The sequence below is a fragment of the Paralichthys olivaceus genome, chromosome 10, assembly GCF_024713975.1.
Source record: "Paralichthys olivaceus isolate ysfri-2021 chromosome 10, ASM2471397v2, whole genome shotgun sequence".
Classification (NCBI taxonomy): Eukaryota; Metazoa; Chordata; class Actinopteri; order Pleuronectiformes; family Paralichthyidae; genus Paralichthys; species Paralichthys olivaceus.
Window position 1 is genome coordinate 7,436,043 of NC_091102.1, and position 72,089 is coordinate 7,508,131.

Here is a 72,089-nt window from a genome sequence, read left to right on the forward strand (position 1 = left end):
TCCAGGCCTCCGACTCAGCTGCTAAAGCCAGCGGATAAAGGTGCAGCTGTCTGGGCACTGCACGGCTATCGTGATGCTAAAGCCTGGCGCTTACTTCTGTTGCAAATACAGCCGTGTGTAAAGGTCAAGCCAGGCAGACCCCATCATCACCAGTAAACCGTTAATCATTAAAACCACAGCAACCAATTGAACTGGAATTTCTCTGTGTCATCCAGGATCCATGTGATCCCCTGGAAGAACTTCACTGCACTGCCAGTCAAATGGTCTGAAATAGATCTCAGCCACTGATTTTAAAGAATGTGCAGTGTCATAATGAAGATCTCAAATGGGCAATTAACCGACGAAGAGGGACAGAATTGTTCTGGGCTCCCACGGTGGGTATTGGGTGAATTACAGCTTAACATGTGAGCAAAGAAGAGACTTTGAGACTTCCATCGCTCTTTCATCAGATTTTTGATACCCACTTGACTAGATTACCTTCTGATTATTTGTTGTCCTGCTGGGATTAAGTGGAGCTGATCATTATTCCATCCCTTCACTCATACGCTCGGGTTAGGGTCCTCGGACAGAGTGAGACTCGCTGTATTGATCACTTCAGACATATCAACTCTATACAGCTTGGCTTGCTTGCTTGTTTCCTCCAGTATTTATGCTAAGCTAACTGGTTGTTATCTGTAGCCTTACATTTAATTAACACAATGAATAATATTTCATATAATACTAATAGAATGACACTTTTCTGTTATTGTTAGTACCATTATTAGATTATTTACAGCTCTGATAATGTCATTACTTGTCTTGAGTAGTCCAATTCTGTTGACACCAACTAACCATATGGATTAAGTTCAAGTTAATGGTGCATTTCATGCCTTGTGAGTGTCCTGAGACACGACTGAAGGGAGGAGCTGCAAAAGTATTATTGCAAGAAGAGAGCACGTAAGTTCCCATTATTCATATTGAAGCCAGACACAGATGAGTGTGATTACTTTGCATGATATCTCACCTCTGTGTGTGAAACATTCTGCAGGATATTATATCCAAACCTAATTATCTTTATATATAAATACATGTAAACAGATCCAGAAGTAGAAATAGCACTCTCTTCTTTTACTTGAGTTAAAGAACCAATGTCAAAGTCTTAAACTTGCACTTAAAATTTTAAGTAAAAGTACTTAAAATACTACTACTACTGTGAACCGGTGTGTTTGCACGTTTTCTTGAATTTTCTATAAATTGACGGCAATGTAGGGATGTTATACCTGGAATTTACGGTAGGGGTCAGAATTTTGGACCCCACTGAAGGCATTGTCAATAAAATGCACTTTAAGTTCTTAAGTAAAAATAAGCATCCTAGATATACTGCAGTAAGTATCCTTAGATGGTTACCGATGCATCACTTCATAAGTAGGGTTTTACTATTAAAGCTGCTGGAGCTACTTTTAACTGTTCTGTATATGGTTAGAATAGCTGAGTCCTGCAGTCAGGGTCAGGCCCCTCTGAAGGGTCAACAGATAAAGAGGAGAGGTTGTGACATGATTGAAGGAAGAGGAAAACTGAAAAAATACAAAGATGTGCAGCAGAAATTTGTATATTTGACTTTTCGTAAAATATTTTGGGAAATAATGAAACATACCACGATGTTGGCTCTTCAGATTTTTATGAAGCTATCTGACAAGTTTAGAGGAGAAGTGTGTCCTTGTCAGTGCTGCTAATAAAGACGAAAAGGGTAACAAGTCTAAAAACTGATGGTTTGATTTTTAACAATGGGCTGTATATAAGCACAGGAAATTATTATTTTAAATACAAACTAAAAGTATTCATGCGTTGCTTCGTCACCTAACATTGAATTTATGATGATGATTAAAAGCCTCCTGAGCTCATTCTCACTCTTTCCTCCCTTGGTGCCGTGGCACTGATGTGGGTCTATATATGACCCGGCAAAGCCTCGGTCATTTAGACTGGTGTTGTGTTCGCAGGCTGCTAAAGCCCTGCGGAGATTGGTGAGATGTTTCGATCCCTTGCAGTCACTGGGAACTTTATTTAGACGCTGGGGTTTCTCTCACTCCTCTTTGTTCTTTCTCAGGTGACGGACACAGTCAACTTGACACCGGCTGCAGTGACTCGCTTTCCTCTAGAATCATCTTGACGTTAGGGTGACATGCATCAGTTTGAGGCACGTGTCAAAAGATCCTGCAAAAAAGTAGTGACGCAGAGGATCCTTATAACAATTTTAATATTTTAAAGTGGAAAAACCTTTTAACAGACTGATCTGACATTATTTTGTTGCCCTCTTCCCACATGAAAGCTTTCTCCTGTACACATATGTCAACGTCATTTAGTTTTCATTGCCATCTAATCTATGGACTGGATTGGCCTGGATTTGTTCTGCAAAGTCAATTTTGTCAACTTTTGCTGCCCCCGATGCTTCCGCAGTATAACATCATGTTTTTCTAACTAAGTTTCAGTGAAAAGTCCCGGCCTTAATAAGTTGGTTATTTCTCTATGGAGGGTAAAAGAAGAAGACTGTCTCACTTATCTGGACAACAACTAGGCCCCTCTGTCTCTGGCTCTGTTTATCTTGCTAATTCTGTCTGCTGCAAAGCAAGGGCAGCTGTCATGGTAGCACTCTGGCAGCGAGGACCCCATATCTCAGAATACAGATCCGAAAGATCTAGGTGGGGGGAGCGAGAGGAAAGATTGAGGCTGCGTGGAGGTGTGGTGGCAGCTGTGCACACTGAACCCCACTCTGTAATGCTGTAAGGTTTCCAGTTATTTGACTATAGTTTGGTGAAAAGTTGAAACTGAAAGGCCTGTTGAACCTTTTGTAAAGAAGAAAATGTAGAAATATACAGCTGTGTATACTAAGTGGTTCAAGGTGGGTAGGATTTAGCGGCACCTAGTGGTGAAGTTGCACCTGAACAGCCCTCGCCTCTTTAGATCTAGACTATGCTTTGAAAATTCAGGGCTACTGTGCAAACATGGTGGTCCAACATGGCAGACTCCATGGAAGAGGACCTTCTCTCGATGTAAATATTTAAACTGTAACAATTCTTGGTTTCAGGTGATTCGACTCGAATAAAAAAACACAACTATGAACATTATATTACATTTATGTTAATTGATGCTTCAATCCTTCACAGTGGACCTTTTAAATCATCTTTTAATCCTCTTCCAATGAGTTGATGTATCTGAGTTAGCGATGTTGACATTGAAAATATTCCTACGTCTGCCTTAAGAAAATGTCTTTCTGCCAGTCAGATGTTAGCACTGCCATATTGCACCAATGACGTCACTTGGAAGCAATCAGTCTCAGCTGCAATCCTGATGTTTCTCCCCGTTTGTGTAGCGTCGTTAAGACCAAACTTACCAGACACATAAGCTTGAATAAACACTGGTGTGGTTTCTCTAACAAATAGTTTGAAACTGAAAGAGTCTCTCAAAGAACGAGAGTTACAATACAAAACGTTTGTTTAAATCTGCTTTACTCATGCGCTTCCAATTGTTTCAACTGGTTAGGTATAATATGATGCAACCCTGTGGTTCCTTGAAGCACAACCTGATTTGCGTTGGTATTTGTATTAAACAAGTTTGCAGATTTGTTTGTGATTAGGTTTATATGCTTATGTTTATATTCACAAATTGATCCACATCCATATAACCTTGAAATTACATTTTATATATACATGTCATACAAAGTAAACACTGGGTTTTTACACAGAGCATGTTTGAATGCTTTAAAAGAAGCTTGTTGTGCTTCGAGGTCATGTGAAGCTGCTCTGTGTGGTTTTCATTAAGAGTCTGAAAGGATTTCTTTGAACAGTCCATATACTGTGCATGCCTTTCAAGTTACACACTGAATGAAGAACACAAGTTCCCCATATTATGTAATTCAGCTCCACGTGTGTAACTGGTTATTCAAATTGACTGATTGTATAACAAAAGCTATGAAAAAACATTAATTATGTTAAGACAATAAAATAAAACCTTGTGGAAGTTCAACTTGATTAACTCTACTTTTCCATTAGAAATTAAATAATCGAACTGAATGCATGAAGACGATGTGAATGACTTGCTATCATGGTTCTATTATTTGCAGAGTCTTAACTCAAACTCTATTTTTAGGCCTCCTGATCATTTTCTGTCCACATTTGAATTTACAATACATATTTAATAACCTCCACCAAAGAGGTTATTTTCATTTGTTTGTCAACAAGGTTACACAACTCGATGGAAATGGATGTCCCAGGAAATACTTTTCATATTCAGAGTCATGTGCTCTACTCAGATGTAGTTTGCTTATTAGACTGTCAGTTGTGATAGTTGTGTTGATTTTCTCAATTGAAAAATCAAAATATAACACAAATCAGTTCAAAACTTGAAACGTAACATTTAAATTGAATCATCACCTCTTTAAAACAGTTAAAACAATCAGAATAGGGGTTTGTTGCCAAGTAGGTTAACATGAACGAGAAATTTGCTGTGGTATGTTTTTGCATAAGCATTATTATAAAAACACAAAAATATGTAACAGTATATAAATATTCTAAACGTTAAAAAAAAGAAACGTGCAATAAAAACAGATCAAAACATTCATGAATATTGGATTTTCTTTGGGTGTGCATAGATTTTGCAGGATCTACTTAATAAAAGGGCAACAGGGTAAATGTTAAATCAAAAGTTAAAGATAATATTTCTGTGATTAATGTAGACGTGTGTCCTGATAATAATCACTTCTAATTTTTTGTCTTCTCTGAAATGTAGTTTTCACACCAGTAAACTTGGTGATTTATGAGGACACTGCCACATATTTCATCATATACTTAATCTACATTTATGCTGGTTCATGTTTCACTGGGCCCGCAGGCCGCAGAATGGCAAACATAGCAGAGGAGCCACTGCCTCATCACGTACATCATCACTTCCAGTCAGGTGGACTTAAAGACGAGCGCCTTTCTGCCAAAATTAACAGGCAGTCTCATCAGGGCTGTAACTGTAGCTTGGCTCTCAGTGGTCACTCAGTCAGATGATGTGGAGCGACTGGTGAGAATATGAAGGCACGTAGATCTGAGATGGAAGACATCCTGGTTGCAGCAGTAGGAGATAAAGTGTTGACAAGTGCTACTCAGTCTTGTTTAATAAATCAAGATCCACTGTAATTCCTGTCATTCTGCAATTTAACAGGAACTTTAAATCTGCCCGGTTGAAATATTATCTCGACCACAGACCACCAGCGTTCTACTATGTCAGGTCAAATCAAATCCAACCATGAAATCTAGTAAAACCAGTTCTTCGTCTTGTTGTGTCAACATGCACCTCAGCTCTTTCCAATTATGCTGGAGTTGTCTGCTCCATTGTCAAAAGTGCATCTCAAAACAAAAAAGCATGTGCTTGTACTTATTCGTCTACTTGCGTTCTAATCAAACTGATTTGTTGATACGAACTGAATGAGAGGCACCAGTGGGTTGGTTACTGTGACATCCTGACTTTGTGGTAATGAGCTGGGAAATGTTGGTATGTGTGACGCACACGTTTGTCTAGCTTTCTGTCAGGGACGCTCTGCCCCCTTGTGACAGAAAACCCAATACTTCAAGAGCCAAACGTCCGCAAGGTGCAATGTTTACTTCAGAAAAGTGTTGTCTCACCATCAAACCATTTTCATTTGCTTTAGTGAGACTCTGTGATTAGTAAAAAGAGACTTATACTTTTCCCCCTCTTTCCAGTGTTAGAATAAATCAATACATAAATGAATAAAAAACACTCGTGGAATAAGGAGCCAGTGAATTTAAAGCATTTGTTCTAAGAAATCTGTTAAATCAGGGGCGTTGCAACAGGAGGGCAATTCCCTGGGGCCCTGAGCTGAGAAGCAGCCCCTGAGAATGGGTGATCTCATGAACGTTCTACCAACAGCTTAATTATAGAGGTTTGGTTGAGAGTAAATGTGTGAATGTAATTGTCTGATGTGTCAGCGATCTTGATGTAAACTTCCCTACTTTACGATCATTTATGTGTATGCCCCTAAGTTCCTTATAAACTCTGTAATCACCATAATGCAGAATGCGCTGATTCTGGGTTCTCCTATTCCAGCTGGAATTGGCTCCAGTGTCCCTGCAACCCTTGAAGGATAAGCAGCATAGACAATGGAAGCACGAACGAATGGAAGGATGAGTGGACAGATTGATGGATGGATGGATTAACTGATTATGCCATGATAGAAGGAGTTTTGGAATAAACTTTCATGTCATTTGAAAACATTTAAACTTGTATCTATTTGATTTGATGGACAAATTGTATTAAAATTAAACTAGCCAAAGCCATAAATACACATATATCTATCAAATCCTCACACATATACAACCAACAATGAACTTTCCAAATGCCAACTTTACTCAAATTATCTCATTTCTCATGGACCTCAATAAATCTTTGGAGTTGTGCACTGGTGTATTTGTCTTCTTTTCATTTGCTGTAAATGATAGGGACAAACTCGTCCATTCATTCCGCCATGATTAATGAAATAGAAGCTGTCTGTAGATGAATGAGGTTTTTGAATCACTGTATTTATCATGTCTGCTTTCACTGAACTCACGAATGGGACTAATTGACTCAGGTTGATCTAATAATCACCTTAATACAACAAAGTGAAAGTGAATCATTTGGGGTGTAATTCCTATTATCGTCAACAAGAGGCGCAACACTCCCCCTGAAAGGGTCTTTCTCCTCTGGCGTTGTCCTGGTCCCTTCTTTAGTGACGTCACCAACCAGACCGGCGATCAAGCCGACTGAAGAGAACAGGATCACACCGAAAGTGATGTTTTACTACAAAGTTAAAGTATTTCATTTTCACTGTCGTATTTTTCAGTGAAATGATCCTGATCCTGAGTACAGTCAGGAGGTACAAAGAAAAAGAAAACGTGTTACCACAATAACAACCAAAATAATAAATGAAATGAAAATAATCATAATAAAAGGCTATGAATAGCCTTGCCTATCTATTTATTGATAGTGAAATACAGTTAATTCTAAATAACATTTCTTCAGATATAGATGTCACAACCAACATATTAACATATGGCCTAAGAGCTTTCTTATCAGTTTAAAATAATGAACGACTTACAAAATCAATTATTGCCAGTGGATGAGAAAAGATATGAAACAATAACTGCCTTGAATATTGTATGTTGTGTACAAACACAAACGTTTGTAAGCTTTATGAATGTATAAGAACCAGTAAATATCATACATAATAGTGTAGTGAACATATGTTAGTGTGTGGGTACGTATGTTTGTGCAAACAGGAGCATGTACATATGTACACATCAAAATACCCAATGTGAGATATGCAATATCAAACCTGTATGTCATATGTCTATATACCCACACCCCTTTTTCCTCTTCTGATATGCTTTTGTGATGTTTAAAGTAAAATAATGTTTTTAATTCTTCTTCAAATGATTGATATTACTCAATTATAAATGCTCTATGTTATGAATTGTAATTAGTAGGCTAATTATGGAGCAGATAATCTGCTTGTTTGGATCTCGTTCGGCAAGTATTCCAAAAAATGAATTTAGCCAGTGTGACTTTATTACCTACACAAAGTAGCTTATGTTCATGGATTTTTAGGGTGTTTTTAAACAGTTAAATTGATTTCTCAGAGAGTAATTCATGGATTTTGATGAAAAACGAATCAGCTTGTGCAATGCGGTGCTCATGTTTAAACTCTCCTTCGCTGATCGGGACGTGCTGTTTTATTTTGACAGTCACGGCAGGAAGTGCTGCGCTCCTCGTGTCCACCTTGTTGGCAGTGATTGAGGTGGAGGCTGCGACAGAAAAACAATCGAGCACAGGTCGAGTCCACGTTCAGCTCCTGATTCCACAGAAAACAAACACGCACCAAACCGGAGCACGTGTGGATTTAAACGTCATTTGCGTGGCCTCACTTGCGCACAGTTCGCACGCGGCTTTCCCTTTCCGCGTGTTGTGCGTGTCGCGGGTTTCTCTCTGGAGTGAACACTAAGGTAAGACCGCAGCGTCAACTGTGTTAAGTTGGAGCGCTGGTTTTCGGCGTCTGTTTTTGTTCAAAGTGTGATTTACGCATCGTAACGTCTCCGCTAACATCGGGGAAAGTTGCGACAGGGATCGCGTGTCACTCGTGTCACTTTGTGGACGTGACGCTGCCTCTTTGTCCGCTCAGATGTGGTTTGATAACTAAAGACACTGCGCCCGGTTTACGTTGTGTTCCAGATCCGCGGGATTAAAATACCAAATCTGCGTGGTTTCATTTCTAATTCTCCAAAGTGAAACACGCAGTTTTAATGTGTGCACTCCTCCGTTTTCCAACATTTCCCCAGCAGCTCTTGTTAAAGGCCTGTGAGCTCAGGTCTGAGTCTGATTTCTATCGCATCTCCTCTGTTATCTGGAGTTTTCTCGCCTCTGCGCATTTGTTTTATGAATCATTTTTGCTCGTGTTGTCAGTGATAGAGTGAATGTCCTACGCCAAAGCTCCTGTTTTGAACGCGACAGCTCTCACAATGAACCACATTTGGCCAAAACACCACAGATTGGCGACTGGTGCCACATGCAGCAGAGGTTGTCAGTGTTCCTAGTGGCTGCTCGTGGTAACAGCACCGTGTATTCCTCTTATCACTGATGCATTGGTTTGTCTTGCTTGTCTGATGTTGTGTTACACGGGTTGTCCTTAAAATCAGGATGTTTATTTGCTCAAGAACAGAGTGGAAATTGTGTTTTTTTGGCTTTAAAGCAACACTATGTAACATTATAGCGCCTTTTGCAGACACACGTTTGTTCAACTGCTTGTGCAACTCTGGCTGCAAATGCACATGATGGCAGCGCTTGATCCGGGACGTATTGGCTTCATTTCTGGATAGTGGGAGGAAGGGGAGACATGTTGTCTATCTTTGTGTAAAGTTTATGGGCTGAGCGATGTGGTTTTCATGTAGGGGATAAACAATCTCTTCCCTGGAGCTCTGACTGCCTCATCCCACTCCAAACTCATTTTTTTAAAGTTTGCACACTAATATAACTGTTTTTTGAATGACTTTGACTGTGTTTCCCACATGAGGTCCCACTCACCAAACACACATAGAGCAACAACAGACGATCAGGTTAAGAAGTGTGAATGAAAGTGGAAACATTCTCCCTATACCAACTCGGTGTACCATCAAACAAAAAGAAGTAAAAAGGTTGTGTTACTTGGATCTCCCTTTACTGATCGAGGTTACTTGAAGGCACACTTCCGTGGCACACCTATGCTGCAGTCACACCCTCTGTTAAGAGAACCATGGTAACACAGTGTAGGACAAGGTTCGCTCAGCATGACAGGTATGTGGGAGGCATGTGCACTAAGAGACTGCCGGGCCTGTATTTCAGAAACTTTTTTATCTTACATCAACAGAATCTCTGGAGGTCAGTGCATGTCTGAAAGCAGCTATAGAAAAATAGTCATGAGGAGACTGTTGGTAGTGAAGTCCAAATAAAAGCAGGATCCCAGACTCTTTCACACATTGAGACACACAGCGTAATGATTAACTGATGTGGGATTGGTTCTCGCTATTGTCTGATAACCTCAAGATGATCTTGGATTTTGCAATAGAAAGAATGACCGCTTTTATGAAGACACGATACCTCACTGATGGTCTAGTGGGGATGACAACTTACAATATTTATTATCGTTAAAGTACGAACTTGAGGCATTTTTGATAACTTAAAGACTCGCAGCTTCGGCCGACGATTACGTTTTGTTCTGGGACCCGTCAGATTCTGTCACCTGTTATGAAACAAGTTTGGATTGTGCATGAAAAAACACCCACAGTCACTTAAAATTGATATTCACTAACAAATAACAAAAATCCCACCAGCCTCAGCTGTACTTTGCGTGTATGTTACCATGTCAACATGCTAAGATGGGGGCTGTGGCAAACATCGTATTTAACATCATTGCTATTGTGAGCATGTTTGCTTGTAAGTAAGTAAAGCCCGACAGAGCTGGTTGTATGACTGCAGACTCTTAGTTTCTAAGTTTCTATTTTAAAACATCTTTCTCTTTTGTCTGTAATTTTACACCTTCATCCTTTGTTTTCTTCCTCTTATCAGTACTTCAGGGATCAGTTGTCAGTCTCAAGCTTTTCCTTCTTTCAGTTTGCCTGCTCTCTCCTCTGTTTTTACCTCTATCATCACATCACTTCTCTGCCACCCGGCTTGAGTGTTCCCATGTCATGGCCAACAACTGAACTAACTGTCTGTTGGCCTCAGTGTCCCTGTGTCACCACTGGGCACTGGGCCTAATCCCTCTCTGGGACGCTGAGGGGAAGACCAGGAAGGGAAGGGGTGAGAGTGAGGGAGGGAGTGAGGGAGGGAACTGCGAGCAAGTAGAGCTGGTTACAGCACATTGTTACAGTATCTGAGCATTACACTCAGTATGTCAACAAAGCCACAGCCAGGGCTGTGATGGTTTGGATTTTTTCTCACTTCAGTGATAAAGCAACATATTATTCCCCTCTTATGTTTTATTTTGAAAACCGAATGCAGCTGCTTGTTTATTTTCATTCTAAATCCAAGTCATTAAAGTCATGTATTGTTTGTGATCTGGGACGCTTCATGTCTGAATACAGGCACGCTTCACAAATTTACCATCAAAGCCCTATAGCCACAGATGGTGCGTGATGTTGTCAAGGCCTGAGATGGCATGAGAGGCGATTACTGACAGAGCAGAGTCCCAGAGTTCGAAATATGTTGGAGTAAAAGCTATATTCATTTAAAAAGATACAGCCAATTGTGAATTTTCCTCTCTATTACCGGCCATTGTTTCCTAATTCATGGAATTAGATTTCTGTCAGCCTTCCTGAGGTTTCCAGGTACTTGGCTGTAGAGATTGTAAATTTGATTCCTCCTCCTTCCACAGGCAAACAGGACCATAAATTTATAAACAGGCTGAAAACTGCTCATTAAATTGTAATCAAGGATGTGCAGCTCCCCCACACTGTCTTCTAGTGTGTATGTGGTTCATGTTACGTAGCGGAAAATTGGTACTTTGGACCATTAACAGAGACGGAGGGAGCTTGAAACCAAACACTTCTCAGCAGAAGAGTGTAAAAGAAGTGCATAATTCCAGGATCTTAGGTGCCTCTGCACACACACACACACACACACACACACAGAAATTAAGTATTTGACCTGAAACCATTCTGCATAATCAAAGAAAATCAGTAAACCAGAAATTAGATTTTAAATGCAATGCCCCAGCTTCTCAATCACGACCATTGCCAATATGTATGAATTTTGTATGAAATATGACAAACAAATCATTTATCATTTAATCAATAAAGTACACTGGATACAATTGCTTTTTCTTATACTGCAGCGATTAACTTGTAACCACAACAATGTAAATGATAATGTGGATTGGTGATGATTGGCCACAGGCTTTATTTGATAAGGTCAGTGTGCATTAGCATTGGTGCATCCCCACAAAATAATAATTACTTTGAATTGTCAAAAATAATAGTGATAAAAGAAGAATAGGTTAATGTAAAACATGCAGTCTCTAAATGTAGAAACCTGAAACTTGTGGAATAGAGAGGGCTGCAGCTTGTACATCATCAGATGCTGTGACTCATGAAAAGAGTTGAGCTGTTGGTGAGTTTGTTCCATCATGTTGTTTTCTGCGGAGGGTTTGACAGGCCCTTCATGCTCTAATTGATTTAATTAAGTGGACGTTTTCCCCCTTTGGCTTTACTGATGCACAAAATGTCAGTATGTACACAAACATTGAATTATCTCGCCTGGAGCAGAAGAGCTGTGCTTATCTGTATTCCACAGAATGATCCACGTTCCAAATTCCCTGCAAGCTTTACGCATCTGCGAGTACGCAAGGGTCCACTAAGGTCTGCGTGACGTAAATTTAGTCATCGAGGGGTGTGTGTGTGCGAGAGTCTTTTTTGCGGAACCATCAATTTGTTGTACCTGCGTGGACACTTGTATTAACTATGTAGGAGCTGAAAACCAAAAACTGAATTTGAAGAGAGGTTGTGTGAGGGTGTTTGACGCTATCCTCACCTCGACAATTCAAAGAATAAGAGATAACAGGGGACCAAGGAGCTCTTCTTCTTTCATGCATGTTGCTTTTGATTTGTAGTGCGCATGCTCAGAATATATTGACGGCCATCTCCTGTACATGAAAGGAACGTGTCCTCCAACTGGAGTATAATGCAAACAACCACACGTCCCTGGCGTCTGCAGCTGTCAGTGAATGTGTCCGCTATGAAGTACAACTGAGGCTTAAGACCATCACAGCCCACATTACATCAATGCCTGAGGTCCAGCCTCATAACAATCACTACCAATTCCTGCGGATGCTCCACAAGGCACCACAGCTCTGATGATTTGCATTTGTTAAGTGTTTTCTCTTTAGAGCGAATGACTGAATCGTTCAACATACTGCTCACTTTCTGTGATGAACACATATGCTGGTTTCACTTGATTCCTATGAAAACCTTAAACTCTAAATTACTCTTTTGTCTTAGATCTTAAGAAAACCCAGCAAAGTAATTCATTATTTTTCTTTTCCCTCCACAATGGCCAGTTACCTTTGCACTGAGGAGTAATGTTGGCCAGCTTGCACACAAACACATTCTTTCAGTGTGCATGCCTTATCCAGTAGAATTTGGAAGTCCAGGGACTGAATTGAAATTGTTGCATTTTCGGGATTTTGACAATCCCTGAAGACGATTTTTTTTTCCTGTTGTTTCTTTACGTTTGAATAAGTGATTGCGATTTACTTCAGTTGTATTGGATTTGTCTGCAACACTGTTTACTCCTGAAACTCCCAAAGTGTTTTGTGGACTCAAACACTTAACCCACTCCTCCATTGGAATAGTGGCGAGTGGATAATGACTGAATTTTTGGGTGAACTATCCCTTTAACCTTGAGGAGAAAATTAAAAATGCATTTTCTATAAAAATGTTGACAATAAAAATTGAGAAATATCTGTGGTTAAGAGAAATTCTTCACAACACCCACAGAAAACAAACTAACAGCTTCTCAAGGCTTATTAATTGACTGTGTTTGCTAGGACATGCATTATGGGAGGGATATCACGCATGGAATTTAACTCTAGTGAAAACCTGCCACCAGCTCCGCTGCTTCCATGATGCAGGAGATGAACAATGTTGACAGAATTACACAACGTGCAAGACAAGACGCAACAGAGAACAGCTACTGGCTACATATCTGAAACAGAGAGATGACATGTGAACTGCCAGGCTTTCTGACATCTATCACCCGTTTCTCAGCTTCTCTGATGTGATTCTGCTCCACGAGCATGGCTAACTGTGTAAGGCTGCAGTCAGACTGACATAAGCCCTTCATCAAAAACAAAACTGTTTATCTTGTGATCGTTGTGATGATCATTATCATCATTTATTACTGTACTGTAAATGGAATTGTGCAGCATTTTATACCCCCTTCAAAATGACAGAAAATCCTGTTTACACTGGGAATGCTGTATCTTTATTCTGCCTCGCTGCACTGTATATAAGTTACAAACACAGAAAAAAGGGGCATTGTTGTTCCAGTGTTATTCTGGCAGCGTAGGTAGTGACAGAGCCAGATCAATATCGGTGTAAAGGGGACCGTTGGTACACCGGGGATAGACGATAGTGTTGTGTTACACACCAAGTCTCTGATTGTGGAACTCCAGCGTGCTAATCTCAAATCACACACCGGGGCAACATTGTGTTGGCTTGTTTAGTTCAGTGTAAACAAGCAAAATGATAGCACAGTGAGGGGGTACTCAGATTTGTGTTAACGTAGGGATGTTTTCCGTCTGAACACTCCGCTGCATTGTATTGTCCTCAATCTGCAGCTGTGATTCATCCACAAAGTCCTCAGCTGATTGTCTTGTTGTAAAATATTGATGAGACTGTCAAGTGACATGATCCATGAAAATTAACAGCCTTTTTTTTTTCTCTTTACAATTTGCATGAATTGTATCTTTTGCTGATTTTGCTGCTATTAAATATCTGTTTGTAGTCCCTGTAAATAGTCTTGATATTATTTTAAATCTTAAATGTCCTTTCCTGAGTTTTTATCTCACAACTAAATCTGGCAGCAGAAATCATATGAAAGAACTACTGTAACTGTTCATATAGACATTTGACAAGCCTCTGTGAAGTTCAGTCAAAATCAGTGGCACCAACCATCTGGACAAGTGAGTGGCTAATCATCGATGATAATTCACAGCTCATGAATTTTGCATGAGGACAGATTAATGGTTGGAAAACCGCAGATCAAGTTTGATATTTCTGATCTAAATGTTTTAAGGAAAATCAAGTGAAATAAGCAGCTCATGTAATTTTTATGATGTAGGCTGTAAGGACGTCATTTCTTCAGCTAATTTGTCCTGAAACCTACTGCTGTTGCGTGCATTGGAGTTGAGTTAGTAACTGAATGGAGCAACATGATAGGCCCCCTTCTAATCCATTTGCACCCTGTCTCTCTCGCGCTCTCATTCTCTCTCACACACACACACACACACACGCACACACATGCACACACATGACTTCAGCCAGAGGAAATCCTGCGTTATTTATGAGATGTATAGCTCTGAGTGCCACAGGACCCTCCTGAGAATTCAAGGCTGCACACATACACAATATTTGGCCTGTGGAGTCTTTATTTCCTGCTCTCTCGCACACAGTCATATACATTGCTGCAAGACATCTGTTTACTCTCTCTGCTGTTTTCCCCCGGCAGAGCCACAGTTGTTTTATTGTGACCTCCCTCTTCCTCAGCAGTGTGTGGCAAACGCTTGCTGAATGTGGTGCTTCACTGTTTCATGTGGCAGAAAAGCAATCCTGTGATGAGGTAACACCAAACTACGTGCAGCATTGAAGTGTATCCTAAAATGTCAACCTTTGATCCTATGATGCAGAAAATGATAATCAGTAGAGGGGAATTCCAGATGTGAGAATATTTTAACTGATTAAGTGCAACCTCTTTTGGCCCAAATCAAAGTTTTTCATGTCTTGAGAATGGTTTCTTCTGTCCACCACAGGGAACATTTGGTTTGGGTTTTACATGCCTTGTGTGAAAAAAGCTGAGCTGAAAGGGAAAGATTTTCATATACCAGTTGGTCTAGGTACAGACTCTAATCTTTTTCTCTCCTTTTGGTAGTAGCCAAAAAAATTAGCAGCAGAAAGTTTTCTCCATTGGGTTGCTGCAGCCTTAGAGATTCCTAAGATCAGAAGAGGCCAGTTTGGTAAGCCCAGTTGGGAGGAGACCCAGGGTAGACACAGAACTCGCTGAAGGGACTACATATCCCATCTGGCCTGGGAACGCCTCAGGATCCCCTGGAGGAGCTTGAAAAGCGAGGCTGGGGAAAGGACATCCTGCTCAGCCTGCTGCCAGCGTGACCTGATCTCGGATAAACAGAAGAGGATGGACGGATGGACGGATGGACTAAATTAATAACTTATAGCTTAAACTAGAGCTTGACCGGTTGGGGCCATTGTCGATGTTGATATTAGGAAATAAAGACAGATTTTTTTGCTTTGTACCTAACCAGGTTATCCATTTCTTGTTCCTTGACACATTTCTGTCTCTTAGATTATCAAGTGACCAAACTTGTACTAATTAAAACTTTGCTCAGTTAATTAGCATAATTGTTACGTTAATTAGCATAAGAATCAGCTGTTCCTTTCTTTGGGTAGATGTTTCCTGTTCTCATTCCCATAAAATGTCTCTTCTGGCAGAATGTCATTACAAGGTCAGTGTCTTCTCCAGAGACAAAGCCACTTCTGATACTGTGAGTAAGTGCAAACAGAAAGCGATTTCATGCAGTGCCTTTGTTAGCTTAGGTTGAAACTTGGCTCCCAGCTGGGATGTTTGTCATCCATGAATTCAAGAAAAAGGATGTAGGATTTACTTATCCTTTCCATTTTCAACTGTTCTGGTCCCCCAACGGCTCTGACGTCAACATGAGGTTATATAACACAGACAAACAAACGTGCACAAAAGACAAGCAACGTACCCGTAACGACTCTCTGCTCGGGCTCCTTAGAGAGAGTTCCCATGTGTCTTGGAAAACCTGGATAAATTTAGAATGTTTCTTCAGTTACTCGTGGAAAATAAATAACAGGAACAAATGTTCCAGAAAATGTTTTTATCTTCCTTGGAAGTATTTTGAATAATTTTTTTGCCTTTTTTCATCTCTCTCTTTCTGTGCCACTGGGAATTATAACAAGTTCATGTAAATTTCTTCCTTTGGGCTACTGATTTTTCTTTGAATTTCATTTACTCATTTGCAGTCTTTTGGGACGATATTATGGTGTTACTGTGGACACATATCTAGGGCAGCTTTTGAGCAAGCTCCTTAGAGGTGTGAGGAAAAAACTGAACTTAAAAAAAGGAAGTGGAATTAATAGCATTTCTGTTGTCCAGATAAGAAAATGCAACTATAACAATGCATATGTGCATTGTTATCACCTTTTGTTAGGAAATGATATACCCGATACCGTTTAAGGTGCTCAACAGGTCTTCCTTTTGTTGCACCAGTCTTTCTGCATTGGTTTTGCTGCATGTGCCCTCTCATGGGAGCCTCAAGGTAGCATCTGATCAAAGAGAATAATTCAGGTCCATAGCCAAGAGAGGAGCTGAGAGAAAGAACGATGGAGCAGAAGGTACAAAAAGAGAAGGCAAAGCTCAAGCCGGTATAGAGTCAACAATGGTTTGTGTTATACTGGGAAGAAGAGTGTTTCAGAGGCCTGTTCCTGTGTTTTCACATGAGCCAACCTAATTTTTACAACATATTCTTACACAAGTTGTTCTCATTGTGGGGAGTGACAGTGTGAACTAACCAACCTCTTAATGGACTCTAAATAACTTTCCTTATTTATTCATTTTACAACAGCCCCCCAGTTGTTTAAAGTTGAATAAGGAGTATTCTGATGAATCCAGCAAGAAACTATTGTTTTTCTTAAATTTCCTGTAAGGAGGTGTCATCTTGATGAGATGAAGTGAATTGATTTGACTTGTCTTGTCTTTCTCTGTTACATAGTGTGTGAATGCTGCCTACCTTTGTACAATTGCTTCTATAGATGAGACATTTATAGTTAGGGCTGTTAGCTTCTCAACCATTTCTGTCTTGCAGCAAACACAATTGTGTCAAGTGCTCTTTGCTAGTTTCAGACCTACACAGGTGTCATTTTCCTATCCCAGTGCCCACATGCTTATATGGCAAAAGCAATTTGGCCATCTGAGTCCCCATAAAACTGGTGACACCTTCTGAGTTTGACCAGTTGTGGAGAACTCAAGTCTTCGTCAATGGACTTCTTGTCTGAATTATTAATTAATTAATTATCAACATCAAATTGTATGTATTTCTAAATGAATGTGTATACATATTAGCAAGACATCAATCTTACATCATCTTACATCCCTACTACCGAGCTCTGGACTCGATATAGTCAAAATCTGGACTTGATTTTCACTGTCAAGTGTAAGAAAAGCTGAATAACACAGCTTGTTTGGCTCAGGACATTTTGTCTATTTGATTCCACAAGCTGCTCAATTCCAACAAAGTAAAATCTACAAGCCAATAATCCACTGCAGTGTGGAAATGTTTCTCACCTCCAGTCTCATTGTCTCAATGTGGCACAGTTCATCGCTTGTTCTCTGCAGCACTATATTTTATTTTGACACCACAACCGGCACATACAGCTTATTTGTTGAAAGAGAAAACTTGCCGACTACTTCTGAAAATGTAGTTTATCCTCAAACGAACATTTTTCCACATGGGTGTTTTTTGTTATGCTTGTTTTTATCCACACAAGACAAAAAATAACCTGCTTATCATAAATGTCTCTGTCCCCATCACCATCTATAATGTGTATTTATACAGCTGAATTTATTGATTTTGTTTTCAGACAAATGACTGAATACTATCTTGCTAAAGAGACAGTATTTCCTCTGTTTTGATGTGTCAATCAAATCCTCATTTTGTGATGACAGAGAACTGAGCTGACGTAATCAACAGAGATGCAGTAAAACAGGAAACAAACAACACCTGGTCCAATCTGTTTGTTTCTGAAGCTTTTAGGGTCTTCGGGCCTTTTTCATATACAACCAGCTGTTTTCATGTGATTAAAATCCTTTGATTAAGTCCTCAAACTAAACCATCTGAGTTGAAACAAAGCAGATTCACTTAATGAGAACGGCTGCATATGTGGAAGAAAGCTTTGAAAAACAACTCGCAAGAATGACCTAATGTTGACAACTTTACCGAGGTCAAGAATGAACCCTCTAGCTCAACATGCACACAGAATAATTACATGTTTAAAGGTCTGATCCCTCGAAAGGACAGGCATTTGTCTCCCTAATATTCCAACCAAACTAAACGTATAATTTCTTTCTGAAGCTCCGCTCTCCCAATCGCACACGATCACACCTAGCTTTGCTAACTTAAAAAATCTCAGTTTTTAGGCATCAAAAACAAAGAAAAGGCCTCGGAGACACCTTTAGTTGAGGATTTAAAGAAATATATTTTTATTTACAGTTCATTTTGAAAACAATACAATAGCTTTTAGCCACTGCTACGTCTTTGTTGTTTGACCTGGGAGTGACTCATTATCTATACTCATCCACACTAGTACTCACTCCCTCACTCCCTCCCTCTCTCCCTCTCTGTGTGTGGAAAACACAAACACACCATCACCTCAGGTTTTTCTGTCTCCTCCAGTCGAAGGAAAACGAGCAGCGTTGTACATCAAAGCTGTGTTCACTACATTTGCCCTGCTGTGCTTTACAGCGCTTGCCTTTTGTTGTTCTGCCAGGGGACATGGATACCAGACTGTCACATACAGAGTTAAAAATAGAACCAGCATTTTCCTTCTTACTTTTCCAATAAGAGCTGCGAAAAAGGATTAAGAAAATATGGTAGGAAAACTATGCTAATAGGTAACGGCTTGCTGCAGAGAGAGGTTGTGCACAGAGGGTTGAATTATGAAACTTACAGAGAACTCAGCTTCTCATCGAGTGCGTAGAATGCTGGGAGATGTGCAAAGTGAATAAAAATTGCAGTCGTGGAAGGAGGTAAATTGGGCACGAAGGAGAAGAGAAAACAAGTAACATAAGTTTCAAGTCAGTTATTTATGGATTCAGATACAGCCAAAGCCTTCTGTCAATACTCAGCATTCATTTTGTCAGTATTTTTTCACTTCATCTGAACATTTATTAATATGGACAAAACACACCAAACAAAGCAGTTCGACTGGATGGAGGGGGGGGGCGTGTCGCAAATAGTTAAAGTGAGAAAGTTGTAGGACATCAGGAAAGAGTCGGTTAAATTGGACCTGCGCCATTTACAACACTTCTGCCTTTTTGTAAGAGCCACATTATCGCAACCTCCACTATCGCTATGATCGTTGTTGTCAGAAACTCTTGACTCTGAGCAGCCCTTTAGTGGAAGTACTGATTCACAACCCTGGCAACGTAAAGGACGCATGGATGTGGGCAGTGAATTTTACTTTGTTTGAAATAGACGAATGACCTTACGCATGTAAAAAATAAATGAGCCTAAAGAACATTGAAATTAACACAATGCACTGTCCTGTATCTTCATTAAGCAAATAGTAATTAAAGCAGAACTCAGTAATGTGCTCTCTAACAAATAAGGCACTGGAGTTTGATGCTTCGGTTGATAAAACATCAACACTGACCATCTGTCTGCACAGGTAATGTGTGAAGCAGGGATTAAATAACAAGGATGCTGCACAATTATTCCCCACAGTAGTGCCATCATCTTCTGTTGTCAAAACACAGTGTTCAAAGCATATCATAAGTAATTTTAACATTCAACATATAGAAAATGCTGGGAGCAACTTTTTAAAAATTATATTAGTATCATACATAGGAGATCAACACTTTCTTTCTGTTTCTAGTCTGTCTTTCCCTTCTCTCTTTGAATTCATGGGGGGAAATAATACCTTTAGGTGCAGAGTTTACATTCACCTTTGTTTGGACTGAAGGTTCCTTTGTTAAGAATGACTGAAAATTGATGAGCGGGGGGATAAATTCAGATTCTTTGGACAACGCCCCTGTCACTGTGAATGGGACCACCCACCGACTGTTGTCATGGAGACTCCCTCAACAATGTGGACTCTTCTCCAAAGAGGAGGCTGAAGTAATGACAGATAACGATAGTGACGTGAAAAACTGCTTATAAAGAGAGGGTTCAGGGGGGAAGGATGAACCAGTTAAAGAAAGACGGGGATTACACATTTCTGTCATCAATCATAAATGATAAAAAAACAAACAGCAATTGATGGATTAAAAAAACAAAAACCTCAAGGCAAACCATTTACTCATCTTCTTTAGGCCTTGATCCAGTACACCTCGGAGCTCGCCCCTTGGAATGACGTCACACCCAAAGAACCCGAGTTGATAGCGCGCCAATTGCACAGGAACAATGTTTATGTTAGCCAGATAGCCTATGTTAGCAAAAATGGTTCCTAATAACGTATTACGCAACATTTTCTACATACTAACACCGCAGTAATATGTCCACAGACAGTAATTGGACATTACTATGTGTACGACAAATTCAATGACACAATTGCTAATAAACAGTCAAAACTAAAGCTTTCACAACTGTTGGTACACGATGCAGCCTTCTTGCATTTCGAAGTCGGGTGTTGTGAGGTTCATCAACCTTCCAAATCGAATTTCTGACTTGAGAGGGCGTCCCAGTTGCAACTTCCGACTCCGGGGTCTGTGATCCAGAATTCTGAAGTATAATGGAACCCTGCATTAGAACAATTCAGCCTGTGAACAAAGATGGATTATGTCCCCTGTGTCTCTGGAGGCATCCACTTTAACTTTTGGAAAATAACCCTGATGATGTCATCATTGTTATCTTGAGGTTTATTTGAGTCTCCAGATATTTGGAATTACAGGGTCGGATGTTTATGAGGTTTCTAGCTGCTAGAAGTCAGGGTACTGTCTGATTTAGTTTTAATCTCTAGTCTTCCAGCTTAATGGAAATGGAATATTACTCGCCAGAGTGATTCTTTAAAACCTCAAACCCAAAACATCATTTATTTGCCATTATACTGTATTTGGACACTTAGGTTAAAAGTTATTATGTCAGTGTGCTGGTCAGACTGAATTCGTCATCGTGAAACAACTGACTTTCCTGAAGGGATTTTATTGCTGTACTTGGTCATGTTTGCTCTCTGGAATAGAGTTTGAATTCTCTTCTGTGTTCAAACGCACAGGCACATGGTGTGTGGTGATATCACCATCTTCATAAGTAAAGGAGAAACTCCGGAACACGTCCTGACCTAATTTTCGGAAAAATGTCCGAAGTTCATGTCTGAAAACAGTTTAAGTATGTATACTTGTTTGAGTTATAAAATATTACCTGTTTACATTGTGGGCGATGTGGCTGAAACATTGTTAGCATTGACTCCATTGACTGACTCTGCTGTGGTGTGTTTCTTTGTTAGAGAACATTGAGCCTTTTAAAACTTACAGAAGCTTGTGCACAGTGGCCGTAACACTTAGTCTGACTTCCTCGTGTTTCAGTCTTTGTCACTTCAAATGCTTCAGACACTGACAGCCAGTTGGGAGTAAAGCAGTCGTCCTTCCTGTGAGAAGTAACTACTGCAAATAGTGTGAAGTGGCTGGGGGAGGTGGAAATGTTTTCCTATTGGCTGAATCCTGCCTGTCTTTGACCTGAATGCCAAACACAGAAAGCTCTGCCAGACGTTTTCTTTTTTCTTTAAACATCCCCTCTTTTTTTTTTATAATCCTCTTTTACTTTCCTTTTCTCTTTGTGTGGTGTTGAAAGAGGCTCCAAACTTCCCCCCTCACTGAAGGGAGTTTTGAAGTGCTGGTGAAGCCCAGCTCAGCAGTCTGTCACTCATCTTTCCTCTTTTAACTCTCAGCAGAGGAATGGAGAGGTCATGAAGAGCGTGAGCTTGCAGGCTTTTCCCTTTTTAAACTCAACTCTAGGCCAAATCGGTTGGTTTTCTCTCGTGTGTTGTGTGTAGCCTCATGGGAGAAGCTGCTTTTGTTAAATCACCAGATACATTTTTAAACATTTCAAGGAAAGTGAGATAATGGCTCTGATGACATGAGTAAAATGCATCATTAAATTGTCTTTTTTAACTTTTTACTCACAGCTGATTGAAGCATAGTTTTAAAAGAGACTGTTGCATTGATTTCTATACAAGCTTGTTTAATGGATTTAATGTCGACCCACGTTTGCCGGCGTCTGAATGAGCAATGGTATTGCTGCCACGTTGACACACATGATTGCCCACAAAGGAAGATCGACTTGACTTGGAGTGGCATTCCCATCAGTCTGCCTAATGAGCTAGGTTGTCAAGGAGATGGAGAAATTGATATCGTAGATGAGTGGAGGCACAGTATCATGCTATGATGGGAGAAAAGACATTATTCTGCCAATTTACATGGAGCCACAAGGGAAAAGATACATCACTAAACTAGGAATGGTTAAAGGTATTTTTTCATGTGTTTTTTCCGCCTAAAGTGTTTTATTGGTTTGAAAGGCATCTGGTGCATTTGGCTGTTTGGTTCAGGTAAGCATTAACTCTGAAATGTTTGGAATATTGGGTGTGGACATTTCCTGGATTAAGCCTTTAACATATTAAGAACAAAACGACCAACAGTCTCAATGCCCACTCACAACTGTAAAATAACTGAAAAAAAGAAAAACCAGCATGAACATAAACATCCGAACTACAAGGCACCAACATGATTGTTTTTACTCGCTTCAGACCAACTGAATCACACTACAGGTGTAAGAGTGACCTTGAGCCTGGAGGCCTGTATGACAGCAAGAATCACTGCTGTGCAGAGGAGGAAAATGAAACGGGAGGGAATCCCAAAAACAGGGTCAGATTAATTCCACTGAGCACTTCTGAGCTGCTTTATATTTCAATATCTCAAATGCCATGGTGCATATTCCCATCAGGCTTCACCAGATTTTCTCATCCACTCATCCGCACCAGGAGGAATAAATGTAATAAAATGAAAAGAGGTAGCCCGGTCTAATCCAGCAGCTGTAGCCTGAGGCGGGTAGAGACTACCACATACCTCCTGTCTCCAGGAAGCGTTGACGTCACCATTCCTCATCTTGTCATAAATCTGCCCTTCCATTTCTATCGCCTGCACTCCCCAGAGAGTCACAGCTGCTGAGCCTCTGTCCCTCCCTGAATGTCAGACTGACCCCTCCATCTTCTCCCTCCTGCTGCCTCTGTCATGTCTCTGAGCGACTTCACTTACAGGGAACTTGACATAATTTCCCCTGGTGTTGCGCAAGTCTCCTCTACCTCTGCTGTCCCTGTCCCGGCCTGTGAAGAAATCCAGTTTGACGACTTTGGTGACGGCAAGCAGGGGCCCATTCACAAGCGCGATGCTTTTCTGCAGTAACTGTTGAACATGAATTTTCTACGTATGGTGGTGATAGGAAGTTGGTAAGAGGCACAGTCCTGCCTGTGGTTGTGAAAGTAAATGTAAGAATGTGGTCAGTAAAGTCTGTTCTGTTGTTGTGGTCTTACTGAAGAATTAAATGTCTTCAGCTGAAAAACATCCAGAGTGTTCCCATTTGTTTTTCATGAAATAAAGCCGACACGCTGAAGATATCAGAATCTTTTCTTATATTTGTGCAACTGCACTTAAACATAAAAATCATTTTGATGGTATATGAACTTGTAATGGGGAGAATGTCTGTCAGGATTGCCCCATGTAACTCTGGTATACTGCGCTGGAACATTATGGCATATATCACACCCACAACAGGAGGCGGAGCTAGCAGCTAGCTGTACACGAGCTTGCCATTCTCAGTGTGGACATCATGGCAGAGCCGACAAAGAAGCCAAAGAGGACATTGTTGGAGGAAACAATGAAGAGACATTGGTTGAATAAGAAATTGTGAATATCGGAGCATATTTCACTCATTGGTGAGAGCTAAAAGAAGCCTAAGGATGCAGGACAGATGCCGTGGTGGTGTTGTTGTTTGACAAGAGATTCATAACCAAACATGAGCAATATTACAGCGTAACTAAAACGCTGTCATTCTTCTCTCAGTCCTGTTAGTTTTCATCTCAATTATCACAGCAAATGAAAGGAACATATTTGAAAAAAAGTTGCTACCTTGTCAATCGTCATGGTTTCTTTGGCATCTGAGGTTGCTTTTCTTCTTTTCCGAATTTACGTCAGTGAATTACACATCCCACCTGCAGGGGGAGCCTGAGTATAGCCCAAAACAAATCTTGCGTTTTGTCATTTAAAATCAAAGAATAAAACCTAAACGACTATATGAGTAAGGGAATTTTACATTCGTCTTAAATCTGAGCTGTGGAAACATTTCTGTGCACAAATACCTAAGATGCATGACTATGACTACACTCACCCACACACAGTTATAAGTGCTATTTTTCCAGTTCACTGAGTTTGACTCAGCAGGGGTTTTATTTGGAAACATTACATGTAATGTATAAGGACCTGTCACCATTATTGAACAGCTCTATAATAAGTGTAACTGTGATATGGAGGATCTCTAAAATGTCAGGTTTGGCTCCTGAGGGGCGTCGCTGCTGTCCCACGATACCCCTGATAGACGTGCATGAGATCAGAGGCCATATAGACAGATTATTCTTGACTGAATGATCGGCAACACAAAAACTATACACCGACAATTCATCCAATATCTGTGAACCCACCCTTATCTTCCTGAAAGCCTGTATTTGTTTATCTGCACTAATTTTTTCTTCTTTCACTTATTCCACTGATCTGGTTTCCAGCTGCAGACTGTGAACTTGGGAGTCGGCTAAATTTAAACTGGATTGCTCGCATGGTTCTCATACTGTGAGACGGCTTCTATCACAGAAGAGGTTTTTCAGGAACAGGAATAAACTAAATCACAACAAACTTCCCCCAAATCTCTTCATGCATTTTCCCAGAATAGTTTTCCATTTGGCCTCCTCCTGAACAGATACATGTTATTTCTCAGAAGTTGAGGAGAACCCAGCCAACCCACGTCAAATCAACTCACCTAAGGCCGGGTGAAATAGAGCATGCAATTGCTCATTGTCTGTCTCAAAAACTAATAGACAAGGCTGTGTGTGTGTGTGTGTGTGTGCGTGTGTGTGTGTCAGACAGAAAGCATGCAGAATGAGCACATAAATTGATTTTGTGTGTTTGCGCTGCTCTCTACCAAAGAACCTTTCTCAGATTTGCCTTTTTGGTGCTGAATCTTGCGTTCGTCTCTTTCCTGAAATCCTGTTTGCTTCCTCATATTTTCAGTTGTGTCCTTCAGCTGTGGTCAGCAATGTGAGATTCTGCTTTAATCTTCATACGAGGAATTATCAGCATCAGTGCCAGTCCAGGCACACTGGATATTATCACTAACCTTAAACTCATATTTAGCCCGGTTGTGTAATTTAGCCTTGTGATGATCTAGCAACCTGTCCAGGATGCATCCTATCTAATGCCCAATGTGAGCCGGGATAAGCGGTTTAAAATGTTGTGCTTGGATAGATGTGGATTATTCTGTAATGACTTGTCATTTGTCACAGTAATACTGATCCTCACACACACACACACACAAACACACACCTCAAAATTACCCTGTACTACAAAAATATTAATACAAATACATATTTAAATGTTTTGTAGTGGGTATATGTTGTAGTTTCTAATTTAATAAGGAACCAATGAACAACTTTTTACCTTGAATATTTTAAAATGTGAATTATTCAAATTGTCATTATCAACTATTGCTATCTAGCGGCTGTTTGACGGTGTGGTCCCAGTTAGTTTCTCAGGACACTCTCAACAATTTTTCCTGCCTCCTGGTGAAATGTCTGAGTCAGCCCTGTGAGAATACAGTAGGAAAATGTGTATTGATGACTCAAACAAAAAGAAAAGAAAAAGAGGTGCCATACACATAGAAGATGCAGATGAAGATGACAATTTGGAAAGACGAGATTGGAGAGTGTTTGGTGATAATTTGATAGATTCAGCGATGTGCTGTAAACAATAACATGATTTATGTCCTGCCTCCTTCACGCTCTACTCAGACACCTCTCGCCCAAACACTGAGAAGATTTGCCCGTTGTGTTAAGCGTGTCTCTTGCTGCGTTGTTCACCTGTGAAAATTCAGACCCTATTGTCCTACTCCTCGGCTCACCCCACTCTTCTTCCTCTCCACAGGGGGACTCCATGAAAGATGACAGAGGAGGTGATTGTTGTAGCCAAGTGGGAGTACACGGCCCAGCAGGACCAGGAACTTGACATCCGAAAAAATGAGCGTCTCTTCCTCCTAGACGACTCAAAGACCTGGTGGCGTGTTCGTAACGCTGCCAACCAGACCGGTTATGTGCCATCAAACTACGTAGAACGCAAGAACAGCCTGAAGAAAGGCTCGCTGGTGAAGAACATCAAAGACACGCTGGGTAAGGAGGGCTGTGTCTCTTACAAGTGAAAGGTCGCCTGTGTGTTTACATTGTCAATAGATTCTTTTCAGTAAAAGTAGATAATCGCTCAACCTGTCTTTTCAGTTGTTTGAGCTCCCTGGTGGAGGTGATAAGATGTGGCCATAAACAGTTGGTGAAGTTATACTCTCACTTTGTCCTCACTGTCACTGTCACTGTGCACTCCAGGGATCCCGCAGAGTTGGCCATTACTCTCAGCTGTCTGCACAGGGTCCCCCAGTCCACAGTGATGACTCGAATATATTAGACTGGGTGTAGTCATAGTTACCAACATATGAGAGAGACTGTTGGTGCATAGAGTATATTTATAAGATTCTCATATTCTCCAAAACCAAAAACACAAAACTAGAGCCCAGCTGATATGGATTTTTGCCAAAACTGATATTGGAGAGTAAAAAATTGTCCAACACAATATGACATAATAACGTCCTATAGACCAATGCATTTATTAAAAAATGTATTTTTTCATCAAACCCGTACGACAAAGAAATACAAATTGAGGCTTGATAATTGACATATTACTCAAACTTAATCATAAATAACAAATTGGTTAAAAAATAATTCATCATTGTCTAACAAATGATCTCCTGGCAGAAATCAGGCTTTCAATCTGCATGTGAGCCAATTCATTTCTAAAATCCTTTGAATGTGGAGATGAGGGCAGAACATTGTTGGGGCTATTGAAGCTTCCTAATCACATTCTCAGAGCTGGTGTCTTTCTGCTGCCACAGAGTACAGATCCCACAGATGTAACAGCCAGAAGGCCGCCTTTATAGAGTAATGACTTAACTTGGGTTTGTTGGTGAACAGCTCTAGACAAGAATAATCTGAGAATGATGAGAATAGAAAGAGATGTAGAGAGTCGGGTCTGATATGTGGATTCCTCTCCGCTCTGTGGAAATCAACCCTCGGGGGGGAAACTGTGACTTTATGTGGGCCAGCATGGCACAGCCTGCCACTGTCACCCTCAGCAGAGCTCATTGTGTACAGAGACAACATGTATCTCCACTTCACTCCCCTTGTCCTATACAATTCCCATCACAGCCTTTTATTCCACCAGCCACGTGTTCATGAAATCATCAAGCAAATCTGAAGCAAACTTTTCAAATGTCGCAAAACATTGCACATTAGGACTGTTTCCATCGACTGGTATGAAGAAAATAGAGCGTATCTCTATGAATTTTCTTTTCAGGTCTAAAGCAAAAAAAAAATTACTAAAAACTGTTAGAGAAATATTTTATTGCATAAAAATAAGCTGTGACCCATGACCTTTGCAAAAATGTCAGATCATTAGGAGAGTCATGATTCTTTGCTGAACTCTATCTTCCTTGACTTGGAGAAAATTTCCTCATGGCATCATGAGGAAGAGAATTCACTGCTTGTTACTTCACTAGCTTTACTTTTTTTGTCATTTAAAAAACTTTTCCGGCCTGGTGTGTGTTCCCGTTCTCTGCACTTTTACAGGGAAACACTCGTATAAGCTACACTGTGATAAATAGTAGGAGACGTCGAGGTTGGAGACAAAACTGGAAACAAAACTAGTTGTTTGCCAACCACCAATAAAACCTCAGAGAACATGAAAAGAAACTATCCAAATCAAGAACTGCAGAGATGGTTTTCTTTCTTTTTCAGTGTGCGATAATTCTTTTATATTGGCCTCTTCTCAAGAAGAAAATGGTCAGTCATATGAGCTCAATATTCAATATCTCAAAAGATGTTTTTCATCTCTTTCGAAGAAGTTAGAGACCACCTCAAGTAAGTGTAGCAACATGTTTTTGTGAGTATTTTTAATTATTTTCTGTTTCTATCAATCTGTATCTGTTTTCTATTAATAATAATAAAAAGAAGACATCACAGACATCAATCAAAGTAATACAAAAACATCATAAATCAAAGACAAAATACAAAATCTAAAATCCCAGAAAGCAGATTAAGTATAACAGATAACGTGATATTTCCAATCAACCATGAAGTAAAGACAGCTAATGCTCCCCATGCTTTTCTATGATCAGTAGATTGATTAGTGGAGAAATCAGCAGTGTGTGCTGCAGAGATGGATTACCTCCCTGTGCCTGACTATGTTACATATTGACTACAACATTATGGCCTACTTCCATTTCAGTCTAAGTAGTTTGCTTCCAGCCAGGAGCTCTTCACTGTTAAAAGCCTGAGTAAATCCAATAGGCGAGAACATTTTCATGATGAGGCGATGAGCAATAGGTGAGGTCAGGGGCTAATGGAACTCACACACGCCAACAGAGGATCTGATTGGCTGAGAGTATGATTACTTCATCCTGGCTCTTTTTCCTCTCCTTTCCAGCTCTTCAGTGAGTCAACACTGTGATAATGGACTTTTGCAGATACTCTGTGATTTCTGTTATCTCTGGCTTTTCCTCCTCATTTACGGTGCTTAAATGCAGTTGTATCATTGACATTCATCCAGGCAGAATTGAATTGTAAATGGCTGCATGCTGCTTTCTGTCCCAGTTTCCCCTGCGCAGGAAATAAAAACAGTGATGGGGCAAAATAATTCAGCGATGGGTCCCACTCTATGCTGAAACTGGGGCATCGCTCGCTGCTGTAACATAATGGCAGAGCTAGATACACTGTATCTGTCCACCTCATTCTTTACATGGCAGCGTGCATGCAGGTGAATGTGAGGCTGTGTAAAGTCCTGGTCCTCGTGTGAAAAATGTTATTTGTCCCTTTATCTTGGTACAGTTTGGATGTAAAAGTTCAGCAAATAATCCAACACTCTGACAGATGCAAAACTGAAATAAATAAAAGGATGCGAATATTTCAAGATGAAAAAGAGGAGACATACACGTACAAGTCCAAGAACAACTTGGAAAAACAATGAGATTTGAGGGACTTTCGGTTATTTCCTGAGGAAGTGCAGTGTCAAATTTGGTACATTTTCAGTATTAATAAGCTTGAATAAACAGGTGAGAAGTTCTCTGAAGCAGCAGTGGCTCATGCACGACTCACGACTCATGAACAAAAGTGATGTTATCAATCACAACAAAAGTGGGTTCCTGACAACAGCAACTGATTCTTCAGGGTTCTGCGTGGTTGAGCTTCACTGAACTTTGGTTAAACAGGTAAACAGCTCTGCAGCAACGGTGGTGCAGCTTCAGGGTTCTGCAGACAGAGTCCTGCAGTGGTCTGTACTTGCTGCTTGGTCACTTTCACAGTTTCAGGTAGAAAACTGCAACCAGCATCACCACAGGCCAAATAAACAGCCAATTCAAAACAGGCAGGTTTATAACAGGCACTGCACAAGTCTTCTTTAAATACTGCTTGTACATTTTCATGCTATATATGTAGGCTTCTGGTCTTGTGCACCAACTCCTAATTTTATTCCAATTCAAGCTTTGGTTTCATTGACAAATATCTTCTCACTGGTTTTACACAGTGTTGCATTAAAACCCTATGGCCCCGGTGGAATTTAAGAAAAGAGCATCTCTGTCATTTTCCAGCTCATCTGTGATGTTCTCTATGAAATCATGGCACTCACTGACACAATGCTAATGCTCCGTTGAAGGGCCACGTTATACTTTAACATCCCTGCTCACATCTTCTCGTCTGGTGGGTGGTAGTACAGTAACTTCCACACTGCCCTCCACTGTGATCCTAGAGTGAAGCAATATGCTGCAACATGCAGTCATCGAGGCTTTCATTAAATCACTTCCCTCTGAGTCTGAGTCCTTTGGGCTCCAAAGTCTAGTCTCCTTCTCCAAGATGAAGAGCTAGGTGAACGTACGGAGTGAATGTGTGGGAGGAGAGAATAGAGCCTGTTGCTGCTGTAACCAGCAGGCCAGTCCCTTGAAGTGGAAATGAGTAAAAGAAGAAAGGTGTGTGTGTTGAAGTGTTTTTGCTTGAGAGAAGTATGAGTGTGTTGCCTTCGTGCTTCTCTCAGTTTTATTTTTCCTGAGGGGCCACCTGAAGTCGGCCCCAGGAGTCACCCTTTGTCTGTGGCTCGCAGCCAGCAGATACAGAATCCTCTCACGCATGCTGGCGGCAATCAGAAATGTGGGATACACGCCGCTATCCATAAACATGATCTGCTTGTTATTCCCATCTCATCCCTCGTCTTTGCGTTTTTGTCAGCCGTGGCCTCTGATGTGCTCGGTCTGCTGTTTGTGTGAGAAACAGCTGCCAGGGGACCCCTCGTCTTTCTTCACCGCTCTCCTTTTCTTCCTGCCAACAAGTTTCATGCTACTTGGGATGAACCCGGCAATCTTCCCCAAACAATGCGAACGTGCCGTTGAGCGGTGACATTTCTGTGGTATTTCAGTGAGCTCTGTGGCACAGACCGGTGATCAGCTGTCAGGAAACTCTTTTCAGTCATTAGCGGCACACATGAGCACATGCTGACTCCAGCCTCAACTGTCAAGTAAATGGTATAAACGTTGTCAAACGCACGGTGTATCATTATTTCAACAGGAACTTGAAAGTGAGACCTCCTCGGTTGTGTTCAGCTGAGATACTTTAGGAAGTTACGATCTCATTGAAGCCTGCAAACAAATGTTTAAAGACTTGTACTTTGAAAGTACATGAATGGAAAAGTCAAGACAGGTAAGGCAGGGGCTGACTTTGATCCACGATGTGCCTGTCATTATCAAGCCCATGGTGCTTGCTCCACTTTTCATTTCCCTGCCTACTCCACCTATTTTCACTTTTCTGATTAGTATAGCGTGTGTATGGTGTCGACTGAATACCAAGTAGATAACGAGCTTTGATTCCACTGGTTTGTGTGTAAAGGGACGTGGGGCTCCCAGTGCGATGTGTGCACCAGTGTTAATTCTATTATCGGAAGCATCGATCTGTCCTCCGCCACTGAGGTTTCTCCTGAGATATTCTGTATCCTTTACTCCGAAAGTAGTTTTCTTTGCTTCTCTGGATCCACGAGTTTAATCTGCAGCCTCAAATAGTGTCCTGCTGACCTCAACTGCCTCCTCTCCCTGTGGAGCGCAGGCCTTCCCTGCATCTTAAAACCTGCTTTCTCTCATCACAGCCCCTCTCGTTGCTGCAGCACTTGAACGTGTTTGGATTCATTCTAATGCTTATATGTGCCATAAGTAATACTTTTTATATCAATACTGGATCAAATGACTATTTGTTTTTCTCTCTGCAGTTTAATAGATGTCACATGTTGAGTGTCAACAGTTAAAACCCAGACTGAACTGATCTGTTTCCAGCCGTCACCATCTTCTCTGCTTCTTTTTCTGCAGGTTTGGGAAAAACAAAAAGGAAGACGAGCGCCCGCGATGCTTCCCCAACACCAAGCTCAGATACAGAGTACCCCTCCAATGGCAGCGGGGGTGGAGGAGGAGCTGCTGAGAGAATCTATGACCTCAACATCCCGGCCATCGTCAAGTTTGCCTACATGGCAGAGAGGGAAGACGAGCTGACCCTGGTTAAGGCATCCCGGGTCATGGTAATGGAGAAGTGCAGTGACGGCTGGTGGCGTGGCAGCCAGGGGGGCCACGTGGGCTGGTTTCCTTCCAACTACGTCCAGGAGGAGCTCGGAGGAGCTGAAGACGGAGGTGAGGGGGATTCCACGCGGGGTTACCCTGCAGGGTCTCAAGGGACTTTGATGGCCAATGGATGCGCAGGTGGTCGCGTTGCAGTGCTCCACCTCGTTCAAACGCTCTACCCCTTCAGCTCGGTGACAGAGGAGGAGCTGAACTTTGAGAAGGGAGAGGTCATGGAGGTGGTGGAGAAGCCCGAGAATGACCCAGAGTGGTGGAAGTGTAAGAACTCGCGTGGCAATCTGGGCCTGGTACCTAAAAATTATGTGATGGTGCTGGATGAGCAGCCCGGCCTGCCTTCCTCTCCGTCTAGCTCCCCACAGACCTGTGTTGTTGGGCCGGCACGTACAGGGAGGTTCGTCGGGAGGGACTGGTACTACGGCAACGTCACCAGACACCAGGCCGAGTGTATACTCAACGAAAGAGGAGAGGAGGGGGACTTCCTCATACGAGACAGCGAGTCATCTGTGAGTGTGTGGGGTGAAGTCATCTCAGGGCTGGGAGGAAAACGAAGAAGAGGATATATCAGAAATTCTAGGAGGAAGAAGAGTGGCGTTTGGAAATATATATTTATATATATATATATAGAGAGAAAATACTTTCCAATGTTTCCAATAGGATTAATTCTATTTATAACAGTAACTGGGGTGCACACGCATGCAGATTCAGAGTGACACCACTTTGCATACCACCTGTGTGTGTAGCACAAGTGTAGCTGAAACTATGAGCTCTGACTGCATTGATAAACGTAAATTACCATATGGTACAGTCACCTCCGCAGCTATACAGTGCAAAACACCATGTTTTGAGGTTTTTAACGAGAGGTGAGACATTTTGGTTCAGTATGAAACTGTGGCAGGAGAAATTTGAATCTAGCAGGCTGCCACAGTCTAGATGATTAATGGGAAACACTGAGTTTATATATGTTATGAACAGTTTTTCTGTTCATTTTATAAGAATGTAAACATTTCAAGGATTCTGGTGTTTTTGCTGTGGGACTAAACTTTAAGGTCAATGTTTAAGTTATCACATAATTATTCACACGTATACCCAGAGCAAGATTAGCCAATCAGACACAAGGATTTAACCCAGAGCTCGCTCCTCTAGAAATTCCTAAGTAGATATTATTTTCATTATTTCCATTCATCAATTAATTTTCTCTATAAATGTTTCTATCTAAATCATATTATTTTTTTGTCCCCATATAGAAATTGGTTTGCAGAAATATCAAATTTTCGGACATAGCCAAAACATACATTTAAATTGCACCTTCAGCAGCTTTGGATAATTCAATGACACAAATAGTTGCTGATTCCTTTTATGTAGCTCAGATTATAATTAATAATAATTAATCACACAGAAACAACAATCTTGTAAATGAGTTATGATGAAATAATAGAAAACTGTCTGAAATGGAAAATCAACCTGAGGAAAATGGAGCAGTGTGATGTGATAAAAATGTGGGACATGTTTAAATGTGAAAATATACTGCCACCTGCTGGCTGCACGTGTTTTAGTGTAACTCATTTATTGAACCACATCAACTACTCTCTCTTTCTTTATTTTGCAGCCCAGTGATTTCTCGGTGTCTCTGAAAGCAGCGGGTAAGAATAAGCACTTTAAGGTGCGGCTCTCAGAGGGAGTGTTCTGTATCGGCCAGCGCAGGTTCAACTCCATCGATGAACTCGTGGAGCACTACAAGAAAGCCCCCATCTTTACCAGTGAACACGGAGAGAAGCTCTACCTGGTCAAAGCGCTGCTGTGATTCCCTCACATCTACACTGGATCTCACACACACTCGTAATACTAACACCTCTCCCTAACTGTCTCAACTCAAGCCTTAGCTCTGAACCCTCCCGCTGTGTCGTCTCTACCTGATACTCAGTCTCTCCTTTTGAGTTTTATCCGTCACCTTTCCGAGGCGACAGAGGTGAAAGTCTTTCTAGCTCTGAACCCCCGAGACTGTGGCAGCGCTTCCCCAGCTGCATCCTTCATGTGCAGCTCAGTGCATAGGAATATAAATAATTCTCTGGTCTGGACGTGCGAAGATGCAGTGACCACACCTGCTGCTACCAGAACGCCTGAGGCCTTGGTTGGGGGTCGAGCTCTCCTTCTGATGTCACACATGATACATTTACTTCCACGCACATCGTAGGTTAAAACCATTATTGCTCTTAATACACACACAGAAGACGGACATTATCAGTTCAGAGAGGACTCTGAGGGACCTTGCTCCGGTGTCGTTCTGTCGTCGCTGGCCATTGTTTTATTTTGTCTCTTAAATGTTATTTTTTTCAAAACTAATTTAAACGCCTCTCTGGAGGTCTTCTCGTACAGCGACTTCACAAAGTGACCAGAATCACTCTCTTGCCTTTTTCTCCTTATTTTCACCATTCCTCTACATGACTTCTCTCCCCATTTGAACGTTACTTTGTCAACTTCCTCCCTGTTCCTATCAAATTCATTATTAGTGAAGTTATAGAAAAATCTGAATACAGTACTTCCTGTTATTCTTCTATGAGGCAGCGGCGGGGGAGCGTTAATGCAATAGGCGAGACCTCTGAATTCCTGTTTGAATGTTTATCATGTAACCGAATGTGCCACCCTGTACCCATACTACTGGCTCCAGGTCTGCACTGCACTCACCATTCATTCATTCATAGCTCTCATGCGTTATGCTGTGTCACATTGCTCTGCAGTTTGTGTCTGTAGCTCTAAGAGGATGCTCACTGAAGAATAACAATTAAAAAGAAAAACCTTTTGTTAAAACACTCGATCTGCTCCTGTGAGTGAATTGAGTCCCAAATTTTTTTTCTTTTCACCGCGTAAAGATAATTATATCTTGTGTCGACAGAGAATTTTGCAGGAAGAAAGTCACATTTATATAAAAACATTTAATATTAAGACCCTAAAATCAAATCAACTGGTAAAGGGCGACCTGAAGCTGTTTATTCTTGAGTCACAGTGTTTGAAGATAAAGGATTTTTGAGGGATCTCATTCTTTTCACAAGCTTTTCCAAAACCAACAAAACCTGCATTTTGCCATTTCAATTGTCTCAAAAATTTGTAAATCTGCTACTATGATCAATTTCAAATTGCATTTGCTGTGAGAGAATGAGACGTTGGGCAGGCGCAGCAACAGTAACTGAGTCTTTTAAATAACGGCCGTAGTTTCACTGTTGACAAACCAAATATACCGTCATCTGGGTCGTAATTAAAATAACTCTAGTCCTACCAAACATTTTCCTGTTTATTTTTGCTACTTGCATTTGTTTACCGATGGAAGTGTTGATCATGGAGTCCTCAGCTTTTATACGATATATCTGAATGTTATTGAGCATTTTTATTTAAATTCTTGTCCTCACTGTATGTATATATTCAAATTAAGAGGAGGTGCATATACGAATCACTAAGATCCAACTATGGTACTGTATCACCGACAACATGATGAGAATTGAAATACTTTTGTTCAATAAAAGATTTTTGAAGAATACTAAAAATGACACCTTTTAAAGTGTTTGATGCGGCACGATGGAACACTGGCTGTAACGGTTACTGTAACGGTTACTGTAACTCACAGCAGGAAGGTTCCCCAGATCTAATCCCGCCGGGTTTTTATGTGGAGTTTAACTGTTCTCCCTGTGTCTGTGGGTTTTCTCCGGGTACTCAAACACCTGAAGTTGGGTAATTGGAGACTTTACATTATGTTATGTTATATTATGTGTTTTTGATACATGATCTAGATCCGCACCAAAATTTATTGGGTTCTCTCCATGGACCTATTCCGTATCCTACCACGTTTCAAGGAAATCTGTTTAGTTACATCACAGTTAAAAGGTGTAAAATAAATAGATAAAAATGTACTAGAGTAAAAGTACCACATTAACCTTTCTAGCTGAGTAAAAGTAAGCTAGTAGCTACTTACCTTTAAATATACTTAAAGTACTTGCTGAGTACACCATTCCATCAGTACGACTGTATGTTGTGTTAAAGTAGACTATCATATAAACAAAGATTGCTGCAGATGATGTTACTGAAAAAATGTGTTCCCCTCTTGGTTACTTTTAAAAATGTGTATTAAATTAATAATAATTAATTAATAATGTGAACATCCAACGCAGTGCTTTGTAAACATGGAGTTTGAGGGCTGCAGTACCATCATGCCCCCACATGATGACAGTATTGTATTGTCACCTGACATTTTCACGTTTTCAATATGTGAACTGAAAAAGATCTTGTCATTAAAAATCAATCTGATTATTATCAGTGAGTTCAGCTCCATGATGTGTGACAGTGAGACTATATATATATTTCTGTTTGGCTTCCTAATCTTTAAACTGAACAGTTAGATACAAACTACTACTTAAAAAACATATATAGTCAGCTCAGCATGTTTCTCAAGCAAAATCAATTCAAATGAAATTAAAATTTATATAATTTAGAAATTGTGTTTCTTTTCCATTTCCTTTGTAAATTAAGTTTTCTTTAATAGCTAAAAGTAAAAATGAGTTGAGGTCAGTATAGAGCAAGTTAACTGACTTGTACATCAAATTATAATCATAATATCATAATCATAGTGTCAAATACACTATTAAAGTTGTAGTTACTTTCCTTTAAATTAATCAAATTAGTTGTGTTCATTGCATCTTAAGCAGGAATATTGGATATAACAATATTCAATATTCCTGCTCTGTTGACAGGAAACCAACTATCTAGAATCTAACAGAAGAATCTGTGAGGTTGCTCCCACAATGAAAAAAACAATGTCTTGTTAAGCCTCAGAGACGACAGACGACTCTATGACAAAATACAACACACAAAACAGAGCTGCAATTTTCCCCACGGTCAGTGGTGATCCAGGCAATCATGTCACTGTGGACTCCCTGAGATCATAACAACTTTAAACAGAGAGAGTTTCAGACACAGTCTGAGTGGAGAACAAATCCCTGAAAAAACAACATTTAAAAAAGGGGAATCTGATCCTTTGAAACCTTTGCAAAAAATAAAATAATAAACTATATTCTATACTCACATTCCTCCATCAGTTCACTGAAAACTGCTGAGGTCCCGGTGTTACAGTAATTATGGTTTTATCCACTTCACTGCAAACTCACAACAGGTTCCTTGATGTTTAAAAGAGCGAACGTTTACAGACTGAGACAAAAAACCTTTGTTTTGCAAGAGGTAACACCTAAACAATGAAACCAAGAAATATGAGCATTCAATCTTTATGTGTACGTTTACCAATTACATTTTTCAAAAATGTTTTGATCCCAATCAAGGCCCCATGTGTTGCCTCCTGGCTAAAAGCTGCCAACAGAAGGGGAAGTCTCCCAGCGACTTGACGGACGGAGGAGGATAAAAATAAGAATAGGAAACTAGGCCACTTCACAGTGTTGAGAAAACTAAAAACAAAATTATAAAACATTACACATACTTTTCAGAGACCTTGCACAGATGTTGTAGAAAATATAATCTTTTGGGAGAAGAGTCTATTAAGAAAGGGTTACCCCTAAAAGTAAATTGTGGTGGTTTTCATGAAAAGTCTGAGATTAGAAAAGTAAAATCAGCAGAGGTGATATCTTAAAAAAATATTGATTTGCTTGTTAAACAGTGAAAGAGCCATAAATACATTATTAAGTTTTAAGTCATTCACACAGGGGATGATTGTTTTGGTGCATGGAGTCACTAAATAACAGCAGGCCTCTCGTCTGTTTGTGTCAAGGCTGCGGGAGAGTCACTTTGACAGAAATGTGAAAAATGAAAAGAAAAAAATGAAATATTTCTCCTGTCGTTCCATCATTTCTTTCTTCATCTGCCACCGCTGAGCCTCTTTTCTCGTAATGGAAAAACTCTAGGAAAATCTGCTGAAACGCGATGAAGCACTTTACGTCACCCTGAGGTGTACAAATGACGGACTGATTATACTTAGTGGATTTGGGTTTTGTCGACTGCAAACCTAGTTGTCACCGGGCGCTGATGTATTGACAGGATAATGGTTTGTGTCGCTCTTTACATTTCTTCACCTCATTTCCATTTCATTCACTCCGTATTTACCGGCCCATCTGTGAGGAGCTGCTAAAAGCTCTCCATGTTCACTTAGATGTGATGCTTGTGGACATGGTGGAAATGATTTGTTGTCTTTTCCTTTACAGTTATATATACAGTGGTTATGTAACAAATCCCACATTTGTCGATCAGGCTCATTTCTCTGTAACACTGTAAGTACCATTTATTCTGCCATTATTCTTAACAGTTTGTGTCCTTGATCAATAATAATGATCAAACATTTTTTAGGGGGTTTTATTGTAACATCGAAACATCAGAAAAAAAAGAGAAAATGTACATAACATCATTAGGGTTAGAGGCTGTTATTAGGGTTGGGTCAGAACTAGGATTGCAATTAAGGCAGCTTTTATTGAGAATTGAAAATTGAAAGACCACAGCTTTACTGACTGATCTAAACAGGGTGCATATTATTGAAGATAAGTGACATAACAGTTGTTGGGTTAGAGTTATTGACCCTATGGTGAACATGGGTTAGGGTTGAAATTACGGTTAGGGTTGTATTTAGGGTTGTGAACTTTTTTTCTGTAGGTCATAGAGACTTGGAAGTTGGTTCCATCTCCACTAATGTGGCTATGCCCGATCCATTGGTACCACCCCCGAGCTTCTACGACCTTTGGAAGGGGTAGGGTTAGGGTTGTGATTAGTGTTTGATTTTTTGGTTGTGATTAGGGTTAGAGTTAGGGATGAAAACCTATAGGAGTTCAAGATATTGTTCAATAACTTTTTTTCTGAAGGTCATAGAGACTTGGAAGTTGGTTCCATCTCCACTAATGTGACTATGCCCGATCCATTGGGACCATCCCCGAGCTTCTACGACCTTCAGAAATGGTGAAACCACCAAATCTATAACAAAAAGTACAAGATATTTTTGAATAACTTTTTTTCTGAAAGACCTAGAGACTTGTGCATTTCACGATTAATAAAGGGTGGCCTGCCACGCAACCACACCGAATTTCAGCACGTTTCGAGCAAGCAGCGCAGAGTTATTCCAATTAATCCTTAATATGGGTTAGGGTTGCTATTAGGGTTAGGGTTAGGGATAAAAACCTATAGGAGTTCAAGATATTGTTCAATAACTTTTTTTCTGAAGGTCATAGAGACTTGGAAGTTGGTTCCATCTCCACTAATGTGGCTATGCCCGATCCATTGGTACCACCCCCAAGCTTCTGCGACCTTCAGAAATGGTGAAACCACCAAATCTATAACAAAAAGTACAAGATATTTTTGAATAACTTTTTTTCTGAAAGTCCTAGAGACTTGTGCATTTCACGATTCATAAAGGGTGGCCTGCCACGCAACCACACCGAATTTCAGCACGTTTCGAGCAAGCAGCGCAGAGTTATTCCAATTAATCCTTAATATGGGTTAGGGTTGCAATTAGGGTTAGGGTTAGGGTTGTGATTAGGGTTAGGGTTAGGGTTAGGGTTGCTATTAGGGTTAGGGTTAGGAATGAATACCCAATGGAGATCAAGATATTCTTCAATAACTTTTTTTCTGTAGGTCATAGAGACTTGGAAGTTGGTTCCATCTCCACTAATGTGGCTATGCCCGATCCATTGGTACCACCCCCGAGCTTCTACGACCTTTGGAAGGGGTAGGGTTAGGGTTGTGATTAGTGTTTGATTTTTTGGTTGTGATTAGGGTTAGGGTTAGGGATGAAAACCTATAGGAGTTCAAGATATTGTTCAATAACTTTTTTTCTGAAGGTCATAGAGACTTGGAAGTTGGTTCCATCTCCACTATTGTGACTATGCCCAATCCATTGGGACCATCGCCAAGCTTTTGCGACCTTCAGAAATGGTGAAACCACCAAATCTATAACAAAAAGTACAAGATATTTTTGAATAACTTTTTTTCTGAAAGTCCTAGAGACTTGTGCATTTCACGATTAATAAAGGGTGGCCTGCCACGCAACCACACCGAATTTCAGCACGTTTCGAGCAAGCAGCGCAGAGTTATTCCAATTAATCCTTAATATGGGTTAGGGTTGCAATTAGGGTTAGGGTTAGGGTTGTGATTAGGGTTAGGGTTAGGGTTAGGGTTGCTATTAGGGTTAGGGTTAGGAATGAATACCCATTGGAGATCAAGATATTCTTCAATAACTTTTTTTCTGTAGGTCATAGAGACTTGGAAGTTGGTTCCATCTCCACTAATGTGGCTATGCCCGATCCATTGGTACCACCCCCGAGCTTCTACGACCTTTGGAAGGGGTAGGGTTAGGGTTGTGATTAGTGTTTGATTTTTTGGTTGTGATTAGGGTCAGGGTTAGGGATGAATACCCATTGGAGATCAAGATATTCTTCAATAACTTTTTTTCTGTAGGTCATAGAGACTTGGAAGTTGGTTCCATCTCCACTAATGTGGCTATGCCCGATCCATTGGTACCACCCCCAAGCTTCTGCGACCTTCAGAAATGGTGAAACCACCAAATCTATAAAAAAAAGTACAAGATATTTTTGAATAACTTTTTTTCTGAAAGCCCTAGAGACTTGTGCATTTCCTGATTAATAAAGGGTGGCCTGCCACGCAACCACACCGAATTTCAGCACGTTTCGAGCAAGCAGCGCAGAGTTATTCCAATTAATCCTTAATATGGGTTAGGGTTGCAATTAGGGTTAGGGTTAGGGTTGTGATTAGGGTTAGGGTTAGGGTTAGGGTTGCTATTAGGGTTAGGGTTAGGAATGAATACCCATTGGAGATCAAGATATTCTTCAATAACTTTTTTTCTGTAGGTCATAGAGACTTGGAAGTTGGTTCCATCTCCACTAATGTGGCTATGCCCGATCCATTGGTACCACCCCCGAGCTTCTACGACCTTTGGAAGGGGTAGGGTTAGGGTTGTGATTAGTGTTTGATTTTTTGGTTGTGATTAGGGTTAGGGTCAGGGATGAAAACCTATAGGAGTTCAAGATATTGTTCAATAACTTTTTTTCTGAAGGTCATAGAGACTTGGAAGTTGGTTCCATCTCCACTAATGTGGCTATGCCCGATCCATTGGTACCACCCCCGAACTTCTACGACCTTTGGAAGGGGTAGGGTTAGGGTTGTGATTAGTGTTTGATTTTTTGGTTGTGATTAGGGTTAGGGTCAGGGATGAAAACCTATAGGAGTTCAAGATATTGTTCAATAACTTTTTTTCTGTAGGTCATAGAGACTTGGAAGTTGGTTCCATCTCCACTAATGTGGCTATGCCCGATCCATTGGTACCACCCCCGAGCTTCTACGACCTTTGGAAGGGGTAGGGTTAGGGTTGTGATTAGTGTTTGATTTTTTGGTTGTGATTAGGGTCAGGGTTAGGGATGAATACCCATTGGAGATCAAGATATTGTTCAATAACTTTTTTTCTGAAGGTCATAGAGACTTGGAAGTTGGTTCCATCTCCACTATTGTGACTATGCCCGATCCATTGGGACCATCGCCAAGCTTTTGCGACCTTCAGAAATGGTGAAACCACCAAATCTATAACAAAAAGTACAAGATATTTTTGAATAACTTTTTTTCTGAAAGTCCTAGAGACTTGTGCATTTCACGATTAATAAAGGGTGGCCTGCCACGCAACCACACCGAATTTCAGCACGTTTCGAGCAAGCAGCGCAGAGTTATTCCAATTAATCCTTAATATGGGTTAGGGTTGCAATTAGGGTTAGGGTTAGGGTTGTGATTAGGGTTAGGGTTAGGGTTAGGGTTGCTATTAGGGTTAGGGTTAGGAATGAATACCCATTGGAGATCAAGATATTCTTCAATAACTTTTTTTCTGTAGGTCATAGAGACTCGGAAGTTGGTTCCATCTCCACTAATGTGGCTATGCCCGATCCATTGGTACCACCCCCGAGCTTCTACGACCTTTGGATAGGGGTAGGGTTAGGGTTGTGATTAGTGTTTGATTTTTTGGTTGTGATTAGGGTTAGGGTTAGGGATGAAAACCTATAGGAGTTCAAGATATTGTTCAATAACTTTTTTTCTGAAGGTCATAGAGACTTGGAAGTTGGTTCCATCTCCACTAATGTGGCTATGCCCGATCCATTGGTACCACCCCCAAGCTTCTGCGACCTTCAGAAATGGTGAAACCACCAAATCTATAACAAAAAGTACAAGATATTTTTGAATAACTTTTTTTCTGAAAGCCCTAGAGACTTGTGCATTTCATGATTAATAAAGGGTGGCCTGCCACGCAACCACACCGAATTTCAGCACGTTTCGAGCAAGCAGCGCAGAGTTATTCCAATTAATCCTTAATATGGGTTAGGGTTGCAATTAGGGTTAGGGTTAGGGTTGTGATTAGGGTTAGGGTTAGGGTTAGGGTTGCTATTAGGGTTAGGGTTAGGAATGAATACCCATTGGAGATCAAGATATTCTTCAATAACTTTTTTTCTGTAGGTCATAGAGACTTGGAAGTTGGTTCCATCTCCACTAATGTGGCTATGCCCGATCCATTGGTACCACCCCCGAGCTTCTACGACCTTTGGAAGGGGTAGGGTTAGGGTTGTGATTAGTGTTTGATTTTTTGGTTGTGATTAGGGTTAGGGTCAGGGATGAAAACCTATAGGAGTTCACGATATTGTTCAATAACTTTTTTTCTGAAGGTCATAGAGACTTGGAAGTTGGTTCCATCTCCACTATTGTGACTATGCCCGATCCATTGGGACCATCGCCAAGCTTCTGCGACCTTCAGAAATGGTGAAACCACCAAATCTATAACAAAAAGTACAAGATATTTTTGAATAACTTTTTTTCTGAAAGCCCTAGAGACTTGTGCATTTCACGATTAATAAAGGGTGGCCTGCCACGCAACCACACCGAATTTCAGCACGTTTCGAGCAAGCAGCGCAGAGTTATTCCAATTAATCCTTAATATGGGTTAGGGTTGCAATTAGGGTTAGGGTTAGGGTTGTGATTAGGGTTAGGGTTAGGGTTAGGGTTGCTATTAGGGTTAGGGTTAGGAATGAATACCCATTGGAGATCAAGATATTCTTCAATAACTTTTTTTCTGTAGGTCATAGAGACTTGGAAGTTGGTTCCATCTCCACTAATGTGGCTATGCCCGATCCATTGGTACCACCCCCGAGCTTCTACGACCTTTGGAAGGGGTAGGGTTAGGGTTGTGATTAGTGTTTGATTTTTTGGTTGTGATTAGGGTTAGGGTTAGGGATGAAAACCTATAGGAGTTCAAGATATTGTTCAATAACTTTTTTTCTGAAGGTCATAGAGACTTGGAAGTTGGTTCAATCTTCACTAATGTGGCTATGCCCGATCCATTGGTACCACCCCCAAGCTTCTGCGACCTTCAGAAATGGTGAAACCACCAAATCTATAACAAAAAGTACAAGATATTTTTGAATAACTTTTTTTCTGAAAGCCCTAGAGACTTGTGCATTTCATGATTAATAAAGGGTGGCCTGCCACGCAACCACACCGAATTTCAGCACGTTTCAAGCAAGCAGCGCAGAGTTATTCCAATTAATCCTTAATATGGGTTAGGGTTGCAATTAGGGTTAGGGTTAGGGTTGTGATTAGGGTTAGGGTTAGGGTTAGGGTTGCTATTAGGGTTAGGGTTAGGAATGAATACCCATTGGAGATCAAGATATTCTTCAATAACTTTTTTTCTGTAGGTCATAGAGACTCGGAAGTTGGTTCCATCTCCACTAATGTGGCTATGCCCGATCCATTGGTACCACCCCCGAGCTTCTACGACCTTTGGATAGGGGTAGGGTTAGGGTTGTGATTAGTGTTTGATTTTTTGGTTGTGATTAGGGTTAGGGTTAGGGATGAAAACCTATAGGAGTTCAAGATATTGTTCAATAACTTTTTTTCTGAAGGTCATAGAGACTTGGAAGTTGGTTCCATCTCCACTAATGTGGCTATGCCCGATCCATTGGTACCACCCCCAAGCTTCTGCGACCTTCAGAAATGGTGAAACCACCAAATCTATAACAAAAAGTACAAGATATTTTTGAATAACTTTTTTTCTGAAAGCCCTAGAGACTTGTGCATTTCATGATTAATAAAGGGTGGCCTGCCACGCAACCACACCGAATTTCAGCACGTTTCGAGCAAGCAGCGCAGAGTTATTCCAATTAATCCTTAATATGGGTTAGGGTTGCAATTAGGGTTAGGGTTAGGGTTGTGATTAGGGTTAGGGTTAGGGTTAGGGTTGCTATTAGGGTTAGGGTTAGGAATGAATACCCATTGGAGATCAAGATATTCTTCAATAACTTTTTTTCTGTAGGTCATAGAGACTTGGAAGTTGGTTCCATCTCCACTAATGTGGCTATGCCCGATCCATTGGTACCACCCCCGAGCTTCTACGACCTTTGGAAGGGGTAGGGTTAGGGTTGTGATTAGTGTTTGATTTTTTGGTTGTGATTAGGGTTAGAGTTAGGGATGAAAACCTATAGGAGTTCAAGATATTGTTCAATAACTTTTTTTCTGAAGGTCATAGAGACTTGGAAGTTGGTTCCATCTCCACTAATGTGACTATGCCCGATCCATTGGGACCATCCCCGAGCTTCTACGACCTTCAGAAATGGTGAAACCACCAAATCTATAACAAAAAGTACAAGATATTTTTGAATAACTTTTTTTCTGAAAGCCCTAGAGACTTGTGCATTTCACGATTAATAAAGGGTGGCCTGCCACGCAACCACACCAAATTTCAGCACGTTTCGAGCAAGCAGCGCAGAGTTATTCCAATTAATCCTTAATATGGGTTAGGGTTGCTATTAGGGTTAGGGTTAGGGATAAAAACCTATAGGAGTTCAAGATATTGTTCAATAACTTTTTTTCTGAAGGTCATAGAGACTTGGAAGTTGGTTCCATCTCCACTAATGTGGCTATGCCCGATCCATTGGTACCACCCCCAAGCTTCTGCGACCTTCAGAAATGGTGAAACCACCAAATCTATAACAAAAAGTACAAGATATTTTTGAATAACTTTTTTTCTGAAAGTCCTAGAGACTTGTGCATTTCACGATTCATAAAGGGTGGCCTGCCACGCAACCACACCGAATTTCAGCACGTTTCGAGCAAGCAGCGCAGAGTTATTCCAATTAATCCTTAATATGGGTTAGGGTTGCAATTAGGGTTAGGGTTAGGGTTGTGATTAGGGTTAGGGTTAGGGTTAGGGTTGCTATTAGGGTTAGGGTTAGGAATGAATACCCAATGGAGATCAAGATATTCTTCAATAACTTTTTTTCTGTAGGTCATAGAGACTTGGAAGTTGGTTCCATCTCCACTAATGTGGCTATGCCCGATCCATTGGTACCACCCCCGAGCTTCTACGACCTTTGGAAGGGGTAGGGTTAGGGTTGTGATTAGTGTTTGATTTTTTGGTTGTGATTAGGGTTAGGGTTAGGGATGAAAACCTATAGGAGTTCAAGATATTGTTCAATAACTTTTTTTCTGAAGGTCATAGAGACTTGGAAGTTGGTTCCATCTCCACTATTGTGACTATGCCCGATCCATTGGGACCATCGCCAAGCTTCTGCGACCTTCAGAAATGGTGAAACCACCAAATCTATAACAAAAAGTACAAGATATTTTTGAATAACTTTTTTTCTGAAAGCCCTAGAGACTTGTGCATTTCATGATTAATAAAGGGTGGCCTGCCACGCAACCACACCGAATTTCAGCACGTTTCGAGCAAGCAGCGCAGAGTTATTCCAATTAATCCTTAATATGGGTTAGGGTTGCAATTAGGGTTAGGGTTAGGGTTGTGATTAGGGTTAGGGTTAGGGTTGCTATTAGGGTTAGGGTTAGGAATGAATACCCATTGGAGATCAAGATATTCTTCAATAACTTTTTTTCTGTAGGTCATAGAGACTTGGAAGTTGGTTCCATCTCCACTAATGTGGCTATGCCCGATCCATTGGTACCACCCCCGAGCTTCTACGACCTTTGGAAGGGGTAGGGTTAGGGTTGTGATTAGTGTTTGATTTTTTGGTTGTGATTAGGGTTAGGGTCAGGGATGAAAACCTATAGGAGTTCAAGATATTGTTCAATAACTTTTTTTCTGAAGGTCATAGAGACTTGGAAGTTGGTTCCATCTCCACTATTGTGACTATGCCCGATCCATTGGGACCATCGCCAAGCTTCTGCGACCTTCAGAAATGGTGAAACCACCAAATCTATAACAAAAAGTACAAGATATTTTTGAATAACTTTTTTTCTGAAAGCCCTAGAGACTTGTGCATTTCACGATTAATAAAGGGTGGCCTGCCACGCAACCACACCGAATTTCAGCACGTTTCGAGCAAGCAGCGCAGAGTTATTCCAATTAATCCTTAATATGGGTTAGGGTTGCAATTAGGGTTAGGGTTAGGGTTGTGATTAGGGTTAGGGTTAGGGTTAGGGTTGCTATTAGGGTTAGGGTTAGGAATGAATACCCATTGGAGATCAAGATATTCTTCAATAACTTTTTTTCTGTAGGTCATAGAGACTTGGAAGTTGGTTCCATCTCCACTAATGTGGCTATGCCCGATCCATTGGTACCACCCCCGAGCTTCTACGACCTTTGGAAGGGGTAGGGTTAGGGTTGTGATTAGTGTTTGATTTTTTGGTTGTGATTAGGGTTAGGGTTAGGGATGAAAACCTATAGGAGTTCAAGATATTGTTCAATAACTTTTTTTCTGAAGGTCATAGAGACTTGGAAGTTGGTTCCATCTCCACTAATGTGGCTATGCCCGATCCATTGGTACCACCCCCAAGCTTCTGCGACCTTCAGAAATGGTGAAACCACCAAATCTATAACAAAAAGTACAAGATATTTTTGAATAACTTTTTTTCTGAAAGTCCTAGAGACTTGTGCATTTCATGATTAATAAAGGGTGGCCTGCCACGCAACCACACCGAATTTCAGCACGTTTCGAGCAAGCAGCGCAGAGTTATTCCAATTAATCCTTAATATGGGTTAGGGTTGCAATTAGGGTTAGGGTTAGGGTTGTGATTAGGGTTAGGGTTAGGGTTAGGGTTGCTATTAGGGTTAGGGTTAGGAATGAATACCCATTGGAGATCAAGATATTCTTCAATAACTTTTTTTCTGTAGGTCATAGAGACTCGGAAGTTGGTTCCATCTCCACTAATGTGGCTATGCCCGATCCATTGGTACCACCCCCGAGCTTCTACGACCTTTGGATAGGGGTAGGGTTAGGGTTGTGATTAGTGTTTGATTTTTTGGTTGTGATTAGGGTTAGGGTTAGGGATGAAAACCTATAGGAGTTCAAGATATTGTTCAATAACTTTTTTTCTGAAGGTCATAGAGACTTGGAAGTTGGTTCCATCTCCACTAATGTGGCTATGCCCGATCCATTGGTACCACCCCCAAGCTTCTGCGACCTTCAGAAATGGTGAAACCACCAAATCTATAACAAAAAGTACAAGATATTTTTGAATAACTTTTTTTCTGAAAGCCCTAGAGACTTGTGCATTTCATGATTAATAAAGGGTGGCCTGCCACGCAACCACACCGAATTTCAGCACGTTTCGAGCAAGCAGCGCAGAGTTATTCCAATTAATCCTTAATATGGGTTAGGGTTGCAATTAGGGTTAGGGTTAGGGTTGTGATTAGGGTTAGGGTTAGGGTTAGGGTTGCTATTAGGGTTAGGGTTAGGAATGAATACCCATTGGAGATCAAGATATTCTTCAATAACTTTTTTTCTGTAGGTCATAGAGACTTGGAAGTTGGTTCCATCTCCACTAATGTGGCTATGCCCGATCCATTGGTACCACCCCCGAGCTTCTACGACCTTTGGAAGGGGTAGGGTTAGGGTTGTGATTAGTGTTTGATTTTTTGGTTGTGATTAGGGTTAGGGTCAGGGATGAAAACCTATAGGAGTTCAAGATATTGTTCAATAACTTTTTTTCTGAAGGTCATAGAGACTTGGAAGTTGGTTCCATCTCCACTATTGTGACTATGCCCAATCCATTGGGACCATCGCCAAGCTTCTGCGACCTTCAGAAATGGTGAAACCACCAAATCTATAACAAAAAGTACAAGATATTTTTGAATAACTTTTTTTCTGAAAGCCCTAGAGACTTGTGCATTTCACGATTAATAAAGGGTGGCCTGCCACGCAACCACACCGAATTTCAGCACGTTTCGAGCAAGCAGCGCAGAGTTATTCCAATTAATCCTTAATATGGGTTAGGGTTGCAATTAGGGTTAGGGTTAGGGTTGTGATTAGGGTTAGGGTTAGGGTTAGGGTTGCTATTAGGGTTAGGGTTAGGAATGAATACCCATTGGAGATCAAGATATTCTTCAATAACTTTTTTTCTGTAGGTCATAGAGACTTGGAAGTTGGTTCCATCTCCACTAATGTGGCTATGCCCGATCCATTGGTACCACCCCCGAGCTTCTACGACCTTTGGAAGGGGTAGGGTTAGGGTTGTGATTAGTGTTTGATTTTTTGGTTGTGATTAGGGTTAGGGTTAGGGATGAAAACCTATAGGAGTTCAAGATATTGTTCAATAACTTTTTTTCTGAAGGTCATAGAGACTTGGAAGTTGGTTCCATCTCCACTAATGTGGCTATGCCCGATCCATTGGTACCACCCCCAAGCTTCTGCGACCTTCAGAAATGGTGAAACCACCAAATCTATAACAAAAAGTACAAGATATTTTTGAATAACTTTTTTTCTGAAAGCCCTAGAGACTTGTGCATTTCATGATTAATAAAGGGTGGCCTGCCACGCAACCACACCGAATTTCAGCACGTTTCGAGCAAGCAGCGCAGAGTTATTCCAATTAATCCTTAATATGGGTTAGGGTTGCAATTAGGGTTAGGGTTAGGGTTGTGATTAGGGTTAGGGTTAGGGTTAGGGTTGCTATTAGGGTTAGGGTTAGGAATGAATACCCATTGGAGATCAAGATATTCTTCAATAACTTTTTTTCTGTAGGTCATAGAGACTTGGAAGTTGGTTCCATCTCCACTAATGTGGCTATGCCCGATCCATTGGTACCACCCCCGAGCTTCTACGACCTTTGGAAGGGGTAGGGTTAGGGTTGTGATTAGTGTTTGATTTTTTGGTTGTGATTAGGGTTAGGGTCAGGGATGAAAACCTATAGGAGTTCAAGATATTGTTCAATAACTTTTTTTCTGAAGGTCATAGAGACTTGGAAGTTGGTTCCATCTCCACTAATGTGGCTATGCCCGATCCATTGGTACCACCCCCGAGCTTCTACGACCTTTGGAAGGGGTAGGGTTAGGGTTGTGATTAGTGTTTGATTTTTTGGTTGTGATTAGGGTTAGGGTCAGGGATGAAAACCTATAGGAGTTCAAGATATTGTTCAATAACTTTTTTTCTGTAGGTCATAGAGACTTGGAAGTTGGTTCCATCTCCACTAATGTGGCTATGCCCGATCCATTGGTACCACCCCCGAGCTTCTACGACCTTTGGAAGGGGTAGGGTTAGGGTTGTGATTAGTGTTTGATTTTTTGGTTGTGATTAGGGTCAGGGTTAGGGATGAATACCCATTGGAGATCAAGATATTGTTCAATAACTTTTTTTCTGAAGGTCATAGAGACTTGGAAGTTGGTTCCATCTCCACTATTGTGACTATGCCCGATCCATTGGGACCATCGCCAAGCTTTTGCGACCTTCAGAAATGGTGAAACCACCAAATCTATAACAAAAAGTACAAGATATTTTTGAATAACTTTTTTTCTGAAAGTCCTAGAGACTTGTGCATTTCACGATTAATAAAGGGTGGCCTGCCACGCAACCACACCGAATTTCAGCACGTTTCGAGCAAGCAGCGCAGAGTTATTCCAATTAATCCTTAATATGGGTTAGGGTTGCAATTAGGGTTAGGGTTAGGGTTGTGATTAGGGTTAGGGTTAGGGTTAGGGTTGCTATTAGGGTTAGGGTTAGGAATGAATACCCATTGGAGATCAAGATATTCTTCAATAACTTTTTTTCTGTAGGTCATAGAGACTCGGAAGTTGGTTCCATCTCCACTAATGTGGCTATGCCCGATCCATTGGTACCACCCCCGAGCTTCTACGACCTTTGGATAGGGGTAGGGTTAGGGTTGTGATTAGTGTTTGATTTTTTGGTTGTGATTAGGGTTAGGGTCAGGGATGAAAACCTATAGGAGTTCAAGATATTGTTCAATAACTTTTTTTCTGAAGGTCATAGAGACTTGGAAGTTGGTTCCATCTCCACTAATGTGGCTATGCCCGATCCATTGGTACCACCCCCGAACTTCTACGACCTTTGGAAGGGGTAGGGTTAGGGTTGTGATTAGTGTTTGATTTTTTGGTTGTGATTAGGGTTAGGGTCAGGGATGAAAACCTATAGGAGTTCAAGATATTGTTCAATAACTTTTTTTCTGTAGGTCATAGAGACTTGGAAGTTGGTTCCATCTCCACTAATGTGGCTATGCCCGATCCATTGGTACCACCCCCGAGCTTCTACGACCTTTGGAAGGGGTAGGGTTAGGGTTGTGATTAGTGTTTGATTTTTTGGTTGTGATTAGGGTCAGGGTTAGGGATGAATACCCATTGGAGATCAAGATATTGTTCAATAACTTTTTTTCTGAAGGTCATAGAGACTTGGAAGTTGGTTCCATCTCCACTATTGTGACTATGCCCGATCCATTGGGACCATCGCCAAGCTTTTGCGACCTTCAGAAATGGTGAAACCACCAAATCTATAACAAAAAGTACAAGATATTTTTGAATAACTTTTTTTCTGAAAGTCCTAGAGACTTGTGCATTTCACGATTAATAAAGGGTGGCCTGCCACGCAACCACACCGAATTTCAGCACGTTTCGAGCAAGCAGCGCAGAGTTATTCCAATTAATCCTTAATATGGGTTAGGGTTGCAATTAGGGTTAGGGTTAGGGTTGTGATTAGGGTTAGGGTTAGGGTTAGGGTTGCTATTAGGGTTAGGGTTAGGAATGAATACCCATTGGAGATCAAGATATTCTTCAATAACTTTTTTTCTGTAGGTCATAGAGACTCGGAAGTTGGTTCCATCTCCACTAATGTGGCTATGCCCGATCCATTGGTACCACCCCCGAGCTTCTACGACCTTTGGATAGGGGTAGGGTTAGGGTTGTGATTAGTGTTTGATTTTTTGGTTGTGATTAGGGTTAGGGTTAGGGATGAAAACCTATAGGAGTTCAAGATATTGTTCAATAACTTTTTTTCTGAAGGTCATAGAGACTTGGAAGTTGGTTCCATCTCCACTAATGTGGCTATGCCCGATCCATTGGTACCACCCCCAAGCTTCTGCGACCTTCAGAAATGGTGAAACCACCAAATCTATAACAAAAAGTACAAGATATTTTTGAATAACTTTTTTTCTGAAAGCCCTAGAGACTTGTGCATTTCATGATTAATAAAGGGTGGCCTGCCACGCAACCACACCGAATTTCAGCACGTTTCGAGCAAGCAGCGCAGAGTTATTCCAATTAATCCTTAATATGGGTTAGGGTTGCAATTAGGGTTAGGGTTAGGGTTGTGATTAGGGTTAGGGTTAGGGTTAGGGTTGCTATTAGGGTTAGGGTTAGGAATGAATACCCATTGGAGATCAAGATATTCTTCAATAACTTTTTTTCTGTAGGTCATAGAGACTTGGAAGTTGGTTCCATCTCCACTAATGTGGCTATGCCCGATCCATTGGTACCACCCCCGAGCTTCTACGACCTTTGGAAGGGGTAGGGTTAGGGTTGTGATTAGTGTTTGATTTTTTGGTTGTGATTAGGGTTAGGGTCAGGGATGAAAACCTATAGGAGTTCACGATATTGTTCAATAACTTTTTTTCTGAAGGTCATAGAGACTTGGAAGTTGGTTCCATCTCCACTATTGTGACTATGCCCGATCCATTGGGACCATCGCCAAGCTTCTGCGACCTTCAGAAATGGTGAAACCACCAAATCTATAACAAAAAGTACAAGATATTTTTGAATAACTTTTTTTCTGAAAGCCCTAGAGACTTGTGCATTTCACGATTAATAAAGGGTGGCCTGCCACGCAACCACACCGAATTTCAGCACGTTTCGAGCAAGCAGCGCAGAGTTATTCCAATTAATCCTTAATATGGGTTAGGGTTGCAATTAGGGTTAGGGTTAGGGTTGTGATTAGGGTTAGGGTTAGGGTTAGGGTTGCTATTAGGGTTAGGGTTAGGAATGAATACCCATTGGAGATCAAGATATTCTTCAATAACTTTTTTTCTGTAGGTCATAGAGACTTGGAAGTTGGTTCCATCTCCACTAATGTGGCTATGCCCGATCCATTGGTACCACCCCCGAGCTTCTACGACCTTTGGAAGGGGTAGGGTTAGGGTTGTGATTAGTGTTTGATTTTTTGGTTGTGATTAGGGTTAGGGTTAGGGATGAAAACCTATAGGAGTTCAAGATATTGTTCAATAACTTTTTTTCTGAAGGTCATAGAGACTTGGAAGTTGGTTCCATCTCCACTAATGTGGCTATGCCCGATCCATTGGTACCACCCCCAAGCTTCTGCGACCTTCAGAAATGGTGAAACCACCAAATCTATAACAAAAAGTACAAGATATTTTTGAATAACTTTTTTTCTGAAAGTCCTAGAGACTTGTGCATTTCATGATTAATAAAGGGTGGCCTGCCACGCAACCACACCGAATTTCAGCACGTTTCGAGCAAGCAGCGCAGAGTTATTCCAATTAATCCTTAATATGGGTTAGGGTTGCAATTAGGGTTAGGGTTAGGGTTGTGATTAGGGTTAGGGTTAGGGTTAGGGTTGCTATTAGGGTTAGGGTTAGGAATGAATACCCATTGGAGATCAAGATATTCTTCAATAACTTTTTTTCTGTAGGTCATAGAGACTCGGAAGTTGGTTCCATCTCCACTAATGTGGCTATGCCCGATCCATTGGTACCACCCCCGAGCTTCTACGACCTTTGGATAGGGGTAGGGTTAGGGTTGTGATTAGTGTTTGATTTTTTGGTTGTGATTAGGGTTAGGGTTAGGGATGAAAACCTATAGGAGTTCAAGATATTGTTCAATAACTTTTTTTCTGAAGGTCATAGAGACTTGGAAGTTGGTTCCATCTCCACTAATGTGGCTATGCCCGATCCATTGGTACCACCCCCAAGCTTCTGCGACCTTCAGAAATGGTGAAACCACCAAATCTATAACAAAAAGTACAAGATATTTTTGAATAACTTTTTTTCTGAAAGCCCTAGAGACTTGTGCATTTCATGATTAATAAAGGGTGGCCTGCCACGCAACCACACCGAATTTCAGCACGTTTCGAGCAAGCAGCGCAGAGTTATTCCAATTAATCCTTAATATGGGTTAGGGTTGCAATTAGGGTTAGGGTTAGGGTTGTGATTAGGGTTAGGGTTAGGGTTAGGGTTGCTATTAGGGTTAGGGTTAGGAATGAATACCCATTGGAGATCAAGATATTCTTCAATAACTTTTTTTCTGTAGGTCATAGAGACTTGGAAGTTGGTTCCATCTCCACTAATGTGGCTATGCCCGATCCATTGGTACCACCCCCGAGCTTCTACGACCTTTGGAAGGGGTAGGGTTAGGGTTGTGATTAGTGTTTGATTTTTTGGTTGTGATTAGGGTTAGGGTCAGGGATGAAAACCTATAGGAGTTCAAGATATTGTTCAATAACTTTTTTTCTGAAGGTCATAGAGACTTGGAAGTTGGTTCCATCTCCACTATTGTGACTATGCCCAATCCATTGGGACCATCGCCAAGCTTCTGCGACCTTCAGAAATGGTGAAACCACCAAATCTATAACAAAAAGTACAAGATATTTTTGAATAACTTTTTTTCTGAAAGCCCTAGAGACTTGTGCATTTCACGATTAATAAAGGGTGGCCTGCCACGCAACCACACCGAATTTCAGCACGTTTCGAGCAAGCAGCGCAGAGTTATTCCAATTAATCCTTAATATGGGTTAGGGTTGCAATTAGGGTTAGGGTTAGGGTTGTGATTAGGGTTAGGGTTAGGGTTAGGGTTGCTATTAGGGTTAGGGTTAGGAATGAATACCCATTGGAGATCAAGATATTCTTCAATAACTTTTTTTCTGTAGGTCATAGAGACTTGGAAGTTGGTTCCATCTCCACTAATGTGGCTATGCCCGATCCATTGGTACCACCCCCGAGCTTCTACGACCTTTGGAAGGGGTAGGGTTAGGGTTGTGATTAGTGTTTGATTTTTTGGTTGTGATTAGGGTTAGGGTTAGGGATGAAAACCTATAGGAGTTCAAGATATTGTTCAATAACTTTTTTTCTGAAGGTCATAGAGACTTGGAAGTTGGTTCCATCTCCACTAATGTGGCTATGCCCGATCCATTGGTACCACCCCCAAGCTTCTGCGACCTTCAGAAATGGTGAAACCACCAAATCTATAACAAAAAGTACAAGATATTTTTGAATAACTTTTTTTCTGAAAGCCCTAGAGACTTGTGCATTTCATGATTAATAAAGGGTGGCCTGCCACGCAACCACACCGAATTTCAGCACGTTTCGAGCAAGCAGCGCAGAGTTATTCCAATTAATCCTTAATATGGGTTAGGGTTGCAATTAGGGTTAGGGTTAGGGTTGTGATTAGGGTTAGGGTTAGGGTTAGGGTTGCTATTAGGGTTAGGGTTAGGAATGAATACCCATTGGAGATCAAGATATTCTTCAATAACTTTTTTTCTGTAGGTCATAGAGACTTGGAAGTTGGTTCCATCTCCACTAATGTGGCTATGCCCGATCCATTGGTACCACCCCCGAGCTTCTACGACCTTTGGAAGGGGTAGGGTTAGGGTTGTGATTAGTGTTTGATTTTTTGGTTGTGATTAGGGTTAGGGTCAGGGATGAAAACCTATAGGAGTTCAAGATATTGTTCAATAACTTTTTTTCTGAAGGTCATAGAGACTTGGAAGTTGGTTCCATCTCCACTAATGTGGCTATGCCCGATCCATTGGTACCACCCCCGAGCTTCTACGACCTTTGGAAGGGGTAGGGTTAGGGTTGTGATTAGTGTTTGATTTTTTGGTTGTGATTAGGGTTAGGGTCAGGGATGAAAACCTATAGGAGTTCAAGATATTGTTCAATAACTTTTTTTCTGAAGGTCATAGAGACTTGGAAGTTGGTTCCATCTCCACTATTGTGACTATGCCCGATCCATTGGGACCATCGCCAAGCTTCTGCGACCTTCAGAAATGGTGAAACCACCAAATCTATAACAAAAAGTACAAGATATTTTTGAATAACTTTTTTTCTGAAAGCCCTAGAGACTTGTGCATTTCACGATTAATAAAGGGTGGCCTGCCACGCAACCACACCGAATTTCAGCACGTTTCGAGCAAGCAGCGCAGAGTTATTCCAATTAATCCTTAATATGGGTTAGGGTTGCAATTAGGGTTAGGGTTAGGGTTGTGATTAGGGTTAGGGTTAGGGTTAGGGTTGCTATTAGGGTTAGGGTTAGGAATGAATACCCATTGGAGATCAAGATATTCTTCAATAACTTTTTTTCTGTAGGTCATAGAGACTTGGAAGTTGGTTCCATCTCCACTAATGTGGCTATGCCCGATCCATTGGTACCACCCCCGAGCTTCTACGACCTTTGGAAGGGGTAGGGTTAGGGTTGTGATTAGTGTTTGATTTTTTGGTTGTGATTAGGGTTAGGGTTAGGGATGAAAACCTATAGGAGTTCAAGATATTGTTCAATAACTTTTTTTCTGAAGGTCATAGAGACTTGGAAGTTGGTTCCATCTCCACTAATGTGGCTATGCCCGATCCATTGGTACCACCCCCAAGCTTCTGCGACCTTCAGAAATGGTGAAACCACCAAATCTATAACAAAAAGTACAAGATATTTTTGAATAACTTTTTTTCTGAAAGTCCTAGAGACTTGTGCATTTCATGATTAATAAAGGGTGGCCTGCCACGCAACCACACCGAATTTCAGCACGTTTCGAGCAAGCAGCGCAGAGTTATTCCAATTAATCCTTAATATGGGTTAGGGTTGCAATTAGGGTTAGGGTTAGGGTTGTGATTAGGGTTAGGGTTAGGGTTAGGGTTGCTATTAGGGTTAGGGTTAGGAATGAATACCCATTGGAGATCAAGATATTCTTCAATAACTTTTTTTCTGTAGGTCATAGAGACTCGGAAGTTGGTTCCATCTCCACTAATGTGGCTATGCCCGATCCATTGGTACCACCCCCGAGCTTCTACGACCTTTGGATAGGGGTAGGGTTAGGGTTGTGATTAGTGTTTGATTTTTTGGTTGTGATTAGGGTTAGGGTTAGGGATGAAAACCTATAGGAGTTCAAGATATTGTTCAATAACTTTTTTTCTGAAGGTCATAGAGACTTGGAAGTTGGTTCCATCTCCACTAATGTGGCTATGCCCGATCCATTGGTACCACCCCCAAGCTTCTGCGACCTTCAGAAATGGTGAAACCACCAAATCTATAACAAAAAGTACAAGATATTTTTGAATAACTTTTTTTCTGAAAGCCCTAGAGACTTGTGCATTTCATGATTAATAAAGGGTGGCCTGCCACGCAACCACACCGAATTTCAGCACGTTTCGAGCAAGCAGCGCAGAGTTATTCCAATTAATCCTTAATATGGGTTAGGGTTGCAATTAGGGTTAGGGTTAGGGTTGTGATTAGGGTTAGGGTTAGGGTTAGGGTTGCTATTAGGGTTAGGGTTAGGAATGAATACCCATTGGAGATCAAGATATTCTTCAATAACTTTTTTTCTGTAGGTCATAGAGACTTGGAAGTTGGTTCCATCTCCACTAATGTGGCTATGCCCGATCCATTGGTACCACCCCCGAGCTTCTACGACCTTTGGAAGGGGTAGGGTTAGGGTTGTGATTAGTGTTTGATTTTTTGGTTGTGATTAGGGTTAGGGTCAGGGATGAAAACCTATAGGAGTTCAAGATATTGTTCAATAACTTTTTTTCTGAAGGTCATAGAGACTTGGAAGTTGGTTCCATCTCCACTATTGTGACTATGCCCAATCCATTGGGACCATCGCCAAGCTTCTGCGACCTTCAGAAATGGTGAAACCACCAAATCTATAACAAAAAGTACAAGATATTTTTGAATAACTTTTTTTCTGAAAGCCCTAGAGACTTGTGCATTTCACGATTAATAAAGGGTGGCCTGCCACGCAACCACACCGAATTTCAGCACGTTTCGAGCAAGCAGCGCAGAGTTATTCCAATTAATCCTTAATATGGGTTAGGGTTGCAATTAGGGTTAGGGTTAGGGTTGTGATTAGGGTTAGGGTTAGGGTTAGGGTTGCTATTAGGGTTAGGGTTAGGAATGAATACCCATTGGAGATCAAGATATTCTTCAATAACTTTTTTTCTGTAGGTCATAGAGACTTGGAAGTTGGTTCCATCTCCACTAATGTGGCTATGCCCGATCCATTGGTACCACCCCCGAGCTTCTACGACCTTTGGAAGGGGTAGGGTTAGGGTTGTGATTAGTGTTTGATTTTTTGGTTGTGATTAGGGTTAGGGTTAGGGATGAAAACCTATAGGAGTTCAAGATATTGTTCAATAACTTTTTTTCTGAAGGTCATAGAGACTTGGAAGTTGGTTCCATCTCCACTAATGTGGCTATGCCCGATCCATTGGTACCACCCCCAAGCTTCTGCGACCTTCAGAAATGGTGAAACCACCAAATCTATAACAAAAAGTACAAGATATTTTTGAATAACTTTTTTTCTGAAAGCCCTAGAGACTTGTGCATTTCATGATTAATAAAGGGTGGCCTGCCACGCAACCACACCGAATTTCAGCACGTTTCGAGCAAGCAGCGCAGAGTTATTCCAATTAATCCTTAATATGGGTTAGGGTTGCAATTAGGGTTAGGGTTAGGGTTGTGATTAGGGTTAGGGTTAGGGTTAGGGTTGCTATTAGGGTTAGGGTTAGGAATGAATACCCATTGGAGATCAAGATATTCTTCAATAACTTTTTTTCTGTAGGTCATAGAGACTTGGAAGTTGGTTCCATCTCCACTAATGTGGCTATGCCCGATCCATTGGTACCACCCCCGAGCTTCTACGACCTTTGGAAGGGGTAGGGTTAGGGTTGTGATTAGTGTTTGATTTTTTGGTTGTGATTAGGGTTAGGGTCAGGGATGAAAACCTATAGGAGTTCAAGATATTGTTCAATAACTTTTTTTCTGAAGGTCATAGAGACTTGGAAGTTGGTTCCATCTCCACTAATGTGGCTATGCCCGATCCATTGGTACCACCCCCGAGCTTCTACGACCTTTGGAAGGGGTAGGGTTAGGGTTGTGATTAGTGTTTGATTTTTTGGTTGTGATTAGGGTTAGGGTCAGGGATGAAAACCTATAGGAGTTCAAGATATTGTTCAATAACTTTTTTTCTGTAGGTCATAGAGACTTGGAAGTTGGTTCCATCTCCACTAATGTGGCTATGCCCGATCCATTGGTACCACCCCCGAGCTTCTACGACCTTTGGAAGGGGTAGGGTTAGGGTTGTGATTAGTGTTTGATTTTTTGGTTGTGATTAGGGTCAGGGTTAGGGATGAATACCCATTGGAGATCAAGATATTGTTCAATAACTTTTTTTCTGAAGGTCATAGAGACTTGGAAGTTGGTTCCATCTCCACTATTGTGACTATGCCCGATCCATTGGGACCATCGCCAAGCTTTTGCGACCTTCAGAAATGGTGAAACCACCAAATCTATAACAAAAAGTACAAGATATTTTTGAATAACTTTTTTTCTGAAAGTCCTAGAGACTTGTGCATTTCACGATTAATAAAGGGTGGCCTGCCACGCAACCACACCGAATTTCAGCACGTTTCGAGCAAGCAGCGCAGAGTTATTCCAATTAATCCTTAATATGGGTTAGGGTTGCAATTAGGGTTAGGGTTAGGGTTGTGATTAGGGTTAGGGTTAGGGTTAGGGTTGCTATTAGGGTTAGGGTTAGGAATGAATACCCATTGGAGATCAAGATATTCTTCAATAACTTTTTTTCTGTAGGTCATAGAGACTCGGAAGTTGGTTCCATCTCCACTAATGTGGCTATGCCCGATCCATTGGTACCACCCCCGAGCTTCTACGACCTTTGGATAGGGGTAGGGTTAGGGTTGTGATTAGTGTTTGATTTTTTGGTTGTGATTAGGGTTAGGGTCAGGGATGAAAACCTATAGGAGTTCAAGATATTGTTCAATAACTTTTTTTCTGAAGGTCATAGAGACTTGGAAGTTGGTTCCATCTCCACTAATGTGGCTATGCCCGATCCATTGGTACCACCCCCGAACTTCTACGACCTTTGGAAGGGGTAGGGTTAGGGTTGTGATTAGTGTTTGATTTTTTGGTTGTGATTAGGGTTAGGGTCAGGGATGAAAACCTATAGGAGTTCAAGATATTGTTCAATAACTTTTTTTCTGTAGGTCATAGAGACTTGGAAGTTGGTTCCATCTCCACTAATGTGGCTATGCCCGATCCATTGGTACCACCCCCGAGCTTCTACGACCTTTGGAAGGGGTAGGGTTAGGGTTGTGATTAGTGTTTGATTTTTTGGTTGTGATTAGGGTCAGGGTTAGGGATGAATACCCATTGGAGATCAAGATATTGTTCAATAACTTTTTTTCTGAAGGTCATAGAGACTTGGAAGTTGGTTCCATCTCCACTATTGTGACTATGCCCGATCCATTGGGACCATCGCCAAGCTTTTGCGACCTTCAGAAATGGTGAAACCACCAAATCTATAACAAAAAGTACAAGATATTTTTGAATAACTTTTTTTCTGAAAGTCCTAGAGACTTGTGCATTTCACGATTAATAAAGGGTGGCCTGCCACGCAACCACACCGAATTTCAGCACGTTTCGAGCAAGCAGCGCAGAGTTATTCCAATTAATCCTTAATATGGGTTAGGGTTGCAATTAGGGTTAGGGTTAGGGTTGTGATTAGGGTTAGGGTTAGGGTTAGGGTTGCTATTAGGGTTAGGGTTAGGAATGAATACCCATTGGAGATCAAGATATTCTTCAATAACTTTTTTTCTGTAGGTCATAGAGACTCGGAAGTTGGTTCCATCTCCACTAATGTGGCTATGCCCGATCCATTGGTACCACCCCCGAGCTTCTACGACCTTTGGATAGGGGTAGGGTTAGGGTTGTGATTAGTGTTTGATTTTTTGGTTGTGATTAGGGTTAGGGTTAGGGATGAAAACCTATAGGAGTTCAAGATATTGTTCAATAACTTTTTTTCTGAAGGTCATAGAGACTTGGAAGTTGGTTCCATCTCCACTAATGTGGCTATGCCCGATCCATTGGTACCACCCCCAAGCTTCTGCGACCTTCAGAAATGGTGAAACCACCAAATCTATAACAAAAAGTACAAGATATTTTTGAATAACTTTTTTTCTGAAAGCCCTAGAGACTTGTGCATTTCATGATTAATAAAGGGTGGCCTGCCACGCAACCACACCGAATTTCAGCACGTTTCGAGCAAGCAGCGCAGAGTTATTCCAATTAATCCTTAATATGGGTTAGGGTTGCAATTAGGGTTAGGGTTAGGGTTGTGATTAGGGTTAGGGTTAGGGTTAGGGTTGCTATTAGGGTTAGGGTTAGGAATGAATACCCATTGGAGATCAAGATATTCTTCAATAACTTTTTTTCTGTAGGTCATAGAGACTTGGAAGTTGGTTCCATCTCCACTAATGTGGCTATGCCCGATCCATTGGTACCACCCCCGAGCTTCTACGACCTTTGGAAGGGGTAGGGTTAGGGTTGTGATTAGTGTTTGATTTTTTGGTTGTGATTAGGGTTAGGGTCAGGGATGAAAACCTATAGGAGTTCACGATATTGTTCAATAACTTTTTTTCTGAAGGTCATAGAGACTTGGAAGTTGGTTCCATCTCCACTATTGTGACTATGCCCGATCCATTGGGACCATCGCCAAGCTTCTGCGACCTTCAGAAATGGTGAAACCACCAAATCTATAACAAAAAGTACAAGATATTTTTGAATAACTTTTTTTCTGAAAGCCCTAGAGACTTGTGCATTTCACGATTAATAAAGGGTGGCCTGCCACGCAACCACACCGAATTTCAGCACGTTTCGAGCAAGCAGCGCAGAGTTATTCCAATTAATCCTTAATATGGGTTAGGGTTGCAATTAGGGTTAGGGTTAGGGTTGTGATTAGGGTTAGGGTTAGGGTTAGGGTTGCTATTAGGGTTAGGGTTAGGAATGAATACCCATTGGAGATCAAGATATTCTTCAATAACTTTTTTTCTGTAGGTCATAGAGACTTGGAAGTTGGTTCCATCTCCACTAATGTGGCTATGCCCGATCCATTGGTACCACCCCCGAGCTTCTACGACCTTTGGAAGGGGTAGGGTTAGGGTTGTGATTAGTGTTTGATTTTTTGGTTGTGATTAGGGTTAGGGTTAGGGATGAAAACCTATAGGAGTTCAAGATATTGTTCAATAACTTTTTTTCTGAAGGTCATAGAGACTTGGAAGTTGGTTCCATCTCCACTAATGTGGCTATGCCCGATCCATTGGTACCACCCCCAAGCTTCTGCGACCTTCAGAAATGGTGAAACCACCAAATCTATAACAAAAAGTACAAGATATTTTTGAATAACTTTTTTTCTGAAAGTCCTAGAGACTTGTGCATTTCATGATTAATAAAGGGTGGCCTGCCACGCAACCACACCGAATTTCAGCACGTTTCGAGCAAGCAGCGCAGAGTTATTCCAATTAATCCTTAATATGGGTTAGGGTTGCAATTAGGGTTAGGGTTAGGGTTGTGATTAGGGTTAGGGTTAGGGTTAGGGTTGCTATTAGGGTTAGGGTTAGGAATGAATACCCATTGGAGATCAAGATATTCTTCAATAACTTTTTTTCTGTAGGTCATAGAGACTCGGAAGTTGGTTCCATCTCCACTAATGTGGCTATGCCCGATCCATTGGTACCACCCCCGAGCTTCTACGACCTTTGGATAGGGGTAGGGTTAGGGTTGTGATTAGTGTTTGATTTTTTGGTTGTGATTAGGGTTAGGGTTAGGGATGAAAACCTATAGGAGTTCAAGATATTGTTCAATAACTTTTTTTCTGAAGGTCATAGAGACTTGGAAGTTGGTTCCATCTCCACTAATGTGGCTATGCCCGATCCATTGGTACCACCCCCAAGCTTCTGCGACCTTCAGAAATGGTGAAACCACCAAATCTATAACAAAAAGTACAAGATATTTTTGAATAACTTTTTTTCTGAAAGCCCTAGAGACTTGTGCATTTCATGATTAATAAAGGGTGGCCTGCCACGCAACCACACCGAATTTCAGCACGTTTCGAGCAAGCAGCGCAGAGTTATTCCAATTAATCCTTAATATGGGTTAGGGTTGCAATTAGGGTTAGGGTTAGGGTTGTGATTAGGGTTAGGGTTAGGGTTAGGGTTGCTATTAGGGTTAGGGTTAGGAATGAATACCCATTGGAGATCAAGATATTCTTCAATAACTTTTTTTCTGTAGGTCATAGAGACTTGGAAGTTGGTTCCATCTCCACTAATGTGGCTATGCCCGATCCATTGGTACCACCCCCGAGCTTCTACGACCTTTGGAAGGGGTAGGGTTAGGGTTGTGATTAGTGTTTGATTTTTTGGTTGTGATTAGGGTTAGGGTCAGGGATGAAAACCTATAGGAGTTCAAGATATTGTTCAATAACTTTTTTTCTGAAGGTCATAGAGACTTGGAAGTTGGTTCCATCTCCACTATTGTGACTATGCCCAATCCATTGGGACCATCGCCAAGCTTCTGCGACCTTCAGAAATGGTGAAACCACCAAATCTATAACAAAAAGTACAAGATATTTTTGAATAACTTTTTTTCTGAAAGCCCTAGAGACTTGTGCATTTCACGATTAATAAAGGGTGGCCTGCCACGCAACCACACCGAATTTCAGCACGTTTCGAGCAAGCAGCGCAGAGTTATTCCAATTAATCCTTAATATGGGTTAGGGTTGCAATTAGGGTTAGGGTTAGGGTTGTGATTAGGGTTAGGGTTAGGGTTAGGGTTGCTATTAGGGTTAGGGTTAGGAATGAATACCCATTGGAGATCAAGATATTCTTCAATAACTTTTTTTCTGTAGGTCATAGAGACTTGGAAGTTGGTTCCATCTCCACTAATGTGGCTATGCCCGATCCATTGGTACCACCCCCGAGCTTCTACGACCTTTGGAAGGGGTAGGGTTAGGGTTGTGATTAGTGTTTGATTTTTTGGTTGTGATTAGGGTTAGGGTTAGGGATGAAAACCTATAGGAGTTCAAGATATTGTTCAATAACTTTTTTTCTGAAGGTCATAGAGACTTGGAAGTTGGTTCCATCTCCACTAATGTGGCTATGCCCGATCCATTGGTACCACCCCCAAGCTTCTGCGACCTTCAGAAATGGTGAAACCACCAAATCTATAACAAAAAGTACAAGATATTTTTGAATAACTTTTTTTCTGAAAGCCCTAGAGACTTGTGCATTTCATGATTAATAAAGGGTGGCCTGCCACGCAACCACACCGAATTTCAGCACGTTTCGAGCAAGCAGCGCAGAGTTATTCCAATTAATCCTTAATATGGGTTAGGGTTGCAATTAGGGTTAGGGTTAGGGTTGTGATTAGGGTTAGGGTTAGGGTTAGGGTTGCTATTAGGGTTAGGGTTAGGAATGAATACCCATTGGAGATCAAGATATTCTTCAATAACTTTTTTTCTGTAGGTCATAGAGACTTGGAAGTTGGTTCCATCTCCACTAATGTGGCTATGCCCGATCCATTGGTACCACCCCCGAGCTTCTACGACCTTTGGAAGGGGTAGGGTTAGGGTTGTGATTAGTGTTTGATTTTTTGGTTGTGATTAGGGTTAGGGTCAGGGATGAAAACCTATAGGAGTTCACGATATTGTTCAATAACTTTTTTTCTGAAGGTCATAGAGACTTGGAAGTTGGTTCCATCTCCACTATTGTGACTATGCCCGATCCATTGGGACCATCGCCAAGCTTCTGCGACCTTCAGAAATGGTGAAACCACCAAATCTATAACAAAAAGTACAAGATATTTTTGAATAACTTTTTTTCTGAAAGCCCTAGAGACTTGTGCATTTCACGATTAATAAAGGGTGGCCTGCCACGCAACCACACCGAATTTCAGCACGTTTCGAGCAAGCAGCGCAGAGTTATTCCAATTAATCCTTAATATGGGTTAGGGTTGCAATTAGGGTTAGGGTTAGGGTTGTGATTAGGGTTAGGGTTAGGGTTAGGGTTGCTATTAGGGTTAGGGTTAGGAATGAATACCCATTGGAGATCAAGATATTCTTCAATAACTTTTTTTCTGTAGGTCATAGAGACTTGGAAGTTGGTTCCATCTCCACTAATGTGGCTATGCCCGATCCATTGGTACCACCCCCGAGCTTCTACGACCTTTGGAAGGGGTAGGGTTAGGGTTGTGATTAGTGTTTGATTTTTTGGTTGTGATTAGGGTTAGGGTTAGGGATGAAAACCTATAGGAGTTCAAGATATTGTTCAATAACTTTTTTTCTGAAGGTCATAGAGACTTGGAAGTTGGTTCCATCTCCACTAATGTGGCTATGCCCGATCCATTGGTACCACCCCCAAGCTTCTGCGACCTTCAGAAATGGTGAAACCACCAAATCTATAACAAAAAGTACAAGATATTTTTGAATAACTTTTTTTCTGAAAGTCCTAGAGACTTGTGCATTTCATGATTAATAAAGGGTGGCCTGCCACGCAACCACACCGAATTTCAGCACGTTTCGAGCAAGCAGCGCAGAGTTATTCCAATTAATCCTTAATATGGGTTAGGGTTGCAATTAGGGTTAGGGTTAGGGTTGTGATTAGGGTTAGGGTTAGGGTTAGGGTTGCTATTAGGGTTAGGGTTAGGAATGAATACCCATTGGAGATCAAGATATTCTTCAATAACTTTTTTTCTGTAGGTCATAGAGACTCGGAAGTTGGTTCCATCTCCACTAATGTGGCTATGCCCGATCCATTGGTACCACCCCCGAGCTTCTACGACCTTTGGATAGGGGTAGGGTTAGGGTTGTGATTAGTGTTTGATTTTTTGGTTGTGATTAGGGTTAGGGTTAGGGATGAAAACCTATAGGAGTTCAAGATATTGTTCAATAACTTTTTTTCTGAAGGTCATAGAGACTTGGAAGTTGGTTCCATCTCCACTAATGTGGCTATGCCCGATCCATTGGTACCACCCCCAAGCTTCTGCGACCTTCAGAAATGGTGAAACCACCAAATCTATAACAAAAAGTACAAGATATTTTTGAATAACTTTTTTTCTGAAAGCCCTAGAGACTTGTGCATTTCATGATTAATAAAGGGTGGCCTGCCACGCAACCACACCGAATTTCAGCACGTTTCGAGCAAGCAGCGCAGAGTTATTCCAATTAATCCTTAATATGGGTTAGGGTTGCAATTAGGGTTAGGGTTAGGGTTGTGATTAGGGTTAGGGTTAGGGTTAGGGTTGCTATTAGGGTTAGGGTTAGGAATGAATACCCATTGGAGATCAAGATATTCTTCAATAACTTTTTTTCTGTAGGTCATAGAGACTTGGAAGTTGGTTCCATCTCCACTAATGTGGCTATGCCCGATCCATTGGTACCACCCCCGAGCTTCTACGACCTTTGGAAGGGGTAGGGTTAGGGTTGTGATTAGTGTTTGATTTTTTGGTTGTGATTAGGGTTAGGGTCAGGGATGAAAACCTATAGGAGTTCAAGATATTGTTCAATAACTTTTTTTCTGAAGGTCATAGAGACTTGGAAGTTGGTTCCATCTCCACTATTGTGACTATGCCCAATCCATTGGGACCATCGCCAAGCTTCTGCGACCTTCAGAAATGGTGAAACCACCAAATCTATAACAAAAAGTACAAGATATTTTTGAATAACTTTTTTTCTGAAAGCCCTAGAGACTTGTGCATTTCACGATTAATAAAGGGTGGCCTGCCACGCAACCACACCGAATTTCAGCACGTTTCGAGCAAGCAGCGCAGAGTTATTCCAATTAATCCTTAATATGGGTTAGGGTTGCAATTAGGGTTAGGGTTAGGGTTGTGATTAGGGTTAGGGTTAGGGTTAGGGTTGCTATTAGGGTTAGGGTTAGGAATGAATACCCATTGGAGATCAAGATATTCTTCAATAACTTTTTTTCTGTAGGTCATAGAGACTTGGAAGTTGGTTCCATCTCCACTAATGTGGCTATGCCCGATCCATTGGTACCACCCCCGAGCTTCTACGACCTTTGGAAGGGGTAGGGTTAGGGTTGTGATTAGTGTTTGATTTTTTGGTTGTGATTAGGGTTAGGGTTAGGGATGAAAACCTATAGGAGTTCAAGATATTGTTCAATAACTTTTTTTCTGAAGGTCATAGAGACTTGGAAGTTGGTTCCATCTCCACTAATGTGGCTATGCCCGATCCATTGGTACCACCCCCAAGCTTCTGCGACCTTCAGAAATGGTGAAACCACCAAATCTATAACAAAAAGTACAAGATATTTTTGAATAACTTTTTTTCTGAAAGCCCTAGAGACTTGTGCATTTCATGATTAATAAAGGGTGGCCTGCCACGCAACCACACCGAATTTCAGCACGTTTCGAGCAAGCAGCGCAGAGTTATTCCAATTAATCCTTAATATGGGTTAGGGTTGCAATTAGGGTTAGGGTTAGGGTTGTGATTAGGGTTAGGGTTAGGGTTAGGGTTGCTATTAGGGTTAGGGTTAGGAATGAATACCCATTGGAGATCAAGATATTCTTCAATAACTTTTTTTCTGTAGGTCATAGAGACTTGGAAGTTGGTTCCATCTCCACTAATGTGGCTATGCCCGATCCATTGGTACCACCCCCGAGCTTCTACGACCTTTGGAAGGGGTAGGGTTAGGGTTGTGATTAGTGTTTGATTTTTTGGTTGTGATTAGGGTTAGGGTCAGGGATGAAAACCTATAGGAGTTCAAGATATTGTTCAATAACTTTTTTTCTGAAGGTCATAGAGACTTGGAAGTTGGTTCCATCTCCACTAATGTGGCTATGCCCGATCCATTGGTACCACCCCCGAGCTTCTACGACCTTTGGAAGGGGTAGGGTTAGGGTTGTGATTAGTGTTTGATTTTTTGGTTGTGATTAGGGTTAGGGTCAGGGATGAAAACCTATAGGAGTTCAAGATATTGTTCAATAACTTTTTTTCTGTAGGTCATAGAGACTTGGAAGTTGGTTCCATCTCCACTAATGTGGCTATGCCCGATCCATTGGTACCACCCCCGAGCTTCTACGACCTTTGGAAGGGGTAGGGTTAGGGTTGTGATTAGTGTTTGATTTTTTGGTTGTGATTAGGGTCAGGGTTAGGGATGAATACCCATTGGAGATCAAGATATTGTTCAATAACTTTTTTTCTGAAGGTCATAGAGACTTGGAAGTTGGTTCCATCTCCACTATTGTGACTATGCCCGATCCATTGGGACCATCGCCAAGCTTTTGCGACCTTCAGAAATGGTGAAACCACCAAATCTATAACAAAAAGTACAAGATATTTTTGAATAACTTTTTTTCTGAAAGTCCTAGAGACTTGTGCATTTCACGATTAATAAAGGGTGGCCTGCCACGCAACCACACCGAATTTCAGCACGTTTCGAGCAAGCAGCGCAGAGTTATTCCAATTAATCCTTAATATGGGTTAGGGTTGCAATTAGGGTTAGGGTTAGGGTTGTGATTAGGGTTAGGGTTAGGGTTAGGGTTGCTATTAGGGTTAGGGTTAGGAATGAATACCCATTGGAGATCAAGATATTCTTCAATAACTTTTTTTCTGTAGGTCATAGAGACTCGGAAGTTGGTTCCATCTCCACTAATGTGGCTATGCCCGATCCATTGGTACCACCCCCGAGCTTCTACGACCTTTGGATAGGGGTAGGGTTAGGGTTGTGATTAGTGTTTGATTTTTTGGTTGTGATTAGGGTTAGGGTTAGGGATGAAAACCTATAGGAGTTCAAGATATTGTTCAATAACTTTTTTTCTGAAGGTCATAGAGACTTGGAAGTTGGTTTCATCTCCACTAATGTGGCTATGCCCGATCCATTGGTACCACCCCCAAGCTTCTGCGACCTTCAGAAATGGTGAAACCACCAAATCTATAACAAAAAGTACAAGATATTTTTGAATAACTTTTTTTCTGAAAGCCCTAGAGACTTGTGCATTTCATGATTAATAAAGGGTGGCCTGCCACGCAACCACACCGAATTTCAGCACGTTTCGAGCAAGCAGCGCAGAGTTATTCCAATTAATCCTTAATATGGGTTAGGGTTGCAATTAGGGTTAGGGTTAGGGTTGTGATTAGGGTTAGGGTTAGGGTTAGGGTTGCTATTAGGGTTAGGGTTAGGAATGAATACCCATTGGAGATCAAGATATTCTTCAATAACTTTTTTTCTGTAGGTCATAGAGACTTGGAAGTTGGTTCCATCTCCACTAATGTGGCTATGCCCGATCCATTGGTACCACCCCCGAGCTTCTACGACCTTTGGAAGGGGTAGGGTTAGGGTTGTGATTAGTGTTTGATTTTTTGGTTGTGATTAGGGTTAGGGTCAGGGATGAAAACCTATAGGAGTTCAAGATATTGTTCAATAACTTTTTTTCTGAAGGTCATAGAGACTTGGAAGTTGGTTCCATCTCCACTATTGTGACTATGCCCGATCCATTGGGACCATCGCCAAGCTTCTGCGACCTTCAGAAATGGTGAAACCACCAAATCTATAACAAAAAGTACAAGATATTTTTGAATAACTTTTTTTCTGAAAGCCCTAGAGACTTGTGCATTTCACGATTAATAAAGGGTGGCCTGCCACGCAACCACACCGAATTTCAGCACGTTTCGAGCAAGCAGCGCAGAGTTATTCCAATTAATCCTTAATATGGGTTAGGGTTGCAATTAGGGTTAGGGTTAGGGTTGTGATTAGGGTTAGGGTTAGGGTTAGGGTTGCTATTAGGGTTAGGGTTAGGAATGAATACCCATTGGAGATCAAGATATTCTTCAATAACTTTTTTTCTGTAGGTCATAGAGACTTGGAAGTTGGTTCCATCTCCACTAATGTGGCTATGCCCGATCCATTGGTACCACCCCCGAGCTTCTACGACCTTTGGAAGGGGTAGGGTTAGGGTTGTGATTAGTGTTTGATTTTTTGGTTGTGATTAGGGTTAGGGTTAGGGATGAAAACCTATAGGAGTTCAAGATATTGTTCAATAACTTTTTTTCTGAAGGTCATAGAGACTTGGAAGTTGGTTCCATCTCCACTAATGTGGCTATGCCCGATCCATTGGTACCACCCCCAAGCTTCTGCGACCTTCAGAAATGGTGAAACCACCAAATCTATAACAAAAAGTACAAGATATTTTTGAATAACTTTTTTTCTGAAAGCCCTAGAGACTTGTGCATTTCATGATTAATAAAGGGTGGCCTGCCACGCAACCACACCGAATTTCAGCACGTTTCGAGCAAGCAGCGCAGAGTTATTCCAATTAATCCTTAATATGGGTTAGGGTTGCAATTAGGGTTAGGGTTAGGGTTGTGATTAGGGTTAGGGTTAGGGTTAGGGTTGCTATTAGGGTTAGGGTTAGGAATGAATACCCATTGGAGATCAAGATATTCTTCAATAACTTTTTTTCTGTAGGTCATAGAGACTTGGAAGTTGGTTCCATCTCCACTAATGTGGCTATGCCCGATCCATTGGTACCACCCCCGAGCTTCTACGACCTTTGGAAGGGGTAGGGTTAGGGTTGTGATTAGTGTTTGATTTTTTGGTTGTGATTAGGGTTAGGGTCAGGGATGAAAACCTATAGGAGTTCAAGATATTGTTCAATAACTTTTTTTCTGAAGGTCATAGAGACTTGGAAGTTGGTTCCATCTCCACTATTGTGACTATGCCCAATCCATTGGGACCATCGCCAAGCTTCTGCGACCTTCAGAAATGGTGAAACCACCAAATCTATAACAAAAAGTACAAGATATTTTTGAATAACTTTTTTTCTGAAAGCCCTAGAGACTTGTGCATTTCACGATTAATAAAGGGTGGCCTGCCACGCAACCACACCGAATTTCAGCACGTTTCGAGCAAGCAGCGCAGAGTTATTCCAATTAATCCTTAATATGGGTTAGGGTTGCAATTAGGGTTAGGGTTAGGGTTGTGATTAGGGTTAGGGTTAGGGTTAGGGTTGCTATTAGGGTTAGGGTTAGGAATGAATACCCATTGGAGATCAAGATATTCTTCAATAACTTTTTTTCTGTAGGTCATAGAGACTTGGAAGTTGGTTCCATCTCCACTAATGTGGCTATGCCCGATCCATTGGTACCACCCCCGAGCTTCTACGACCTTTGGAAGGGGTAGGGTTAGGGTTGTGATTAGTGTTTGATTTTTTGGTTGTGATTAGGGTTAGGGTCAGGGATGAAAACCTATAGGAGTTCAAGATATTGTTCAATAACTTTTTTTCTGAAGGTCATAGAGACTTGGAAGTTGGTTCCATCTCCACTATTGTGACTATGCCCAATCCATTGGGACCATCGCCAAGCTTCTGCGACCTTCAGAAATGGTGAAACCACCAAATCTATAACAAAAAGTACAAGATATTTTTGAATAACTTTTTTTCTGAAAGCCCTAGAGACTTGTGCATTTCACGATTAATAAAGGGTGGCCTGCCACGCAACCACACCGAATTTCAGCACGTTTCGAGCAAGCAGCGCAGAGTTATTCCAATTAATCCTTAATATGGGTTAGGGTTGCAATTAGGGTTAGGGTTAGGGTTGTGATTAGGGTTAGGGTTAGGGTTAGGGTTGCTATTAGGGTTAGGGTTAGGAATGAATACCCATTGGAGATCAAGATATTCTTCAATAACTTTTTTTCTGTAGGTCATAGAGACTTGGAAGTTGGTTCCATCTCCACTAATGTGGCTATGCCCGATCCATTGGTACCACCCCCGAGCTTCTACGACCTTTGGAAGGGGTAGGGTTAGGGTTGTGATTAGTGTTTGATTTTTTGGTTGTGATTAGGGTTAGGGTTAGGGATGAAAACCTATAGGAGTTCAAGATATTGTTCAATAACTTTTTTTCTGAAGGTCATAGAGACTTGGAAGTTGGTTCCATCTCCACTAATGTGGCTATGCCCGATCCATTGGTACCACCCCCAAGCTTCTGCGACCTTCAGAAATGGTGAAACCACCAAATCTATAACAAAAAGTACAAGATATTTTTGAATAACTTTTTTTCTGAAAGCCCTAGAGACTTGTGCATTTCATGATTAATAAAGGGTGGCCTGCCACGCAACCACACCGAATTTCAGCACGTTTTGAGCAAGCAGCGCAGAGTTATTCCAATTAATCCTTAATATGGGTTAGGGTTGCAATTAGGGTTAGGGTTAGGGTTGTGATTAGGGTTAGGGTTAGGGTTAGGGTTGCTATTAGGGTTAGGGTTAGGAATGAATACCCATTGGAGATCAAGATATTCTTCAATAACTTTTTTTCTGTAGGTCATAGAGACTTGGAAGTTGGTTCCATCTCCACTAATGTGGCTATGCCCGATCCATTGGTACCACCCCCGAGCTTCTACGACCTTTGGAAGGGGTAGGGTTAGGGTTGTGATTAGTGTTTGATTTTTTGGTTGTGATTAGGGTTAGGGTCAGGGATGAAAACCTATAGGAGTTCAAGATATTGTTCAATAACTTTTTTTCTGAAGGTCATAGAGACTTGGAAGTTGGTTCCATCTCCACTATTGTGACTATGCCCGATCCATTGGGACCATCGCCAAGCTTCTGCGACCTTCAGAAATGGTGAAACCACCAAATCTATAACAAAAAGTACAAGATATTTTTGAATAACTTTTTTTCTGAAAGCCCTAGAGACTTGTGCATTTCACGATTAATAAAGGGTGGCCTGCCACGCAACCACACCGAATTTCAGCACGTTTCGAGCAAGCAGCGCAGAGTT

The 72,089-nt window shown here is 41.2% G+C and overlaps 1 protein-coding gene across 1 annotated transcript; it reads left to right on the forward strand.

Moving 5' to 3' along the window:
- Positions 1–7,766: 7,766 nt before the first annotated feature.
- Positions 7,767–35,571, forward strand: nck2a (NCK adaptor protein 2a). Its single transcript, XM_020100736.2, has 4 exons — positions 7,767–8,018; positions 26,257–26,498; positions 31,772–32,538; positions 33,642–35,571. The coding sequence occupies exons 2-4, from the start codon at positions 26,273–26,275 to the stop codon at positions 33,834–33,836; spliced, it is 1,188 nt and encodes a 395-aa protein (XP_019956295.2). The 5' UTR covers positions 7,767–8,018; positions 26,257–26,272; the 3' UTR covers positions 33,837–35,571.
- Positions 35,572–72,089: the final 36,518 nt, after the last annotated feature.

Coding starts and splice junctions, on each gene's coding strand:
- nck2a (XM_020100736.2), top strand. CDS start 26,273: ATGACAGAGGAGGTGATTGTTGTAGCCAAGTGGGAGTACACGGCCCAG. Junction 26,499..31,771: donor GAACATCAAAGACACGCTGG/GTAAGGAGGGCT, acceptor CTTTTTCTGCAG/GTTTGGGAAAAACAAAAAGG. Junction 32,539..33,641: donor TACGAGACAGCGAGTCATCT/GTGAGTGTGTGG, acceptor TTTATTTTGCAG/CCCAGTGATTTCTCGGTGTC.